This window comes from Dipteris shenzhenensis, chromosome 14, assembly GCF_047967505.1.
Source record: "Dipteris shenzhenensis isolate YYH24624 ecotype China chromosome 14, Dip_SZ_1.0, whole genome shotgun sequence".
NCBI classification, from domain to species: domain Eukaryota; kingdom Viridiplantae; phylum Streptophyta; class Polypodiopsida; order Gleicheniales; family Dipteridaceae; genus Dipteris; species Dipteris shenzhenensis.
Window position 1 is genome coordinate 25,891,080 of NC_141609.1, and position 71,220 is coordinate 25,962,299.

Below are 71,220 nucleotides of genomic sequence, written 5' to 3' on the forward strand. Positions count from 1 at the left end.
GCGCACCCAATTACGCAGGTTGGTAAAGTGCCATTGGCTATGCAGGATGGCAAAACAAAGTACTTGGCAGATGTACTTCATGTTCCAAAAATCACTAAGAACCTAGTTTCAGTTGGCCAGATGGTTGAGCAAGGTCTGCAGGTTAGATTTAATCCTGATGGATGCTTCGTTGAGGACTTGAAAAATAAGTGCCGCTTGGTTGCGAAAGGCAACAAAAATGGCAGAATTTTCACCTTGGATGTTGATATGCCTGAGGTGAAAGCTGCTATGTTTGCGCATGGGAGAGGTGTCATTGCAGATATTGAGATATGGCACAAGCGCATTGGGCATGTGAATATACAAAGGCTGAAATCTATGCAAACGAAAAACATTGTTGCAGGTTTGCCTAAATTCAGAGTTGAGGGAATGCAAAAGGTATGTGAAGCATGCCAAATGGGTAAGCAGGCCAGACATGCATTTCCCAAAAATGCTAAGGTGAGCAGAAGACCTTTGGAAGTGATCCATTCAGATGTTTGGACAACCAAAGCTGCTTCTATTGGTGGATGCCATTATTATGTGACGTTTATTGATGACTACACTAGGAAGGTGTGGATTTATTTTATGAAGCACAAAAGTGAAGTGTTCAGCCATTTCAAGGCTTTTAAGGCCATGGTTGAAAAAGAGAAAGGTGTGCATATTAAAGTGCTAAGATCTGATGGAGGGGGAGAGTACTTTTCAGAAGAATTTTGTGAATATCTGAAAGAACAAGGAATTCAAAGGAAGTACTCATGCAGGTCTACCCCTCAGCAGAATGGGGTTGCAGAAAGGAAGAACAGGCATATTGCAGAAGTAGGACGGGCGATCCTAAATGAGAAAAACATGCCTGATTATTTTTGGGCTGAAGCAGTAGCAACTGTTGTTTATATTCTGAGCAGAACTCCCACTGCAGCTGTCCATGGCATGACGCCTGAAGAAATGTATACAGGCCAAAAACCAGATATTTCTCACTTGAAGGTATTTGGTTGCATAGCGTATGTTCATGTTCCTGATGAGAAGAGAACCAAGCTGGATCCAAAGGCAGAAAAATGCATCTTTATTGGATATGCTCAGCACCAGAAAGGGTATCACTGTTATAACCCTTCCACTCGCAAAATGCAAGTGAGCAGAGATGTTTTTGATGAAATGAGCAGCTGGTATGCACCAACTGTTATGGTAGGAGATGCAGATGCAGGAAATGGGAATGCTGCAATAAATGCAGAGCAGCAATCTCAAGCCTTGAGTGGACCCAGAGAGTCCTCTACTAGTGGATCTAATGCATGGACAGGGAGATTGAGATCTAGTGAATCGTCACATGGCAGTCCTGATAGTGTTGTGCAGGTATCACATAAGGGAAAAGAAAAAGTGGACCATACTCCAGTGTTTGATGTGTCTGCTGGTAGCTCTCATGTTGATGGAGAGTCAAGCGGCTCTGAAATGAGCCTTGATGAGGAACTTGGGATTCCTTCTGTTGTTACACCTGGTGCAAGGAAAAGCAGGCATGATTTAAAGACTCCTGCAACTGATCCAGTTGTACGGAGGTCCACTCGTATTAAGTATCCAGTTGACAGGCTGAGATATGATGGGTATACAGCACATCACTATGCTTATATGGTGAAGGTTCTAGAGGAGCCAGAGCCCACATGTTTTGAGGATGCAGCAGGGCATAAAAATTGGGAAGCAGCTATGGATGAAGAGATGGCTGCCTTGGATGCAAACCCCACTTGGGATTTGATGCCTTTGCCTCATGATAAGAAGGCTATTGGCTGCAAGTGGGTTTACAAAGTAAAGCACAATGCTGATGGGTCTGTTAGCAGGTACAAGGCAAGATTGGTTGCCAAAGGTTTTGCACAGACATATGGAATTGACTATGAGGAAACTTTCAGCCCAGTTGCAAGGATGGCAACCGTGAGAGCAGTAATTGCTATGGCTGCTGCAAAGGGATGGTCTTTGCATCAGATGGATGTGAAAAATGCCTTCTTGCATGGTGATTTGCAGGAAGAGGTTTATATGATGCAGCCAGAAGGTTATGAGGATAAGTCACACCCCGATTTTGTATGCAGGTTGCGCAAAGCCTTGTATGGCTTAAAACAGGCGCCGAGGGCATGGTCAGACAAGATAGGACAATATCTTGTCACTATTGGATTTCAGATTTCCAATTCAGATTTTTCACTTTATGTGAAAAGGACAAACAGAGGGATTGTGCTTATAGTCATCTATGTTGATGACTTGATTATTACAGGTGATAGTGATGCAGACATTAATGAAGTGAAGCTGCTGTTGAAGCAGAAATTTGAGATGAAGGATTTGGGAGAGCTGCGTTACTTCTTGGGCATTGAGGTTATTAGATCCCCGAGTGGGATATGGCTGTTGCAAAGGCAATACGGTTTGGACATGCTGTCCAAATATGGGATGACAGGCTGTAAGCCTATTTCTGTTCCATTGGAGCAGAATGTGAAGCTCAATGCAGAGACAGGTGAGCTTCTTGAAGATATTACTATGTACATTCTGCATTGAGCTTCACATTCTGCTCCAATGGAACAGAAATAGGCTTACAGCCTGTCATCCCATGTTTGGACAGCATGTCCAAACCGTATTGCCTTTGCAACAGCCATATCCCACTCGGGGATCTAATAACCTCAATGCCCAAGAAGTAACGCAGCTCTCCCAAATCCTTCATCTCAAATTTCTGCTTCAACAGCAGCTTCACTTCATTAATGTCTGCATCACTATCACCTGTAATAATCAAGTCATCAACATAGATGACTATAAGCACAATCCCTTTGTTTGTCCTTTTCACATAAAGTGAAAAATTTGAATTGGAAATCTGAAATCCAATAGTGACAAGATATTGTCCTATCTTGTCTGACCATGCCCTCGGCGCCTGTTTTAAGCCATACAAGGCTTTGCGCAACCTGCATACAAAATCGGGGTGTGACTTATCCTCATAACCTTCTGGCTGCATCATATAAACCTCTTCCTGCAAATCACCATGCAAGAAGGCATTTTTCACATCCATCTGATGCAAAGACCATCCCTTTGCAGCAGCCATAGCAATTACTGCTCTCACGGTTGCCATCCTTGCAACTGGGCTGAAAGTTTCCTCATAGTCAATTCCATATGTCTGTGCAAAACCTTTGGCAACCAATCTTGCCTTGTACCTGCTAACAGACCCATCAGCATTGTGCTTTACTTTGTAAACCCACTTGCAGCCAATAGCCTTCTTATCATGAGGCAAAGGCATCAAATCCCAAGTGTGGTTTGCATCCAAGGTAGCCATCTCTTCATCCATAGCTGCTTCCCAATTTTTATGCCCTGCTGCATCCTCAAAACATGTGGGCTCTGGCTCCTCTAGAACCTTCACCATATAAGCATAGTGATGTGCTGTATACCCATCATATCTCAGCCTGTCAACTGGATACTTAATACGAGTGGACCTCCGTACAATTGGATCAGTTGCAGGAGTCTTTAAATCATGCCTGCTTTTCCTTGCACCAGGTGTAACAGCAGAAGGAATCCCAAGTTCCTCATCAAGGCTCATTTCAGAGCCGCTTGACTCTTCATCAACATGAGAGCTACCAGCAGACACATCAAACACTGGAGTATGGTCCACTTTTTCTTTTCCCTTATGTGATACCTGCACAACACTATCAGGACTGCCATGTGACGATTCACTAGATCTCAATCTCCCTATCCATGCATTAGATCCACTAGTAGAGGACTCTCTGGGTCCACTCAAGGCTTGAGATTGCTGCTCTGCATTTATTGCAGCATTCCCATTTCCTGCATCTGCATCTCCTACCATAACAGTTGGTGCATACCAGCTGCTCATTTCATCAAAAACAACATCTCTGCTCACTTGCATTTTGCGAGTGGAAGGGTTATAACAGTGATACCCTTTCTGGTGCTGAGCATATCCAATAAAGATGCATTTTTCTGCCTTTGGATCCAGCTTGGTTCTCTTCTCATCAGGAACATGAACATACGCTATGCAACCAAATACCTTCAAGTGAGAAATATCTGGTTTTTGGCCTGTATACATTTCTTCAGGCGTCATGCCATGGACAGCTGCAGTGGGAGTTCTGTTCAGAATATAAACAGCAGTTGCTACTGCTTCAGCCCAAAAATAATCAGGCATGTTTTTCTCATTTAGGATCGCCCGTCCTACTTCTGCAATATGCCTGTTCTTCCTTTCTGCAACCCCATTCTGCTGAGGGGTAGACCTGCATGAGTACTTCCTTTGAATTCCTTGTTCTTTCAGATATTCACAAAATTCTTCTGAAAAGTACTCTCCCCCTCCATCAGATCTTAGCACTTTAATATGCACACCTTTCTCTTTTTCAACCATGGCCTTAAAAGCCTTGAAATGGCTGAACACTTCACTTTTGTGCTTCATAAAATAAATCCACACCTTCCTAGTGTAGTCATCAATAAACGTCACATAATAATGGCATCCACCAATAGAAGCAGCTTTGGTTGTCCAAACATCTGAATGGATCACTTCCAAAGGTCTTCTGCTCACCTTAGCATTTTTGGGAAATGCATGTCTGGCCTGCTTACCCATTTGGCATGCTTCACATACCTTTTGCATTCCCTCAACTCTGAATTTAGGCAAACCTGCAACAATGTTTTTCGTTTGCATAGATTTCAGCCTTTGTATATTCACATGCCCAATGCGCTTGTGCCATATCTCAATATCTGCAATGACACCTCTCCCATGCGCAAACATAGCAGCTTTCACCTCAGGCATATCAACATCCAAGGTGAACATTCTGCCATTTTTGTTGCCTTTCGCAACCAAGCGGCACTTATTTTTCAAGTCCTCAACGAAGCATCCATCAGGATTAAATCCAACCTGCAGACCTTGCTCAACCATCTGGCCAACTGAAACCAGGTTCTTAGTGATTTTTGGAACATGAAGTACATCTGCCAAGTACTTTGTTTTGCCATCCTGCATAGCCAATGGCACTTTACCAGCCTGCGTAATTGGGTGCGCAGTATCATCACCTGTTTCAACATAACCTGGCTTATCCAAATTTCTGACATCATGAAACCACTCACCATGACTGGTCATGTGGTTAGAGGCACCTGAATCAACATACCAAACATCATTGCAAGCTGCAGCATCTCCTGACATGGAGTTAACCATATGCTGCATCACAAAAAGGTGCTCATTTCTGTCGTCACCATGCCCACTTGATGATGCATAGTTGCTTTGCTGCAACTTTCCACTTTTGATGTCATTCTGCTTTTTATAGCATGTATTCTCCTTGTGTCCAAGCTTTCCACAATAATAGCATTCTGTGCTGCTATTTACTTGCTGGTTCCTTTGCCATGAACCACGGCCTCTTTGGCTCCCCCTGCCTCTAGAACTACCACGTCCTCCTCCATAGGACTGGTTTTCCTGTTGTTGCTGTTGGTTCTGATTTCCTACACGGCCACCAGAACGGCCTCTTCCTCTACCCCTGCCTCTACCTGTATTCGAGTAGAAAGCAGTCTCTTGAGAAGTTGAGGTGGCTGAACCACCATTCCTTTGCTCTGTGTCCTCTCTCGCTTGTGTGTTGTGAAGAAAGGTGAACTTGAGTCTCCTATCTCTCTCCCTTACTCTTTACACATGAAAATGGATAGACCAACAAAATACACCTTTAAACTAATTATAAGGAAGAGAGAAAATGAGGAAATTCCTTTGGTTAAGAAGAAGGATGGGACAATGGCCATAAGCATTGAAGACAACAAGCAAGCTCTTTATGATCATTACAAAGAACTGTTATCCACTTTCATTGTGCCTAATGAGTTAGTCAAGAGAGCAAGAAGAATATGCCAGGAAGCCAAATAAAGGACTACCCAAAAATTTGATAACCTTTACTTGGAGACTCCTCTTACATTGGAAGACCTCCAAGGAGTAGTGAATGTAATGGCAGATGGGAAGACTCTAAGGGAGGATGGATTACCCATTGAATTTTATAAATAATTTAGGGACTTGGCAGGCCTTTATCTTCTTTTTTTGTGGAATGAAAGTGTGGCAAATCAGCAACTTCCTCACCACATAAATGGAGGCATCATCAAAGTGATACACCAAGGAAGGGAACAAAGAGGAGATTAGAAATTGTATATCACTCACTATGCTAAAGCTGTTTGGTCCAATTCACCTGTGTTCCCTTGTTCTTCTTTTTTGTTTCTATTCACCTTTTCACTCTTCATTCTCACATTGGGTTTGAACTTCCTAAGCTTTTTGCTTTGTGAGACTAGTGATGGATTTTCAATAGGAGTTGCACTCCCAAGGAGTATTTCTTCGGCCATACAAAGACCTTCAAGCCCTTCAGGATCCCATTTAAAATTTGGGGACTTAGGTGCTTTTGTGGGCTTAGTCAAGTACAATTCTACCACTCTTGTCTGCATTCTTTCAAATTCATTGAAATGCTGTATCTTGGCCTCGTGGCGTTGTAAACCCTCCCTCTTTTTCCTAGATCGGTTGCTTTTGGATTGTGATGGAGGGTCGATCTTGGGGAATTCAATTGCCATGAGTGCCTATAGGATTGCCAAGTCATTATCAAATACTTGGCCTTCCAAGGATGCATTATCAGCTTTTGTTTCCAGATCCCACTCTATGTCGGCACCGTAGCCTTCTATTATGGACTCTTCAGGGTCACTGTCCCATTCGACACCTGTCATGAAGACTGGCAATTCCACTACTTCTGATTCATCATCCTAGATTGGTGCTTCTAGTTGTATCATTTGGGCATCCACATCTGGCAACATTAGATGTGTTGTTTTACAATTATCTATTGTAGCCAACATCTGTATCCAATTATTGATGTCACTTTGTGTATCCCCTTCTATGGGCTTTTGTGCATTGGTAGGTTCAGGGGATGCATGACTGGTGGCCGTAGTGGAAGAAGTGTCTTCAACATTTCTAGAAATAGTGGGTTTGATTTCCCCTATCCCCATATTTATCTTGATAGCGGTTTCTCTATTTTGGATAGTGATCCTATCGGTGCCCCAATCATGGAGTACTGACGCTTCCCGAAGCCATGGTCTTCCCCACAATATCTGGTATATTGTGGTGCCCTTGGGAAGATCCAAGATAGTAAAGTAGAGTGTGAATCTTACTCCAACAATTTTGGTTGACACATTGTGAATGATACCCAATGGCTTCATTTTCGTGTGGTCAGCTAGGTGGATGTTAAATGTGGCCTTTTGCATTGGAGGTAGGCCCCATTCTTCATATAGCTCTCTTGCCAAAATGTTTACTCCGGCTCTGCCGTCCACTATTGTCGGGTATTGGCCAAAGGCTTTATGCTTTAGCGGGATGGTTACATTTTTTATGTCATCCCAAGCATCGAATTATACCGAAATTATCTTTTCCTCTTCTTCAAGTGGGGGGAAGTATTGTGAAGATTCAATCCATCCCTTGAAACTTTCCCACATTGTAGGGCAATTTCTTAGTAAGATCCCAATTGGCATCATGACTAGGCATCTTATCAAGCTTGGTAGTGTAGTGCCATCCAATTGGGGATTTTTTGCATGTTGCTCTATTACCTCTTGGAATTTGTTGGGATCAATAACCATGTCAATGCTAGGTGTTGATGGTGCTCTAACCTCTACTGTTGCCATCTTGTCTGCCTCAAATTTTTCTTGTTCTTGTTGAACCCATTGCTTCAAGGCTTGGTAGCATGTCTTTTCACTTTCAGCATTGGGGTATACTCCTTTGCTCCTTGGGTGGCACTTTTCGTGGATGTGCTAGGCATGGTCTCACTGTTGTGGGATTGACATGGCTTGTTTTGCCAGAGGGCTCTTTGCTTTTTGAGCAGAAAGGAGTTTTTGTTGTGCTGCTTCTTTCTATTGTCTTATTATGATCAAGACCGGCTGTGATGCCACACTGTGATTTTCCACACTTATCATCCCCAGGGGTACTTTAGCTTTTACTTCCATGGTTGGCTGAGGCTTTGTTCTTAGTGGGCAATCCATGCAAGCATGCCCAACTCCGCATTCCCTTGGTGGTCATTCTATTATGCGGTGGTTTTCTCCACAACCAAAACACTTGATGGCTGTTCGATATGTGGTGGGTTTTACTTAATTTGCATACACCGAGATGAGTCCTTCAGCACCATCCATGTAGTACATAGGGTATTCTGTTTCATACTCATAGTGAGGTTCCAATCTTTAGTTTGGAGTTGTTGCACTGGAACTACTGGAGTAAGATTGGGAGCCCATGGATATTGCAGAGGATTGGGATTCCTCATTAGTTGAGGCACTTGTGTTCTCACTGGGAGCGGGTCGAGACGTGGCACTTGTGCATTAGGTGACAGTCCCGATTATTTGTATACTAGGATTTGCGACGGTTGTGGTTGTTTGTATACTGGGATTTGCAGCAGTTGTTGGTATTGTTGGGGCTGGGGTTGTGCTACCCTCATATTATAGAAGCAAGTATTTACATCATGCCCTGCAGCATTGCAAAATCATCATAAGCATGGGGGCTGAGCCACTTCTAGTGGGTTGAGCCTGTTCCTCAAGATTGGGCATTTATTGGCTGTATGGTTGGCCATACAATGTGGGCATCAAATATTTTCTCTCCGTGTGGCTGAGAGACATGCAACTTTTGCTCGATGGGCTGCATCATTTCTTCTTTTACTCTTAGGGCCATGGCTTCCACTCTGTCTGTGGTGGTGCGATCTTTGTGGGAAGCGCTTCCCTTCTTTGAAGATTTCTTGTCTCATGATGACTTGATTTTGTAGCCATCACTGTCGCTGTCAAAATTGGTCATGCCATCCTCAATGTCAATTGTAGCTTCATGAGCGTCGCTGAAATGTGCATAGTTGCTGACTTTTTTCGTATCCTTGCGAATGGATTTTTTAAGGCTAGAGATGAACCATGCTATGAGGCACTTGTCATTCGGATGAGGATCACGTTTTGCTATTAATCTTTTCATTCTTCCCAGGTATGTTCTGACCTTTTCTTTCTTGTGCATATCTATATTGCCGAATTGTAATGCAGGGTCATCTTGCAGCCTTTCTGTTTGGAATCTTCTTTTGAACTGGTCAGATAGTAGTGCCCATGTGGCTCTCTCCTCTACGAGAAGGTCGAGGTATCATTCTGAAGCCTCATCGGTTAGGGCCATTGGGAACCAAGTGGCTTTGGTTTCATTTGACTGGTCGCCTCCAGCACAACATGCTGCGTCGAAGAGTTGAAGGAACCTGGCAGGGTCCCGTCCCCCATTGTACTTTGGCATTTCCAATTTACCAAAGTGTCGTCTGCCATTGTTGTTGTTGTTGCAGTTGCGTCGTTCTTTAAGGTGTTTAGAGGACTTTGATCGTCGCTACTTATTGCTTCTTCAATTGTAATTTCCTCCATGCTGCTTGTTGATGATGAGAGGTTGAATTCTTGAAGAGCGGCAAGGGTCAAAGAAAGCTCCCAGAAGTAGGTAATTTCTAGTCTTTTTCCTGATCTCAAGTGCATAAACAAGTCCTATTTGTGACTTTTAGGGGGGTGCATATGACTGCGAAGTCCGATTATGATTTCGACCTTCGCGGACCCGAAAATGGTCAAAAGTAAGTAAGCGGTGGGTTGAAATTAGTGCCTACGTGAGGCGACTACTAGAGCCCAAAATTGATGGTTAACACTTTGAAAAACTTCATTTACAATAGATCTTTACATGCGTGAAATTTGGGTTCGTAATTTGGTCTTAAACAGTTGTGATACAGGCTCCTAAAGAAGGAATAAAATGGTTAGGGGGGTTAGAGATGCATTAGTGTCATAGCGACCGTCATTAAAAATGTGCCTAGATTGTTCCAAATGAGTGGGAAAATGTGCCGATGCAGACGGATTGTCAATTGGAGGTCTCAGTAGAATCTTATGAGCGAATTAGTGTGAAAAAGGGGCCCACACAAGGGCACAAATTGACGTGTTTTATGGATGCCTAAATGGTGTGGGATTGGCTGGAAAAAGTTGCTGTAGCTCAATGGTTCTATGTGTGAAGTTGTGGTTCAATTTGGGTCCAATTCGGGTCCGAAACGGGCAAGATATGGAGGGTTAAATTGGGGTAAAATGTGGTGTTTAGTGGCTTGGGAAAGGGGGGGTCCCTTGGTCCAAAGTGTGGTGTGAATGGTCTTTAGACTTTAAGTCTATATGTGAAGTTGCCAGGTGGACTACCCCCAACTGAGTTGGGGTAAGTACTAGTTGGTGCAACTGAGTTAGTTTGATGGGTCAGAAACTACAGGTAATTCTCTAACTACAACTAGTTACCTAAGTAATTTGAGTTGAGACTAACCAAATAGGGCTTCAACTAACTTGAGGTTAGCTGACTCAAGTTTAGACTAACCTAACCTAACTAGTTAGTTTAACTATTGGTTAAAGAAACCTAACTATATAACTATTAACCCTAAGTTAACCTAACCTAAGTTAAATCTAACCTAGTCTAGGATGAAACTAACCTCACTTCAGTTAATTCTAAGGTGAGGTTAGATTAGGGGGTTTTTTTTTTTTTTAGAAGAGGGGGGTGGGGCACTGGTGGGTTGTGGTTGAGGGTGGAGTGGGGGGGTTTGAAAATGCAAGAGGGGGTGCCCACGGCTAGAAGGGGGGGTAAGGGGCTAGAGGCCTTAAGGCCTTAAGCCCTTAAGCCTAGTGGCTAAGGCCTCGTGGATGGGTTGGTAGGCACCGGGCGGGTGGTGCCGTCACGCAAGCAGATGCATCGCTGCACAGGTGGGCGTCACCAGCCGTTATCGTAGGCAGGCATTGCCGCGTCTGGTGCTGCTGCACTTGTTGGCATGGGGGCTGCCAAGCCCCAAGGCCCCTTAAGGGCCTTATATAGATAGATTTAGAGAGAGGGAAAAGAGAGGGGTGGGGCAAGGGCCAGAGAGAGAGAGAGAGAGAGAGAGAGAGAGAGAGAGAGAGGAGAGAGAGAGAGAGAGAGAGAGAGAGAGAGAGAGAGAGAGAGAGGGGGGGGGGGGGGGGAAGAGGAGAGATAAAGAGAGAGTGGGGGGAAAGAAAGAGGAGAGAAAAGAGAGAGAAGAGGGGGGGAAAAGAGAGAGAAAAAAAGGGGGGTAGAGGAAAGAGAGAGGGGGGTGAGGGGGATGGAGGGAGGGATGGGGGTGGAGATGGGGTGGTCGGGGTGAAGGGGGGGTGGAGGGGGGGAAAGGGGGGGTGGAGGTGGTAGGTGGTGAAGGGGGGGTGGAGGTGGTAGGTGGTGAAGGGAGGGTGGAGGGGGTAGGTGGAGGAGGGGGGGTGGAGGAGGTGGGGGTGGGGGAGGTAGAGGTTGAGAAGGGGGGTGGAGGTGGAAAAGGGGAGATGGGGTGTAGAGAGAGGTAGAGAGATAGTGGAGTGGAGGGTGATGGAGATGGGGGTGGAGGTGGTGGGGGATAGAGAGAGGTAGAGAGATAGTGGAGTGGAGGGAGTGGGCGATAGAGAGAGGTAGAGAGATGGTGGAGTGGAGAGTGATGGAGATGGGGGGTGGAGGAGTGGGGGATAGAGAGAGGTAGAGAGATAATGGAGTGGAGGGAGTGGGGGATAGAGAGAGGTAGAGAGATAGTGGAGTGGAGGGTGATGGAGATGGGGGGTGGAGGAGATGGGGGGTGGTGGAGGAGATGGGAGATGGAGGGGGAGGGGGAAAAGAGGAGATGGGGTGTAGAGAGATTTAGAGAGATAGTGGAGATGGGGGGTGGGGAGAGGGAAGGAAATGGGAGGTGGAGGAGAAAAAGGGGAGATGGGGTGTAGAGAGAGGTAGAGAGATGGTGGAGGGGAAAAGGATGGTTAGCTTGAGTGGGGGAGATGGGGGATGGTGGAGGAGATGGGAGATGGAGGGGCAGGGGGAAAAGGGGAGATGGGGTGTAGAGAGAGGTAGAGAGATAGTGGAGATGGGGGGTGGGGAGAGGGAAGGAAATGGGAGGTGGAGGAGAAAAAGAGGAGATGGGGTGTAGAGAGAGGTAGAGATATGGTGGAGGGGAAAAGGATGGTTACCTTGAGTGGGGGAGATGGGGGATGGACAAAAAAAGTAGAGGTGGTAGTGGGGAGGAAGATGATGGGAGGTGGAGATGGAGATGGAAGGGGGGGGTGACAGAAAAAGTGGTGGTGGAGGGGGGATTGACAAAAAAAGTGGTGGTGGTGGGGTGGAAATGGTGGACGGAAATGGGTGTGATTTTTTTGTGAGCTTTTTGTCATGAGCTTTTTTTCAATGTTCATGAATATTGCGAGCTTTTCATTCACCTGAGAGAGAGAGAGGGGGGGGGTCATGGAGTGGGGTGGGTTGAAAGTTTGGTTTGTGGTTGCAGTTAAGAGGAGAGACGGGGGGGAGGGGAGATAAAGGAAAGGGGGAGGGATGGGCGCATGGGTAAGGTGGCATGGAGAAGGGAGGGGAGGGGAGTTGGAACATATATTCATTATCATAGTGGAGAACGTAGAGGGGGAACTTATAAGGTATGCAAAGAGGAGTGCAAGGAGGAGAGAGAGGATGAGGAATGTGAAAGTTATGTTCATCTACTAAATGTAAAGGGGAAGGGAGAGCATGTGGGAAATTCGTTTATTTTAAAAGTGTATAATTTGACAGATTTGACCTCATATTTGGATTCCTCGTCGAATTCCGGTCATTTTGAGTACCAACATGACCATATTCTGATAAAAATTTGAAAAATGGTGTTTTTGTCATTTTGGCCTGTTTGGGGCCTGTTTTGAGTCTGCGCTAGCTCGCTAACAAGCATCTAGGAGGGAGTATCATGATGTCTTACACTATTATACATGTACTTATGCCTAGGAAAATGGAGTCTACTTTATTTTTTGGTGCCAACTCTTTAAAAAATGGGTATAAATCACACCAAAATATTTGCTAGGGCTTAGAAGCTATTAGAAAGCTATTTAGAATGCTATTGTCACTACGGAAAACAAACTAGTTTAATGCAACAAGTGAGAGAGACAATACTAAAGAAACATCGGAGTGTGCATCTAAGCTACAATTGGGATGCAGCATTTCTATTTCCCAAGGGAGGGAAAAAAAAGCAAACTAGATCAATGCTAGAAGCGAGCTAGCGCAGACTCAAAACAGGCCCCAAACAGGCCAAAATGACAAAAACACCATTTTTCAAATTTTTATCAGAATATGGTCATGTTGGTACTCAAAATGACCGGAATTCGACGAGGAATCCAAATATGAGGTCAAAAGTTTCAAATTATACACTTTTAAAATGTACATATCTCCCATAGTTCCTCCATTCTACTTTGAATATGGACATATCTTCCATAATTTTTTGCCTCCTACTGCCACTCATATCCTCCCCCCCCTTGTGCATAGTATACACTCTTCCACCCCTCCCACATGCTATGAAAATGAACATATCCTATATTCTCTCCCCCTCTTTCTAACCTCCCCATCTTTCTTATAACAAAAACATGTATGGATTTCTAAAAAAAGCTCGCAAAAATAAAGGAAATGGTAAAAAAGCTCACATTAAAAAGCTCGCCAAAAGATTTCCCCCGACGGAAATTGGAGGACGAAAAATAGAGAAAGATGAAAATTATGAAGGCTTAGTGGAATTTGGAGAAGGAAGTGGCTAGCAAAAGCGTGGGGAAAGAAATGAGGGGGTTGTTGTTGCTTTTATAAGATGTGGAGGGATTAAGGGTTAATTTTGGGTGTTTAGTGTATTAATGTGATTTTGTATGTTAACATTTTCCTTTTGCATCATTTGGAAGCATTTTTTCACTCCTTTGCCTTGAGGGATGTATCTTGAATGGTTTTTCATAGGGGGTTGTTTTTTCACACATGCAAGCACGTGTTCCGCTTTCACTTTAGGCGCTAACCTCCCCAGCAACAGCGTCAAATGTTGTCTCTATTGTACCCAAGTACAGGTTTCGAGGGTGTTGGTTACCTACAGTCGTGTCATTACTCGTTGTAGCATAGGTGTTCACAAGTGTAGCATAGGTCCTCGGGTTGTGTTCCGGTGAGAGGTGTAGGCTAAAGCGTGGAAAGCAGATTTCATGCATGCCTGAATGAGAAAGAGGGCTTAATTATAACGATTGATGGAGGCTCTCATCTCCACAGGAGTTCAAGGCTTTAGAAGGGGATTTCAGGGTTAGAAATGGGGACAGGGTTGAGAGAGTTAACTAGGAGTTCTAGGGTTTAGAGGGGGTTGCAGGGTTTAGGAGGAGTCCAAGATCGAGGAGTGGAGAGCTAGTCTCCTTCGCGGATTCGATGGGTACGGGTTGAGGAGGAGGGAGGGAGGAGGAGGAGGAGGGAGGAGGAGGGAAGAGGAGGAGATGGAGGAGAAGGATGAGGGAGGAGGATGAGGCAGAGGGAGGAAGAGGGAGAAAGGAGGAGGAGGAGGGAGGAGGAGGAGAAAGGAGGAGGAGGAGGAGGAGAAGGAAGGAGAAGGAGAAGGAGAAGGAGGGAGGAGGAGGAGGAGGAGGAGGGAGGAGGAGGAGGAGGGAGGAGGACGAGATGGAGGAGAAGGATGAGGGAGGAAGATGAGGAGGAGGGAGGAAGGAGGAGGAAGGAGGAGGAGGAGGGAGTTCAAGGGTAGAGAGTGCAAGGGTAAGGGCATGCTAGAACACAATAGTGTAAGAGAGCATGGATGCAATGGAGATCAATCACATGAACACAATAGTGAGCTTGAACATTGAACCCCAAAGAGTGGGAACTTCATTCCATTATGAGATATTTATACATGTTGGTCTCTCCACTTTTCGGGGGGACCTTTTGGGTTTCTACACAAAGTGGAGGGACTTTTTGGGTCTCTACACAAAGTGGGGGGACTTTTGGGTCTCTACACAAAGTGGAGGGACTTTTGGGGTCTCTATGCAAAATGGAGGGACCTCTGAAAGTGTAGGCTTTTAGTATTTCTCTCTCTAGATCTAGTCTCTCTCTAGATCCTGATTTTGCAAGTATGATTGGATCTTTTCTAGAGAGGATTTTGGCTATCCTCATCCTTTAAGATTTATCATACTATCTTTCAAGCTCAAGATATTACAAGCGGAGCTTTGCCACTACTCTACACACACAATGCTCTCATAGTTGTTGTCCTAGACTACACTTTTGGCCCTTGTTGCCACAGGGTTAAAAGTGCCTTTGCTAATTTTGTGGCATCCCTAATAGTCAAGTAAATCTTGATTTGATCCTGATAGAGTTGAATATCCTATCTTGGCATGATTATTAATAGAACTAGATGTAGTATTAAAGATATCTAAGCTACCCATGACTCCTTGGATATCTTGATTTGTGTTCCTTGGTGGCAAGTTGGTGTCATTGGTAAACTCTTGGTTTAGGAGTTCGTGACTAGATGAAAGTTCAATGCATTTTATTAAGCCATCTATTACCCATCCAAGAGCATCAACACCAATTGCATACACTAGGCATATACCAAGGGGGCCAAAGGACAACCTTGTCTTATTGACCTTTTTGATTGAAATGACTGAGTCATTTTACCACTCACAAAAACCTTGGCTGTGGCATTAGTTAAGAGAAGTTGAACTTTAGAGATAAAAGTAGGTCCTAACCCCATGTCTTGGAGAGATTAGACAAGGAAATCTCATTGAACTCTATCATAAGCTTTATCAAAGTCTACTTTGAGAAAGCAGATATCCTGCTTAGTCTCTTTTGCATATTCATAGCCTTCCCAAATGCATATTCCAGTGGATCTAACAGCCAAGCAAGCACCTCAAAGTGCCATGAAGGCCTAAGGGAAGTTCCTGATTACTTCAAAAACTACACTAGAGGAGAAGCAACAATAGCAATGCCTAGGCCAGTCAAGGAATTAGAGCTCAAAGAAACAGAGAATATTGAGGATACCCTAGTTTATGAAGGACTAGCCAAGACAAGGAAACTGGATCTTGCCTTGGATAGTGAAGAAGAAAAGCCTGTGTACATCGGTGAACAGCTCACTCTAGAAGAAAAAAATGAATTGAAAGCATTGCTAATGGAATATAGAGATTGCATGGCTTGGTCCTACAAAGAAATGAAAGGGATTTCCCCAAAAGTTGCAATACATACCATACCAATAAGAGAAGGATCCAAACTAAAGGTATGTGGACCTTACAAGACAAATCCCAAGTATGGCACCCATGTCTATGAAGAACTAGAAAAACTACTGGAGGCTGGTTTCATTTATGAGATCGAGCATACCGATTGGGTGTCACTGATTGTGATTGTTCCTAAGAAAAATAAGAAGCTCAGAATATGTGTGAATCTCAAGAACGTCAATGCACCAACAATCAAAGATCATGATCCCCTACCATTAACTGGAACAGTTTTAAAAAGGGTAGCAGGATTTGAAGTGTATAGCTTCTTGGATGGGTTCAGCGGGTACAACCAACTACAAATTGCACCTCAAGATCAGGCAAAGACAACATTTGCCACAGAATTTGGTAGTTTTGCATACAGAGTCATGCCATTTGGCTTATGCAATGCCCCATCTACTTTTCAAAGGGTAATGTACATCGCCTTCAAGGAATTTCTCAACAAGTTCCTACAAGTCTTCCTCGACGACTTGTGCGTACACTCAGGAAAAAAGGATCACTTGAAATGCCTTGAAGAAGTGCTTTAAAAATGTAGGGAGTATGGAATCTCTTTGAATCCTCTAAAATGCCAATTCTTGGTCACACATGGAGTAGTCTTGGGACACATAGTCTTTCGACATGGGATTGCAACTGACATGGACAAAATAAAGATAATCATGGAACTTCCCCCCCGCTAAATGCCAAGGGAATTCAAGTCTTCATGGGACATGCTAGATACTATAGAAGATTCATACTGAGGTATGCCATGATTGCAAGGCCCCTGTACAAGCTCCTAGTCAACTTCATTTGGACAGATGAATGCAAACAAGCATTCGAAACCCTCAAGTGGAGATTGATCACATCCCCTATTCTAATGGCACCAAATTGGGACATAGACTTTCATGTACATACTGATGGTTCCAATTATGCAGTAGGGAGTGTGTTATGTCAACCTAGCAAACACAACAAAGACTACCCAGTATACTTTGCAACAAGCAGACAGCTAAATGATGCGGAGGTGAATTACACCACAACAGAAAGAGAAGCCTTGGCAGTGATCTACAACATGAAGAAATTTCGACACTATCTATTGGCTACTGAATTTATCTTCTACACAGATCATCAAGCCTTATTATATCTTGTGAATTGGCCATGTACCACAGGCCGGATCACTCGATGGCTTCTACTACTACAAGAATTAAATTTCAAAATCGTGGTGAGAAAGGGAGCTCAACATTTCATTGCCGATCACATGTTATGATTGAGGATAGGAGAAGAGCTAGAAGGAATAGAAGATGACCCACCAAATGCCACATTATTTCAAATAGACGCTGTGCCTGATTGGTGTGCAGACATCATTGGATATTTAATGGCAGGAAGACTACCTCCTGAAATGAAAGCAGTGGATGCTAGGAAACTAATTCTAAAAGCTGTGCCCTATCAACTCATTGTAGGACAACTATACAAGATGTGCAAGGACCAGGTTTTAAAGAGATGTGTGATGCCACATGAGATCATGCCAATCCTCAGTGAAGCACATGAAGGCATTGCAAGTGGACATTTCCAAGGGGAAGCAATAACAAGAAAAGTCCTTCTCGCAGGATACTGGAGGCCAACACTTTGGTCAGATGCCTATGAATATGTTAAAAGCTGTGACGTATGCCAATGAACTTCTAAACTACAACACACTTCAATCCCCTAACAACAGTCGTTGCACAAAAACCCTTTTAAAAATGGGGGATTGATTTTGTGGGTCCCATCCATCCAGCAGAAAAAGGAACACAGGCATGCTACATCATTGTGGCCATAGATTACTTTACTAAGTGGGCTAAAGCTAAAGCCATCAGAAAGGCTGATGCCAAAAGCATAGCAAGGTTCTTGTACGAGAATGTGATCACCCAATTTGGATGTTCCATTGAAATTTTGTCAGATAGAGGCACACATTTTGTCGATGGGGTCATCCAAGAACTCTTGTCTAGCTTTATGGTGATCCATAGAAAGAGCACACCTTACTACCCCCAAGGGAATGGACAAGCCGAATCCACCAACAAAATTATATGTATTATCCTCACCAAGGTAGTAGAACCAAAGCGTTCTGATTGGGCAAAGAAACTAAATGCAACCTTATGGGCATATAGAACCACACTCAAGGTCAGTATAGGAAATACACCTTTTCAATTGGTGTACGGCCTTGAAGCTGTGGTCCCACTTGAATTTGTAATACCTAGTGTACGCATAATAGTACAAGAACGTATGGGAAATCATGAGTCGCTGAAAGAAAGACTCTACCAATTAGAGAAGCATACAAAGACCAGATTAGTTGCCTACCATGCCATGACAATAGAAAAACAAAGAAGGAAGGCATGGTTTGATAGAAACCTCAAAGACAAAAACATCAAAGAAGGTGACCTGGTTCTGCTGTACAATACCAAAGTCCATAAGGGCAACCTCAAATCTCTAGGTCAAGGATCCTATAGAGTCAAAAAAATGAATCCCTTTGAAGCTGTGCTGCTAGAAACACTGGATGGAGTCCAATTCACAACAACAATAAACGGCACTACTACATCAACATGCAAGCCATCCCCGACAATAATGAAGATTTGGGGGTCCCAAGTCTTCCATAGTTAGGACTAGATTGTTTCACGAACACTCACTAGCATATGTATGCCTTCGCACATATAGGTAGTTTCAATCGATTTCAACCTAGGGCTCAAAGGTGATGACTGTGTCCTAGCTACCCTACGATTCCCTTAGAAAATTAAGCATATAGGAATGCCTACCTCACTAGTCATGCATAGCGCACCCACATGTTTCGAACACCATGAATAAATTGCACAAATAAAAGCCCCAAGAGATACTTGTTTTAAATCCACACCCACAGCACCCTCATCACAAAAAGAGTAAAATGCATTAGCCACTCACAAAAGAAACATGCACTCTTGGCACATGGCACTATATTGGCAGTGTCAAATTGGGACTTGATTCATGTGTGCAATGCCATGGTGAAGACAGTCAACAACCCTCCTCAAATCACCAACCTGAAGAAGGACATAGTGCAGAATCACCTACCCAGAGGTCAACACCAAACCGACCACGGCTAGTGGTTCTAGACAGTGATACTGATGAGCAAATAAATGCAACATGCCAAGAAGAAATGCCACAGAACTAAGGGATACTAAAGGTAGGAGAAATTGAGCCAGAGCAATTGACTATGTAGAATGCAAGTGCAGAACCCCTTGAGGACCAGACCAACAAAGAGCTAGCAACAATTGAAACAATACAACTTGTATGGCCACGAGTCTCAACGTTCGCCATGTCACCCAATTCTTACAACTTCTTGCAGTCAAAGGGACTAGGTAGTCTTTTTGAGAAGCTAAAATCCTTCTCACCAACACCTGCTATGACACAAAACATTTGTCAATTCATAACATCATATAAAAGTAGAGTTGGAGAAAGATAAGTATGGAATAGTAACATATAAAGAAAATACCTTATAGATCTACCTCAGTAGATCCACTATGCAGGAGTCTTTCTCATTTCTAGATGCACAAGAAGAATATCCAAAGAAAAATTTGGATTCGAGATTCTCTGACATTCAGGATTTATTCCCACCTAACACAAAGTCACAAAGCGGGAGAATATGCCATGATATGATTCTGGACCCCATATGCAAAGAGGCAGCTAAGTTTTTGGCTGACATTTTCAATCATTCAGGAGTAAGAAAAAACTATATGTCAATAAAAACTCTTACACTCCTTGGTAGAGCAAAACTACAAGATTGGGCTCAACACATATCCTTGCTGCTAACCAATTATGTATCCACTACCCATAATGGCAAAAATTACATTGCCCATCTATTGGCCATAATGATTGGGTTTGCAATAGAGCAAGAGGATGACTCTACACCCCTCTCAACACAAGATATAGAGGACTTTGAAGCATTGATATTATCGCCAGAATGGGAATTAGACCCTCCACCTACTCTCAATGAGGATAGCATGGAAGGGCAACAATCTGAACAGACTCCAGAGAATGACAATGTGGAACTCTGCCAAAGAATACTACAACTCAATTCAGTCTTGCTCCCGCAATAGAAGGACTCGAACATGGAAATCCAAGAGGAGCCAAATAGCATACCTCTCCAGGAGTCACAAGTCACCAATGTTGATGACTCCATGACTCTAGAGTCACAACCCCCAAATGTCTCTAGTGGCACCATAGAATAGACTGTTGTTCAATACATAGATCAAAATTCCACATGGGAACATGGGAATCAACTGTATGTCCAATACAAGCAAGGCCATAGCACATTCTAGATCATAGAACATCATAGCCAACAATTACAACAATGGTCTCAATTATTTGCTACCATTGTGTCAGATGAGCAAGAAAGAGAAATGGAAAGATAGATGCTCCCATCACTCCAATCAAGTTGCAAAGTGCCGAGAATGAAATTATGAAGCTCAAGGAAAGCATGGTAGAACAAATGCAATAACTCCTTGCACATAATGCTCTAGCAAAAAGTAGAAGAACGCTCTCTCTCTCACACGGAATCTCATGGACATAATTTCACAAACTCTCCTTAACATCAAGATAAGAGTGTGGCAAACTACCTAGGCTTGTGGGCAACCTATGATTTGATACCATGTTTAAGAGCCAGCATGTGATCGCCACTAAGCCTAGTGCACACAAGATCAGCGGAAGAACTAAGGAGGCTCAAAGCACACTAAATAAGATATGAGAGAGAGATTGCAAATCTATATCTCTTGCAATGTGTGTGTGTTCAACAATACATGATAGGCCTCTTCTAGATTGATGAGGTCTCTCCAGCTTACCGGTTACAGGGTCAAAGCATTCAGATGATAGAGCTCCATGAGGCAGTCCCTCCTTATAGCAGATCCTCATTCTCCTCTAGAGGATAGCGTGTGGGAGGTAGTAGCCAGTATCACGGCGTGGAACATTTGGGTTGCTCGCTGTAACCTGGTGATGAGTGAGCATCCGGTTCCATCCTTGGCAACCTTGGTCACCATCTGGTAGGATATCATCTACACCCTGCACTCCACCTAGGAGCATGGGACCCCGGGCTCTAGGGCACCTGTCGCGAGGCGTGCTCATTTCTACAAGGCTTGGCTTGCAGAAGTTTTCTACATATTCACTATGCGAGGGATTCATTGGTTGTATAGTCCCCCCACTTGGCTGTTAACCCTTGTACCAAAGATCCCCTAAGCAATGAGACGGGTTTCTCTGGAAGAACAGGCTGGTTTTCTTCTTTCAGCCTTTTTCATGTTTTTTTCCATACTCAGCACCTTCGGGGCTGCTGCTTTGTATGAAGTCTTTCAAGCATTAATAGAAAGTTCCTTCCTTTGAAAAAACACACACACAGAATGATCGTTTATAAAGCAGAAAAGAGGCACCCTTAAAATTGAGCATTACTCACTTTTAAAGGTATCCTGTCACGCTCAACCTTTCACATGTTTGAATTAGGATGCTAGCCGTACAAAGATTTAAGCTTACAAACCTATTTATATTGAATATTACAATGGTAACCATGTTTAATGACCCGTGTGGCCGGGTCCTTCTAAAGATGCCGTCTCTTGCACTTAGAAGTATCCAGTGGCTCGTCGAAGGGACAAATTTGTACCAACACCCCTAAGGTCCACATGGTTGATGAATACTTTCTCTATCAAATTTCAAATGCAACACTCTTTTACCTTAAAAGTCAACATACACTGATGGAGGTAGGTATGTTCCAAATCTCAAACTATGTTTTCTATGCAAATGTGTATGATGCTTTGATGGTTGTGTTCAAGATGATTGTATAGTCATTGGATTTTAATCACCTCAGGGAGTCTTTACAAAAAATTCATTAATACCCTATGTAAGTTTGATATAGTGATATTTCTTAACTCTATAGTATGTTGACTCTTTTTTCCCTCATGTTTACAAGGTCTAGAACATTAAATAAGATGTGAAAAAAATGATTAATTATGATTGAACTCTCTTTTCTTTCATATATTTAATAAGATCTTTTCATTTGTATGTTTCATAGTCCTTCTCACAAGGACTAAACTAGAATCACTTTGCGGTAGCTCTATCTTTGTGATCCTAGTATCTCATAAGAAGTGGAGTAAGCACATATTTATAGTTCCAAAGTGGAATTATAGTTCTCATTTTTGCTAAAGTGGAGTAGGCACATATTTATGCTTCTCATTTTTGCTAGTATGCATACTCCATTATATGTCTCTTCTCATTGTTGCTTTTGACCCTCCTGGAGATGAATTGCAAGAGCAAGGAGGTGTAGAGGTGTAGATCAAGAGTCGCAAAGGCTAAGAGTAGTAGTAGTAGAGGTTCAAAGCAAAAGTAGTAGATGTGTAGACCAAGACTAGTAAAGGTTTAGAGAAAGAGTACTAGAGGTCTAAATCAAGAGTAGCAAACATTTAGAGTAGGAATAGTAGAGATTCAGAGTAGTAGTAATAGAGAATCAAACTGGATGAATCTAATAAAGAAATCACTCTACCAACTGTCATTGATGTGCTGAGTTGCTAACTACCAAACTACTAATCTAGTGTTAGATGTATGAATTTGTATAACAACGATAGATATGAGGGGACTGATATAGTGAAAACTAATCAAGTGATTCAGTGTCAAATGTCTCACTTGGATTGGTGTACTTGGATGTCCTTTGAGGTTGTGCTAGTGTAATTTAAATTGAGCATCATTGTGTAAAGTGCAGTAACTTTTTTAACATTGTTCATTTTAGTGCTAGGTTGAAGATGCTGCAATGGATCAAGAGGTGGTTTTGATGATGAGGCTTGATGATTTTAACCTATGAAAAAGTCAAAACTCAAATCTGATGTGCTTACCACGTAGAGCATGACCTGTTGAGAATTTTTACTTTTTACACCATTGCAAAATTCCTTAAGGGATCACTTTGTCCAAGAAGTGGTCAAAATGATGAGGTGGCACTATGTGAAGATGTGGCACCGTGTGTTCACATGATGCTTATGAAAGTGTGCTTGTGTGCATATTGTGTCCCTTAGGTGACACATGATGACATGGCATGATGATGTGGCATTATCATGTGTCATGATGGTGTGGCAAGTTGAGTAGTAATGTTGGCGTGGCACTATGCCATGTGCCACTTGACTATGCAAAGTTAAGACCAAAGTAGTTCACCGAGCTAGTAGGTTGATGATGTGGATCTCTGAACATAAAGATGAATATATACACGAACCCCTTAGGGTTGGGATTAGGGTTAACTATATGCCCTATATATATAGTGTTATTTGCACCATCCTTGGCATTATGATGATGAATTTGATCATCACAAGTCCAAATTAGAGAACCCCTCATAACATAGACAAAAGTCAGCTCACATCAAAGCTAATATGAAGGGCATGGAGGAATCCATTATTTTTCTTAGGGTTATAAATATGGAGACATCCCATATGGATTATACTCACACATGGCAAATAAAATCAAAAAACTCTTAAGGGGTTTCAATTACATGATTGCAAGCCACTATGAATGCAGCATCAAATTGTCAATTGATGGCAATCCTTTAGATATAGATCCTCACTAGTATTGACAGCTTAATGGAAGTTTGATTTAACTATCACAAGGCCGAAGATCTCTTACTCAGATGTAGCGTTCTTAGTCAATTCATGCAGAATCCCCAAAAGGATGGCAAATGGGATTATGTGTGCAGCAAAACAGAGCTTCTTTTGATACCTTACCTCAGAGATTGTTTCCAGAAGTGTTGATCACTATGTGGGCAAGTTCTTGTACTTAAGATTCATCTGTATATTTTTCTGTTTTTGGCTTTTTAAGATCTGGATTGCTCTCTTTACATATAAGTAAAGCACATGTATTATGAGATCTGTTCCACGTTAAGTGTCTTGTGACCTCCAGGTGCATCTTCCGCTGCAGAGAAGTGCTCGCCCTAAGCAAGCAACCAACCCCTAAGTTTCTAACATCCACCCTATCAATAGGCCATCTAAAATCCATCCTGGATTGCCCTCTTTACATGAGTAAAGCACATGTATTATGAGATCTGTTCCACGTTAAGTGTCTTGTGACCTCCGGGTGCATCTTCCGCTGCCGAGAAGTCTGAGGTGTTTTGTAAACAACAGAAAGGGCCTATATAAAGGCGAATTGGATCTGCAGGAACACAGACTGCAGTCGGCAGTCTGTCAGGTTAGGGCAGCAGACTAGCTCGTTGGTTGAATGGCTGAGTCAGCTAGTCTGCGGCAGTTCCAGCCCTGTAAAAGGGCCCCCTTGGGAGGGCATTCAGTAGTTCAGTCTCTGGGCCATCCAGCCTCTTCCTTCGTGTAGACCCGCAGACTATTGGAGAGTACAAGAGACCGCTTGTGTACTGCAGTCAAAGTACTCACAGTTCAGAAACCTTTGGACATTCCAGGAGCACACAAAGGGGCAGGTCTACCCACAGTAGAAGAGCTGCATTGTGGTGGACAAGAAGAGAAGAAGCAGATATATCTAGAGCAGCCACTGAAGTCCATTGAGGACATGCGGTGATCTACAAGAGGTCTACAGCAGAAGCCTCAGCAAACAGTACCTATTCTTTGGTTGCTTACCTCATCGTTTGTTTGCTGAAGGTGTCGTCACAGTTTCTGGATATTTTGTACTTGGATATTACTCAATCTATGATATATGTTTGGCTGGACATCTGTGTGTATTCTCTCTATATCTAAGTGTCCTCTCTACATGCACATGGTGCGATCCATTCTCTCTTGCATCTCGGGGTCGATCTTCCGCTGTCAGTAGTGTTGGCTCTAAGCAAGCAACCTACCTCTAGTTTTCTAACAACGAATTCCATTTGAGGAGTGGTTGGGTCTTGTCATCCCTCCCATCCTCAGGACGATCTGCAGGAGATGTGAGGTCTAGAGGACGGTTGACTCGCAAGATAAGTGGCCAACCCTTGGTCCCCAAGTCACTAACCTAGTAAGCTTGATACCTTTACCTTTTGGCAGAAGACGACTCCACTCAAAAGTCTCCAACATCTTCTCGTGGTATCGAGTTCATCCACAATCAAGTGCACCTTTGGTATGCCATCATAAGAGAGTACTGTGGCCACTGCAGTCTGGGTCTCCCGAGCAATGCCAAAACAACTCTCAATAGACGAGATAATAGCTTGGTACTCCTTTAGGCAGCTTGAGAAACGAAGCCTCATTGGATATCTTGGTAAATGGTGTCAAAACCATATTATCCACTGTAAACCATGGTACCATGGGATAAAGGCAAAGGGCCGAAAAGGACCGAGCCTAGGGGGCAAGACATGGACCAAAGGAGTGGTCAATGTAAGGTCAGCAAGAACCAGCCCCAAAGAGGGGTTAACCCATCCCAACAGCAGGCTGGGAAAAGCCCAAGACAGCAAGCTTAACCCTGTTCAAGCTGGATGTAGAGAACCAAGCAGGGGAAGCTAACGTCATCAACCTACTCTGACTTCAAATGGGCACGGAGAAGAATAACAGAGGGGAAATGGTGGGGTGGAGGCTTGTGAGTCACTCGGCCAAACGGAAAGAATTGGTGCCAACAGTGAAGAGGAAGAATGCAAAGTGGAGACAGAGTGGGAACAGAGCGTGAGACAGGATGGACTTGATGGGGCAGGGAGGTGAGATGCACTTGCGGAGGTGCAAAGATTGAGCAGGGAAGGGGACAATGGGAAAGAGTTGATGGAGGGCTGTAGCAGGAGCAGTTCACAGATCAAAGCTGACACTTTGTAAATCTTGAGGTTGTTCTTTGACGAATAGTGAAACTTAGCATGAAAATTGCTCTGACCATCTACAATTCATGACATTTAAAGAGAACTACGTATGACTTCTGTAATGTGACTTAGCAAGCAGCATAGAAACTCCTTTTCTGCACTAAAATGCTCAACAACTTGGATACAATACCTCTTGAAACCTCCAGAGAGGGCCCTTTGTTTTTCAGCTAGATATTGTCCTAGATGCACTCACGTCTTCTATTTCTTTGGGTACAGTATTTTGATGGATAGAATGGTGGCTACATGGTAAAGTAAATGAATACTTTTACACAAGTGAGATTCTATGGAATAAAAAGATGATGATCGATAAAGCAAAAAAGACCAACCCAAGTCAGCTTTTACGCTGGAAACAAGTCATTAGGTTGCAAAACAGTAGTTACAATTAAAACATATACAAGTATTTGAAAGAAAAACAGAAATTAAAACATATACAAGTTTTGGACTGGCATCAGAATAAAAAAGGACCACTTCGCTTCTCTAGCAAAACAATTTGTCATCCCTCAGCTTTTGATATCCACATAAGACATTCAGAGCATTGCAGACTGAGAAAATACACTGTCAATTGAAAGAATAAGCACAAACCCGGTTTGACCAGCTTTGTTGACAATATATATGATGCCTGTACACTAGATATACAATGAGAGACTTATCAATGAATCCTAGGTTTCTCCTCATGTTCAAAAACCAAACATTCAACGTTTTGACCACTATCCAGCCCATCAGGATAGGCCTCAACAAAATTTCGCTGAGGGTTGTCCTTCAATAAATATATTACATTTGCGTGCAGAGCATTTCTCTGAAGTACCGCGCTTGTCCACAAATATACAGTTGCAACCTTACCAGCTATAAAAAGCTTCGGTGAGCAACAGCTTGCTGTATTCTTGCTGCCACCTCATCCACATTCAATGTTCCAAGCTCTCCTCCATGCCTTGTACGGACAGAAAGGCTTTGAGTCTCAACCTCCTTAGGACCAACTACTGCCATAAGCGGAATCTTCTGTGTTTCGGCATTTCGAATAAGCTTTGCAAGCCTCTCTCCACAAGTCATTTCGGCCCGTATATTCAGATCTCTTAATCTTTCCACCACCTTTTGGCAGTAAGGCATCTGCAAAAGAATATATATGTGAGTTTGGTTTAGAAGAACACAAGTTTGCATAAGTTACTTCTCCAACCCCCATTGTTGTACACCTTAACCTTGCCCAACTCTTCTCAGTTCCAACACATAACACATTAACAACAGGCAAACAGTAAGAGGCAGTGTTACCCAGTAATACACCACGACATCCATGCAGGACATCTAACGATGCTACATTGTGTACAGCACCAACATAATTACCTGAGCAAAAGTCTCAGAAAACATAGTCCTGATTTTCCACTAAACATCAGAGGATAGAGCCTCAGGCATATCTACTCTCTCGTTGAGCACTGTTACAGATTTCAAATCAAGTGCTAGGCAATTGCTTGGCTCCACATATGTACTTTGATTGCTTGGCTCAACATATGTACCCAGTAATACACCACGACATCTGTACAGGACATCTAGCGATGCTACATTGTGTACAGCACCAACATAATCACCTGAGCGAAAGTCTCAGAAAACATAGTCCTGATTTTCCACTAGACATCCGAGGATAGGGATGCGTCAATTTTACGAGCAAAAACCTATGAGCAGGTTTATCCGAGCGTGTTTTTCAAGAGATTTTTAAAAATGTTTTTCTTTAGGAAACATGGTTTTTACACTTTTATTTTCACTAGAACTAGATCCCTTTATCATAAAAATATACAGACTAGTCACTCATTCATTTTTACACAACATAATTTTCTTATTTAGAGACATCCCTTTGGGGGACGAGCATTTTCTGAGCGAAATCTTCCGAGCGTCCGAGCGAAGGAAAAAAAAAGCTTCCAACTATGCATAAATATGGCAAAAATCGATCAGAAGAAAACATAGTTTCACTTAGAAATATGCAAAGTATTATAGCTATGCCTATTTTATACAAAAATCTTTAGGTGAATCTGTAGGAATGGTGAGAGCATAATGGGATGGCTTTTGAAGAAACCCACATGTAGAGTAGACTTCTCTATGAAAATTCCCTTATGATCCTTCTTACAACTTTTACTTAATAGGGGGTGACATTGAAAACCCTCTCTCAACCTATCTTTATGAAAGAGTTTCTTCAAAGAGAACTCATTGAAGCAAGCCATCCAGGTAGTTTCGCCAGCGAAACCCCTTTGAAGCAAGTCTCCCAAGGTAGTTTCGCTGGCGAAACTACCTTGGACAGCACTTTTAAAAGTGACATAACTTTCATATCCAATGTCCAAATATAGTCATTCAACCACTCAAATTGATCGGAACACCCCATTTGAGCACATCTATTAAGTTATATTTTGGAAAATCTTTCATATATAGTATTAAATATTACATGTATTTTATGAGAGTGATATATAAGCCCAAGTTAATACTTATTTATAGTAATTTTATAGTATTAAATATATAGTATTAAATATTACATGTATTTTATGAGAGTGATATATAAGCCCAAGTTAATACTTATTTTATGAGAGTGATATATAAGCCCAAGTTAATACTTATTTAAACTTCTTTAGAAACATGTCCATAAATATGCTATAAAAACACTAAAAAGATATTGCCATATGATATAAATGTGTTAATAAGTAATTATATATGCATAGTATTATTACATTGAGAGTGATTATGAGGAATGTTTCTTAAAGGAATCAACACTTTTTTAAGGTAATAACAGGGGTACAAAGGGATGTCTCTAAATAAGAAAATTATGTTGTGTAAAAATGAATGAGTGACTAGTCTGTATATTTTTATGATAAAGGGATCTAGTTCTAGTGAAAATAAAAGTGTAAAAACCATGTTTCCTAAAGAAAAACATTTTTAAAAATCTCTTGAAAAACACGCTCGGATAAACCTGCTCATAGGTTTTTGCTCGTAAAATTGACGCATCCATCCCTTTGTACCCCTGTTATTACCTTAAAAAAGTGTTGATTCCTTTAAGAAACATTCCTCATAATCACTCTCAATGTAATAATACTAAGTATTAACTTAGGCTTATATATCACTCTCATAAAATACATGTAATATTTAATACTATATATGAAAGATTTTCCAAAATATAACTCCATAGATGTGCTCAAATGGGGTGTTCCGATCAATTTGAGTCGTTGAATGACTATATTTGGACATTGGATATGAAAGTTATGTCACTTTTAAAAGTGCTGTCCAAGGTAGTTTCGCCAGCGAAACTACCTTGGGAGACTTGCTTCAAAGGGGTTTCGCTGGCGAAACTACCTGGATGGCTTGCTTCAATGAGTTTTCTTTGAAAAAACTCTTTCATGAAGATAGGTTGAGAGAGGGTTTTCAATGTCACCCCCTATTAAGTAAAAGTTGTAAGAAGGATCATAAGGGAATTTTCATAGAGAAGTCTACTCTACATGTGGGTTTCTTCAAAAGCCATCCCATTATGCTCTCACCATTCCTACAGATTCACCTAAAGATTTTTGTATAAAATAGGCATTGCTATAATACTTTGCATATTTCTAAGTGAAACTATGTTTTCTTCTGATCGATTTTTGCCATATTTATGCATAGTTGGAAGCTTTTTTTTTCCTTCGCTCGGACGCTCGGAAGATTTCGCTCAGAAAATGCTCGTCCCCCGAGGATAGAGCCTCAGGCATATCTACTCACTCATTGAGCACTATTACAGATTTCAAGTCAAGTGCTACGCAATAAATTTCCTGCTGCACACCGTGCTCCAGATGGAAAAGATGCACTTTATGAAAAAATCAATCAGCTCCAGGCCACAATAAGAACATACTGGCTATAGTCAACACACGGAGAGTACTACTTTCAATAATAGTTGATCTATAGTTGCCGAAGAAGTTTCCAATAAGAGGAGTACCATTGACTCTCTAGCTATAAAAGTCTACTATCTCTTAAGAGCATCATGTTGTGACACCAATGATCATATCTAAGAGAAGCATTTCCCTCTGGCCTCTGTTGATATAGCTTACAGGCTGCAACAGCAGACTTGGTAATCCCTAAAATATCCTGTTTTACATAAAGGCCCCCATGAATCACCCTCTTGTATAAAACCTACGAACAGATCTCTTAACGGGACATTATTCTATAAATTTGAAATACACAGATTTTAACCAGACTTCGAGTTTAAGCCTCTGGGGTAGTCCCCAATTCTCAGCACATGCTTTTCATCTAAAATTAATCACAAAGGAAGATGCTTGTTCCTTAACACAAGTCTGGAGCATGGACAGGTGTCATTTCATTCTTGTCCACTAGAGTATGCTAGCATCTCAATACTATCATGTTTTGGAGGTAACAGGGGAGCTGATCAAGAGAATCTGTTAGATTTTTCTGGAGATATATTATATAGGATACATTTGTGGCAGCACAAACCTCAGAATCTGTAACAGGAAGTATCCGAGCCTGAACTGGGGCAAGCCACAATGGAAAATCTCCAGCATAATGCTCTATCAAAATGCCAAAAAATCGTTCTAGTGAACCAAGCAAAGCCCTATGGATCATGATTGGCCTTTTCCTTTCTGTTGCTGAGTCCACGTACAGCATCTTGAATCTGTCTGGAAGGTTGAAATCTACCTGCATCCAACAATTAGAAAGTGATTACTAATTATTTCTGGAAAACAACTGAGATTGAATTCTTTTGAGCAGGGAAATGATCAACGAATTTTCCATTTTACACTAATTTTCTCTCTCAACCCAGCCCCTCCAAGGTGGAAAACATAAATTGCTGCATGTGGGCTGAATTCTTTGATGTAATATTAACCCAATTCACCTACTGACTCACCTGAATAGTAGAACACTGCCATTTGCGTCCAATTGCATCTTCAATCTTTAAATCTATTTTGGGACCATAAAATGCACCCCCCCCCTCATCATAGGAATAATTCCAACCTTTATCATCAAGGGCCTCTTTCAAGGCCACCGTTGCCTTCTCCCAAATTTCATCACTTCCGACGGCCTTCTCAGGTTTTGTTGACAAATTCACCTCATACTTTTTGAAACCGAACTCCGAAAGGACATCCTCTGTGAGATCCAGAACATGCCGAATTTCTTCTTTGATTTGATTTGGAAGACAGAATATGTGTGCATCATCCTGTTGTAGCAGACAATTTCCATGAACAGAGGACTTCGTACCAGGTGAATCAACAAACTGATCAATATTCCATTGCTAGCTTTGAGCTATTTGACCCGTATACACGACCCTTGCCGAATAATCTGTTTAACCACTATTGAGAAAACAATGCACATTGCCAACTATAGCAGATAATTGGTACTGACCTGTGTAAAACCTCTTACACGGAAAAGACCATGCAAAGTGCCTGATTTCTCGTAACGATATACTGTTCCAAGCTCAGCGACTTTGAATGGAAGCTCCTTGTATGAACGTACTCCGTTCTTGTAAATTTGAATATGATACGGGCAATTCATGGGCCTAAGCTGATAAAGCTCCCCTTCTACCTCCATTTGATCGAACATGTTTTCTTTATAAAAATCCAAATGTCCACTGGTCTTCCACAAGTCCGCCTTAGCAATATGTGGTGTATAGAGAAGATGATAGCCTCTTTGCATGTGTATTCGCTTCCAGAAATCTTCAATTTGATTCCGAACTATGGCACCTTTTGGATGCCAAAAAACCAAACCCCCTCCAGCATCTTCCTGCATTATATAAGTAGCTTACATACACATAGTATTTGTTACAACAACACTAGATGTACTAAAAAATTTGCAGAACAAGTGAAATTTGGTGAAGAAAAGCAGGATAAAAAAGATGGAGACTTTAAATAAACACGAAGGAGAATTAAGGAAAACAGACAACATACTAGCCACAGATGGTAGGAAAAGTGGACGATCCCCATTGTTGCAACCAAATATGTTTGCACGTTTTGTGAAATATTAAACACAAGATTGGCAGATAGTGTAACAACAGTGGCTTAAGCTCCTCCCTGTATCAAGGAAACTTGCTCACATTTATTCACTTGTAAAATCTCAACCTTGGTTGTCGGAAGATGTTTCTTGTTAAGGGTAAATTGAAGTCCCAATGCAAGTTTTGATTGTTTCATGTGATGTTTGGTGAGTGAAGCCGTGAAATAAAACTTTATAAAACAGTGATGCAAAAGAAACCTGAAGAGGAGGAAACGAGGGTATCTGGAGTCTTGAGAATGTGGAAAAATCATAGCAATTCCATACATACAACTTTTGTGAATAAGCCCATCAGTCTTAATTCAGCTATGCATTTGCTCATACTTGTGCTTTCTTTTACACCATACCTGTCCCTCTTTTCCTCACAACTCGTATCAGATCCAAGCTCTCATCTTTCTCATGCTCACCAATGATGTACTTGGACCTATTGTTGCTTGTCCTTGCATTCAAATTTGTTTGAAGCATTTTGCTGTGGAGAAGGTTCAAATTTTGTTTGAACAAAGGATTTTTTGCCGGGTGATGTGCATCACCACAATGTCCTAACATCATAATTCAGTAATGCTTTTCAGAGGTTCATGCATTTCCAGTCGTAGGCCTCGATTTCGAGGCCGAAATCTTGAAAAGAAAAGCACAAAATAGAGTGAATTTTACTAACGCTATCCATATAAAGCACAAATCCATACAAGCTGTACATCATGTTGCAGCAGGTTTCAGTGCATTTATTGCATTTTCAGTTCATGTATATGGATTTTGATGGACAATTATTACTACAATACATTTGCACAACTTGTCTATGCTTGTTTTAGCAATGATATTAGACGCAATACTTGCATCGGATTAGCTGCCCTAAAGGCTAGAGTGTGTGAGATAGGCATTGCAATATGTCTGTGTGAAATGTGGCAAAACCACATGAGATAGACCAATAGATTTCCATATGGCACCCACATCCTTCATCCATGATGAATGTATGTGGGGGTTTGCCACATCATGTGGCCCAGAAAAAACTCTAACCTTTGTTGATGACATAACATCATAAGTGTAGCCGGCTAGCCTAGGATCTAAGCTACCTACCATTCTTTTTATTTTAAGTAATCCCAACCCAAAATCACCCCAAGGGTGACAATAACTTTTCCAACACTTGTCCCAGTTCTGCACACAGTCCCCATTCAGGGCAGCCTCTTTATGACAAATTTTGGAGATGTGCCTTGGAATAGTTACACCCAACTGTCCCCATAGGCTGGAAATTGCAGTAATTTGCATTCATCTTGGGAAGGGTGGCTTGTTAGATGCCTTAGGCAGCGAGGCTCATCCGGTCTCAAGTTTAGTAGCAGGGATTAGGTGTGGTCCCTGCAAGTATTTGATTGGATTTTCAAGGAGCAAATGTTGTCCTTCCTGGGACATTGGCTAGGACCCTTGAGGTATACTATGTGGATCATGTATGGTGATTAGTCAAAATGTAAACTGACCTTCTCCCCTAGCATATTGTTAGATCGCCTGAGAGTAAATGGCTCCCATCTCGATTTGCCCCTATTGGTTATGGCTACCTAACTAGGCATCTCTTACCTAGATTTGCTAGCTTGGGCTCATGGGTAAAGTGGTGGTTGTGATGACACTTTCCAGGTGTTGAACTAATTGGGACTACTCACTCTTAAAACCTCCTACCAAGCCTATCCATTCAAAGTGTTCATCACAAACTCCTACCTCCAAGAGAGCTTTGTTCTCCAACCCTACCTCCCCATACGTTGGACGGTCATGAGTTCAAACGTGCATGGCTTCCATTGTCGTACACCTCAACGACCGCAAAGACCGATGTTGGAAAAAGTGATGAATTATGGACTTATTTCTCTAAATTACCCTTAGGGTAATTTTGGGTTAGTATTAATAAAAGGTAAAAAAGAGTGGTAGCTAGACCTTAGGTCCTAAGATAGGACATCCATGATGTTATGTCATGGACAGGGTTAGAGATTTTTAAGGGGCCACATGTTGTGGCAAGCCCAAACATAAATCCATCATGGATGAAGGGGATTGTTGCCACATGGCACCATTCTATGGTCTATCTGGTGGCCTTGCCATGTGTCGCACAGACATTCACTCACAATCTCACTCACTCTAGGAAAGAGAATCATATGCAAGTATAGCATCTAGTGCATGTGTTTGAAGCATTTTCATTGGGTACACTGTCAATGTGCCACATAGATGGGGCTGAGTGTTATGCTCAAGCCGAGATAGCATGACCTCGGATAGATCGGTGGGCATTTTCTCTTAGATGGCCAACTTTTGTAATAATTAATGTGCGTAATTAAATGGTCAAGAGAAGTAACTGCCAAGGTCCAAGGTGAGGGCGTAATGGCATTGACTAGATAGTTCTAATAGGGCTAGGGCCTAGGTGCATCTAATATGTAAATTGCCAAGTTGCAATTGTTTTAAAGGGGAACTCCAAGAGAGGGGTGAAAAAGGATGCATCTAAGTAAGGGCCTAAAATGTGACATGTGGCCAGGAACTATCTAGGGAGATTGGGGTCTCAAGGATAAGGATGAGGGATAATCAAGATGAATTACGAAATGAGTCGAATCCTTCCTTGAGAGTTTGGCTGGGTGGACTAATAACTTGCCATCGCCCGTGATGCTGGGTGGACTAATAACTTGCCATCGCCCGTGATTGCGCTAGGGAAGGAATAGTTAACAAGAAGGTTTTTACATTTGGTATCAGAGCGTAAGGAACAGGAAGAGGTTCGTGAGCTTTGACGGAAGCTACTGACGAACAGCAGAATTCTGGAGCGTAGGAACGTAGGGGGTCTACGAATTGGCGATCTCGCAACGGCCGTGAGCAGGGACGGGTTGATAGCGTGGTGGTTCGCCGGTCAGTCAGGACTTCTCAAATGCTGGCTGGACCTAGAGGGTCGCCGTGACGACGGAGTGCAGCAGTATTCTCGTGGACTACGGAGGGAAGCCATTCGCGAACGGGGAGACCTTCGACGAAGGTGGTCTGTGACTGACGCCAGCAAGGGAGAGTCGAGGTCTGTGACTGACGCCAGCAAGGGAGAGTCGAGGTCTGTGACTGACGCCAGCAACGGAGAGTCGACGGACAGCAAGATATTGGTCAACGAAAAACCCGACGGGCTCATCCTCACCTAGACCAAGGCTGTGCGGATAACGAAAGCTCAAAATTGCACCTTGGAGGATTGACGCAGCGGATTGGAGCGGGTTGACAATCTACGCTACGTGAAGGCGTCACGTCGATTTCATCGTGTTGACAATCGTCAGATATGTTTGGTTGCATTTTGCTCGCTGTCCGACAGAAGCAAATTAAGGCCTCTACACAGTCTATTTGGAATAGCTTTTGAAGGGAACCTCTACGTCTGAGAAAGAGCAGCCGGAGTCGGCGCAAGATCAGGGAACTCTTTCTTTCCGTCCAGTTTTTTTTTCTGTTTTCCTATGGTCCTGTGAATTCTGCACTGTAGAAAAAAAAAAAGAAAAAAAAAAAAAAGACACAACAAAAGAAAAAAAAAAAAAAAAAAACTCCCTTTCAACAAATGGAAGCAGAAGGACAGACTTCAAGAATAAATCCTAGCGAGTCTAGAGTTCAGTCAACACAACAGATGTCACATCAGGCAGCACCTACATTGGTTGGTAGGATTTCAATATTAGAGGATGCTTTACAGCAGATTATGAACCAGCAACTTCAGGCGAATGCTGGTCAAAATGAGATTAGGGAGATGGTGCAAGCCTTGTCGGCTAGACCGTCTAGGATTGATAAGGGCAAAGCTCTAGCTGAGCCAGAGCCCAGTGTACATTCCTTAGAGCGCGCAAGGGTCAAAGTGCCTAATATCGCTAATTATAGACCGGAGAAGTATGCTGGTCGGATGACCGAGCGCAGCTCTGATGTGATCGAGGTTTGGTTGCACAAGTGGGAAGAAGCCTTCGCCATTTGTGAGATTAAATCCGATCTAAAGAAAATCCGCGAGGCCACACACCTGTTTATTGAGGCAGCGGACAGATGGTGGATAAAGCAACAGAAGGATCAAGTTGCTCCAACCACCTGGGAAGGGTTCAAAGCGGAGTTCAAGAAACACTTTCTCCCACCTGATGAAGAATCCCGAGCTTGGGATGCTTATAGAAGTCTTCGTCAGAGGAGCTTGTCAGTGGCAGAGTACACTGATAAATTCAGAGAATGTGTTATGAAAATAACAGACCCTCTCCCTATGTCGGTTCAGTTAAAAGATTATATCTATGGACTGAACGACAAAATCAAAATGGAAGTTCGGGCTAAATATGTAACTACACTAGATGAATCTATAGCAGTAGCCCTGAACTATGAGGATGCCAGAGGCAGGTCTGGTGGATTTGTGCAGGCAGGGACTCAGTATGAGCACCCGAGGAAAGGGGGATTTCAGAGGAAATGGGTTTCAAAGACAAGTGTCTCGCAGCCAAGTGGCCAAACCAAGCAGGTGAAGCCGGTTGAGGGACCAACAAAAACAAGTACCACCGTTGGGGTGAAAAGGAAAATAACTCCAATGGCAGCCCGGGCTTGGTCAAAGTCCTCGTTGACCCCTGAACAAAAAGAGAAAGCTAGAAAAGAAGGATTGTGCTTCGGCTGCCTTCAGCGACATCAGTGGAAGGATTGTCCACTGAATAAAGATCGTCGCACGGCTAGTATGATAATATCTGAATGCGACGTAGAAATGCAGGAGAGTCCCAGTGCGGAACATATGCAGATGCAACTGGCGGGACCTTCTCAGAGGTTAGTACCTTGTTTGTTATGTGTATCTGTTGCTAAGTTAGTGACGAGTGCACCTGATAACATCCTATCTAAGCCCGCAGCAACGGGGTATACAGCCTTCAATGATACGGAGTTAATCAAGATGAAAGGGCAAGTGGCCAATCATGATGTCATTGTGTTGTTTGACTCAGCGTCAACTCACAATGTGATTAACTCCAAGCTCGTGAAGAGGCTGAAACTAAGGACGAGTCCATCTGACTATGCGTATACAGTCAGGATGGCAGATGGAAGTTCAACTGAAGTATGGGACCAAAGGGTTACCCAGTTGGAGCTTCGGATTCAGGACTATGCTGAGAAGCTTGATTTTGAAATGACCAAGCTTGCTCATGCAGATATAGCCCTGGGAATGGCGTGGCATTCTAGGAAGAATCCAGCCATTGATTGGAAAAAGCACGTATATCAATTCAAGATGAATGATGTGCTTTATGTCTTACGAGGTGAAAAAGATATACCTCAGGGACCGTTGGTTTCCGTGATGGAAATCAGAAAGGCTCAAGTAGAGTTTTTGTACCTTTGCACCGCATCGGTAGAGTCGATGGATGATTCTTCGACTAGCACTGATGTTACGCAAAGTGGTGAGATGGCCAAGCTGGCTAATCTTATAACAGAGGAGTTCTCTGAATGCTTTAGGGATGAACTACCTTATGGGTTACCTCCAGAGCGGAAAGTTCAACATAAGATTGAACTAATCCCGGGGGCAGAACCTGTAAATAGACCTCCCTATAGAATGAGTTTTACGGAAGAAGCGGAGGTGCGTAGACAACTGGAAGAATACCTCAAGCTGGGGCAGATTCAACCAAGTTTCTCACCTTTTGCTTCGCCAGTGATATTAAAGAGGAAAAAGGATGATACGTTTCGCCTCTGTATAGATTACAGAGCATTGAATAATATCACTGTTAAGCACAGGTATCCGATGGCTCGGATTGATGATTTGCTAGATGCATTATATGGAGCCGTGATTTTCAGCAAGATAGATCTTAAGTGCGGCTATCATCAGATCCGGATTAGAGCCGAGGATGTGCATAAAACCGCTTTTAGAAGCAGGTTTGGTCATTATGAGTTTTTGGTAATGCCCTTCGGACTTACCAATGCTCCAGCGACCTTCGTCATGCTTATGAACGATTTACTACGTCCGTATATCGGAAAGTTCGTAGTACACTTTATTGACGATATCTTGATATTCAGTAAAAGTGTTACTGAACATCGTGAACACTTAAGGATAGTGTTCAGTACTTTGAGGAAAGCCAGTCTTTACGTGAATAAAAAGAAAACTATACTGTGTATGGTTAGGCTTGAGTATTTAGGGTTCATAATTACTCCACAGGGGGTAGAAATGGATCCGAAGAAAGTGGCTGCGATACTAACTTGGCCAATCCCTCAGAGTCTGACCGCGTTGCGATCATTCTTGGGATTTGTCCAGTTTTATAGAAGGCATATCAAAGGATATTCCGGAATAGTATCGCCCTTGACTGATCTGACCTCAGATAAAGTACCTTTTATTTGGGGACAGAATCAACAAGAAAGTTTTAACACCATAAAACAAGCTGTGGTCTCAGGACCGGTGTTAAAAATAGTTGATCCCCAGAAACCGTTGTTCCTAGAAACCGATGCAAGTGGCATTGCGGTAGGAGCAGTCCTCCTTCAAGAGGGAAGGCCAGTAGCCTTCGAAAGCAAGAAGCTTTCTCCCTCTCAAAGGAATTGGCCAACTCATGAATTAGAGTTGTATGCTGTTATCCATGCTTTGAAAACATGGAGGCATTATTTGTATGGTTCAGAGTTTTATGTGGATGTAGATCATGATACTCTGAAACATTTTTGTAAACAACCTGACTTGAGGGGCCGCCAAGCTAGGTGGGCAGAGCTCATGCAGGAGTTTAATCTAACGATTCGGTACCGAAGAGGAAAAGACAATAAGGTAGCTGATGCGTTGTCTCGCATTATGCACAACCTGAGTTTCACGGTATTAGAGAGTGCTCTAATGACCGAGATCAGAGAAACTCAGAAGGTGGACGAGTTTGTCCAGAGCTTATGGCCTAAGGCTCATGTGTTAAAACCCGGAGAAAATGAAAAGGATGACCTGGCATCCAGAAAAGGCCAAACTTATGCAAGATATACCATAAGGGATGGTATGCTAGTTAGAAATGGCAAGGTTGTAGTACCTGGTCAGAATGATCTCAGGCAGAGAGTCATTCGACAATGCCATGATAGCCCGTGTGCGGGACATCCAGGAGTCGAGAAGACATATGATCTCGTGAAGCGAGATTTCTTTTGGCCAAAGATGAAAAAGCATATTCATGAATATGTGACACGGTGTTTCTCGTGTCAGGTAAGTAAGGCCGAGCGGGTGAAGCCACCCGGACTTTTACAGCCCTTGGAAATACCACTAAGTAAGTGGGAGAGCATTTCCATGGACTTCATTGTAGGGTTACCTGCAACACAAGGAGGGTATAATTCTACCCTTGTGGTGGTTGATCGTCTAACCAAGATGGCTCACTTCATTCCGACTAGAGAGTCTGTTAGTGCCCCGCAAGTAGCGGAGTTGTTTATTAGACATATATTTCGTCTGCATGGATTGCCTAGATCCATAGTGTCAGACAGAGATGTCAGGTTTACCGGTCACTTTTGGACAGCGGTATTTGAGACACTAAGGACTGAGTTAGGAATGAGTAGTGGGGATCATCCTGAGACGGATGGTCAGACGGAGAGAGTCAACCAGACTTTAGAGGATATGCTGAGAGCATATGTGTCATTGAGGCAACATACATGGGACAAGTGGTTGCCATTGTTGGAGTTTGCCTACAATGATCGAAAACATTCATCTACTGGGTTCAGTCCGTTTGAGCTGAACTATGGTTATAGACCAGCCAATCCGACTATAGTTGGAGTACCTCAGAAAGTGCCTAGTGCCGCGAACTTTGTAGTTCAGATGCGGGAGATGCTAGCACTTGCGAGAGCTAATATCCGTCAGGCTATGGATAGAGCCAAGGTGTATGCGGATGAAAATCGGTCTATAAGAGTATTTGAAGAAGGAGAAAAAGTTTTTCTCAGAATTCCTTCGCACTCGAAGTCGTTGACTTCAGGAGAGTGTGCTAAGTTATCACCTCGATACTGTGGGCCGTGGTTAATTCTGAAGAGAATAGGCAGTGTAGCCTATAAATTAGAATTGCCACAGGGGTGTAAGGTGCACCCGGTTTTTCATGTTTCGCGCCTAAAGAAATTTTTGCATACAGGTGACTCACTAATCGAAGGTGTGGTTTTGTTTCAGGAGATAGAGGATATTGCAAGGCGCAAACCAACAAGAATCCTGGACCAAGGAACAATGCAAATACGAAATCGAAAGATACCCACGGTGTTGGTTGCATGGCATGGTCAGCCTCTATCGGAAGCTACTTGGGAATCCGTGTACCAGTTGCGGAGAGCATTCCCAGATTTCATCATCGAGGACGCTGATGCTTGAAGAGGGAAGGAATGTTATGCTCAAGCCGAGATAGCATGACCTCGGATAGATCGGTGGGCATTTTCTCTTAGATGGCCAACTTTTGTAATAATTAATGTGCGTAATTAAATGGTCAAGAGAAGTAACTGCCAAGGTCCAAGGTGAGGGCGTAATGGCATTGACTAGATAGTTCTAATAGGGCTAGGGCCTAGGTGCATCTAATATGTAAATTGCCAAGTTGCAATTGTTTTAAAGGGGAACTCCAAGAGAGGGGTGAAAAAGGATGCATCTAAGTAAGGGCCTAAAATGTGACATGTGGCCAGGAACTATCTAGGGAGATTGGGGTCTCAAGGATAAGGATGAGGGATAATCAAGATGAATTACGAAATGAGTCGAATCCTTCCTTGAGAGTTTGGCTGGGTGGACTAATAACTTGCCATCGCCCGTGATGCTGGGTGGACTAATAACTTGCCATCGCCCGTGATTGCGCTAGGGAAGGAATAGTTAACAAGAAGGTTTTTACACTGAGGCTCTCGCTTCTGTGAGAAGCCATTGGGAAGCTTCTCCATCCTCACCTCCACACCTCCCTAGTTCGTTTGCTCCATTTGGGGTTCATTGTGCATTTGCGATTCAGTTGTTGCATTTTCAGTTTTATGCTTTTCATTCTACCCAGTGTTGGCATTGCAAATTGCAGCAGTTCATGTGTGTGCATCTATTCCTACCTATGTGCGGAGGGCATTGTAGTCCAGCGAACCTTTGATTTCTTGTTTTCTTTCAGTTGATACTAACACAAGAATTATAGTGAGCCCTTGTTAGACAATCACTGGACATTTTAATGCATTAGGAACACATGTTCTCATCTATTGACATCATGAGACACAGTCACCTACTCCCAATCATGGTCGTGATATTTGGACCCCAATGATAGGTAGGGCAGGCCAGTATGGGATTCTCATGGGAGAGCCCTCACTTCTAAGGCCTACGATTGGGGAGGGGGGGGGCTTATTACAGGCCAGAGTATGGACAGGTATCTGACTCAAGATGCTTGTTGTTTACACGCCAACATGCCACAAGTAGAGGGCCTCCTTCTAGTGCCATCTTGGACTCGGAGATTGTTGGAGGCAACTTCAACAACATAAAGTTTGAGGAGGACTTTATAAAACTCTAAGTTCCTTTTCTAACATGACTTCTGCAGAGAGAGGCATATGGGAGTAGTGTATTTTTTCCATCAAAAGGCTGGATGCATGGTGAGAGGCTTCATTAGGACCTCGAGAAGCCTATAGCTTTCCTTTGGTCAATGCCACCCATGACATGCTCTTGTAGAGATTGGACAGATTTTATGTAGGTGATTGCACTTTACACGGAGGAGAACCCATTGGGACTTTGGCAGGTACGACAATGTCAGATCACTCTACTTCGACTTCAGTCCCCACTTCAGGCCCAGCTCTAGTTCCAGTCTCAGCTCCATCTACATCTACGATCAGTGACATACTCATGCCCATGGCGCCAGTTGTTGTTCCCTTTCCCTCCTCTCCTGTTACAGCTCTCGCACAGCTTATGACCCCTACTTCGGAGGTGTCATACACTGTGCCGCATTACGCTTCACTCTCCCGTCTCCCTCTCAGTCAGCCCACCCTCCCACATCCCATTGGGACTGCCTCATCCATTCCACTGTCATCTCCATTCCTCACTCAGCCACCGTCCAGTTTTCATACTTAGTCCCACTCTTTCATGCCACAGTCACCACAGTTTCAGCATGGACATGGGTGGACTGACACACCAGAGCCCGTGAGACCCTACTCACGGAGATATATAGTTTTTGTGAGTGTGAGATGGAGCTGGCTCGCTTCGCACGGGAGCAGAGCCGCATCATACAGGAGCAGGCTAGGGCCATTCGGGAGCAGGCGGGTCTTATTCAGGGACTCAGACAGGATATCATGCAGCTCCAACAGGAGGTCACAGCCATACATACTACCCAAGGGAGTACCCCGGTGGTCGAGGCACACATTGCGAGCATGCAATCTGCTATTGAGGACACTTCCAGATGGGTTGACGTGGCCAAACGGGAACCCGCAAGGGTCACCGTTTCGGCTACCCTCATGGAGCAGTAGCAGAGAGCCAGTAAGGCTCTCAACATCAGAGTACGCGGGATCCCACGCACTGAGGCTACACCGATGGTAGATGCGACTGCGTTCGTGACCGCTACCCTGGGTGTGGCTGAGCACAGGATAGAGAGGGCATGGCGGGTGGGGAGAGATCCCAACCGAGAGCAACCCCTGATCATACGATTTCATGACACTCAGGCACGACTTTCAGCTTTACGACGCAGGTCAATCCTTCGACATAAGCCAGCGATCTCTATGGATGAGGACCTCACACCTCTACAGGTTGAGGAGAGGCACTCTTTGCTGCAGCAGCAGGATCAGGTCCGAAAGGAGGGGAAGTGGACAGTGGTACGAGAGGGACGACTTCTTACAAGCCCCCGTAGAACACCTGTCCCCTCCCCTACATAGGGAAGCGAGGCCTATGAGACTCAGATATCCGAGACCCTGTCCTGCACCACTTGGAACTATAATGGTACCTTATGGTCAGAACCAAGGAACTTCTCGGAATCCTATACAAGCCACGACATAGTCTTCTATAAAGAGACACATCAGAGTCTAGAGCGCCCTCTCCCAATAGTCAGCGGATATACATGGGAGTATGCCTACAGAGATGAGACGAGGGTTACAAGAGGAGTTCGAGGTTCAAGTGGAGTTACAGTCCTTTTCAGATCCACACTTTGGGGGATCATTTCAGTAGAGCAGAGAGATACACATTCCAGATTTCTTTGGATCCAGATACGGCACATGGACAGCCAGGATCTGTTTGTCGCAGTTTGCTACTTCCCCCCGGAGACCTCCCACTTTGCCAGAGATATTCGAGATGATGATGAGACATCCCCATTTGCTGCCCTTTATCAGTCCATCGTTGACTTTTCTAGCTGCGGAGAAGTCCTAGTGGGGGACTTCAACGCGAGGACAAGGGCCCGTCAGGTACCACTTCTTGATTTCAGAGATGATTCCACTCTTCTGGCGGATGTTGACCTTGAGGAGGCAGGTATGCTACGGGTTTCGGCTGAGAGGTGAGGTCCACTCTCATCCTATGGGCAGGCCCTATTAGACCTAGGCAAAATACATGATCTCATTATCTATAATGGTCTTGACAGATGGCCCGCTTCAGGTGGTTTCACATGCTTTCCACATGGGAGGGGCTCCAGTGTTGTTGATTACATCATGGGATCCCTTGTCTTCACATCTCGCATTACTAACTTCACTGTAGCACCTCTCCCCCCAGGGGCTGATCATACATACCTTTTCTTTCGCATCTCCACCTCCCTTCGCACAGCACCTTCCACCCCACTCAGTGCTTACTCCACCTACCACGATATACGCTTTGATCGGGATCACTCACCTTCTTACTCTGGCCGTTTGTACATACTTCTCGTTTATATTGACTTCATACCCCTTTTAGAGGATCGTGCTGCCCTTGTCACCCGCTCACTACACGAGGCTGCCATTCACGCTTTTCCCCACACCACCCACTCCACCTGCCCACCACCCCCTGCTACAGGTTCTCATGCTATCATGGATGATTCGTGGTAAGTCATATGTTCCTCACCATATCATTCAGGCTGAGTTTGGATCACCCCCTTTACAGCTAGATGCTGCATTTCAGGTCATCACATATCTGTACCGAGTTAGGGAATATGGGGATTATACCTCGGGGCATAGCAGGCTACCATGGATAGCTCTATCCTCTTCTATGGCACTTGCAGCAGGAGGAGATCAGAGGTGCTGGTATGCACGTACAGAGAGATGGTTTGAGCGACTGGGCCTCCACATGGATAGACTACTTTCCTTCTCGTACAGCATGGATGCTCCGTTCTCTCCCCTCTTATCACACGAGGTCAACAAGGTTATCCGTGAGGATCTACTACAGCTACACACTTTTCGGACCTGGTTGGAACCGAGTGAACTCCCAGTGAAGCTTAGCTTCTACAGAGATCACTTCTTACATATCACAGCGGAGGGTTTCATTGACCCACCTGGATACACACAGATTCACCTACCCCACTCGATGAGGATCTCTCTTGGGCAGTTCCGGGTCTCTTCACACAAACTTCGCATCGAGAGCAGTAGAGCAAAGCGACTACCCAGGGAGTGGCGCATATGCACACTATGTGACATACAAGAGGTTGAGACGTAGTGATCAAGTGAGCATATGAAGTTTAGGTATCACTGAAAAGATCCGAGGCTATTACAACCTTCAATGAAAATATTTGCTAACTTGCCTTCAGAAAATCCACTTTCAAAACTTCAAACATGCACTTCCTTCTAAGACATCCATACTTCTACTTCAAGGAGATAGGTGGAGAGAAGAAATTAAATCCACATCAAGCACAGGCCAATCAGCCAGTTGTTACAATCTCATATAATAACAACCTTATTAAATTACTTTTTATAGATCCAAATGCTGTGTAGATTGTGAAACTACCTCGATTGAAAACAAATCAAGCTCTTGGCCAAGGCGTCGGTGATCACGTTTTTTGGCTTCCTCCTTTTGCAGGTGATATGTCTTTAGCTGTTCCTCTGTTTCCCATGCAGTCCCATAAATTCTCTGCAGCATCTTGTTTTTCTCGTCTCCTCGCCAGTAAGCGCCAGCCACACATTCTAGGTCTATAGCCTTTCTATTAACAGCACCGGTATACTCTACGTGTGGCCCAGCACAAAGGTCCCACCACTCATCACCTGTTTTCCCAGTTAAGTCAGATTTGATTAATTACACCTGCAAATTTTCCAACTCCTTTTATGTGATGGATGGTTGATTTAAAGAAGGAAATATTTTTTTAGACTCAGGAAAGTAACATTAGGTGCCTAACAAGAAAGAACTTGCACAAAACCATTTATGTATATACATTGGCCAATACATGTGTATTGCAATGATCAATGTATGTGTCTATACACTGCTCAATGCATGCATTTCACCTGAGAAGATCCGCAGTAGTATTTAATCTTACCATCCATTCACTTAAAGCAAGCAACTTCAAGATACAATTGAAATCACATTCCTCAAAATGCAGCCCCAATCCTCTTACTAACAATAGAAATACTGATATCAAAATGACCTTTATCACCTCATTGTTGGACTGCATCGTAATAGATTTTTTTTTGGGCAAGCAGTGAAACACCTCTGAAGATTAGTCAAAGGTAGCTTGGAGGTTCTAGGACTGACTCTTTCCTCGAGCATACCTGCAAGACCACCAAATGGTAGCATACAAACACTGAGACAGAATAGGTGTAGGCTACTGCATCACCACCCAACCATAGACCCCTAAGGATTACCCCCGAACTAGAGGCTAGGCAACCCTAGAGCACACAACTCCAGGTAAGACTATGTGTTCCATACCACGCAGCCCCATTTATGCACACATAATGTAAGGGAACATAGGACTGCATCGGCACTGACCTAGCTAGGCAATCTTGGAAGCTCCCACTCCCATAAAGACCTAAAATGAGCCTGCACTCACAGTTACATAGGCACAAGTCTTAGGTGTCTCAATCCTAAGACCAGTCTAAATGTACCAGGAATACTACTTGTCTTAACTGTCCCAAGGTTAGGATACATGACCCTAGGTGAACCTAGCCTCCAGAACACTAGCCACGTTATGTCGAGATGTGGACATAACATTCTTTCTCCTTCTAGAGAAGGGGATTGGCTTCAAAGAGAATCAAGACTTCCCAAGTGATATCCCCTTCTAAGCAATCTTTCCACTTAACCTTCAGCTCTAGATCAGTCTTGTGCCTAAGCTCTTGGTCCCTATAATCCAAAAGATATTCTAGCTCATGAGGCACATCAGTGGACAGCTCCTTTAGTCTCACAAGTTCATCCTCAGAAACTAAACTATCTCTAGCACCCAACTTCTCTTTCGATCGACTGACATGAAAGACTAGGTGTGCCTAAATGCCATCAAGTAACTGCAACTTGGAAGCCACATCATTGATCTTTTAAGGATCAAATATAGGCCACAAAAGCAAGAAGATATTTTATAAACGAGATTAGTTATCATCACATAAGAATCTTTCGGGATTCTCAAATAAACCCAATGGTCCTCTAAGAGAAGTTGAGATGACCGATTTTGATTGGTGGAAAATTGCGCTCTTCCTTGAGTAATTTTTATGCTTTCCCTTGAAAACTACAACATATCTTATTGTTATGCAACCAATCAACAGCAATGCCAAACTTGAAGTTTTGCATGCCAACCACCCATGGGGCTCTAGGCTGGTATCCATACATCAACATGAGTGGACAAGGGTGGCCGAATGCTTAGCACTAATGTAAGAGAACTCCATCAATGAAAGATGCTCTTTCCAATCAGACTGCCTTCAGGAGACATATGCTCTTAGTATGTCTTCGAGAATTTGATCCAGCCGCTGAGTCTCTTCATCTGATTCAACATGATAAGCCAAACTCATAGTGAGCTGAGTGTCCAATTTCTTGAGCACAGCCCACCAAAATGTTGAATAAACTTAATGTCTCTATAACTGACTATTTCATCTCAAAACTTCTCAACAAAGAACTGAGCAAGCTGCGCAGCCAAAACACTCTCCTTTGTAAGGATTAACGTGATAATTTGGTGAGTTGATTGATGATCACTCAAATTGCATCATGCCCACGAGAGATCTGTGAAAAGCTTACCACAAAATCCATGAAAATACTCTGTCATTTCTTCTCAGGTATTTCCACAGGATGCAACAAACTATGTCATCTCAAGCGGTCGGCTATTTTTTTTTTTTCAAAGAAAGCGGTTGGCTATATTGACCTAGCACTGTTGACAGTTTCGAACATACAATTCAACATCGACCAGCCAAAAGAAGGTTCTTTTGACTAGATTAAAAGTTCTATGTACCCCTGGTGTCCAGCACTCGAATTGTCATGACATTCATACAAGATACAACATCTCGTATCTATTATCCTGGATACATAAACCTTACCCTTTTGAAGAAGCAAACCATGCATTCCCAACTATCGTTGGGATAAAGACCCGTAAGAGAATCATATAAGTCTAAATGGTTCTTTCTGAAGCAAAGTTGATTCACACTACTAATTATGCTCAACTACCTTATTGATAGATCCTTTATGATAACAAATCTCAAAGTCAAATTTTTCCATAAGTCCTGACCATCAGGTCTTCCTACTCCTTAGGTCAAAAGTACTGTGGAAAATATGTCAGAGATTAGTCATCTACACATACGTCACGGGCATGTTGTACTGCCACGTGGACTGCCACATCAACAGCTACAACAGCAGCCACATCAGTAGGCAGCCAAGACACGTTAGCATAGCCCTGTCAGCACACAGCAAGCCACCATGTCACTATGCCACGCAAGCAGCCACATCAGCAGGCCATGCAAGCAGCCACGACAACACCCCTTTTTCTCAGAGACTACATCAGGGTTGAGGTGGCATTTTCAGCCTCAACCTTGGTTTTTCTCCAACTAATTATGAGTTTTTATTTACTCTTCTAGAGTGTTTTTTCTCATGCCGAGCATGATGTATTTCCGCTTCGAGCTTGCTCACGTTGGTTTCTTTCATACTTAATAGAAGTCTCTTTCATGAAATGTGCTGAACGGAGATGGCTGACTATGGTATACCCGGTCATGAATCCGGATCCCTTGCTCCATCATACTTAGGGAATTCAATTCTCTCTCATGGTAGGAACTTCACTTTTTTCGAAGGAGAACTCAAATCTTCATGCCCAAAATCTCTAGTTTTGTCATTATGGTCTGCTCAATCATTTTGCTAAGCTAAGAGACCAGCTTATCAACGGAATATTCTTCCTCTCTTCTCCTCGTATTTGGAATAGGGGCCCCCATCGATAGAAAAATGTCATTAATTGATTTGTTTACGGTTTGCGAGCAGGCATGCACAAAAAAATTACGCTGAGTAGGGCGACGGGCGATTAAATAATACGATAACTTTTGCGGATGTCTAGAACCCGCGCAGACTCCAAGGACCCTAGAGCTTCTTGGAGAAGCCTCTGCATCTAGAAGCCTCTACCTTGGAGTATAAAAGGAGGAGGGGGGCAATAGAATTGCAGGCAAAGAAGGGGGTTGTAAAAGCCTCCCAAGGAGGAAGCGAAGGGGAGGAAGGGGGTGAGATGGAAGGCAAGGGGAAGGGAGAGCATTAGAAGCAGGGGGAAGGGAGAGGAGGGAGAGGTAGAGGGGAGAGCAGAGGGAGAAAGAAAGAAAGAAAGAAAGAAAGAAAGAAAGAAAGTTTATTAAAGTCTTCGGAAGACTGATGAGTCTATGAAATTGTGAAAATCCTAGTACAAACGAGCTCTGAGGGTGGAGCTACTAAACGAGCATCCACACCAATGTAGAGTGTAAAAAATGCAAAATGATAGTACTAAGTACAACAGTACAACATAGTCATGTCAGTGGTGGACTACATATCAATATCAAAATGCTCCCCACCATTATCATCATCATCACCATCACCAACATTAGGACATCATGGTGGGTGGGGGCAATGGAGGCATGAAATTGGCGATAGTGTTGTCGACTGCTCACGCGTGTGGCCCTGTGACGTCTCTTGGTCATAGCTTTGCGCCTAGCAAGGGCTACAGTAACCCCTATCAAACGAGCTCCGACTCTGAACAGAGAAGGGGTATCCCCAAGGGTAATCTATGCATGCTGTCGAGTCATCATGATCATGTCGAGGCCTCGTATTGTGGGGGTCTGTGTGATCTGGCAGGAAGAACTCCATGATAGAGCTCTGAGATGGATCTGCCAAGTAAGAAGTCTGCTCCTGTCTCCGCGATCAAAGAAGCCTCTTGCAGTGCCTAATGTCTCATGAATGAAGGCCGCCAAGCATCTCTGGTCTGAATAAAAGAGGAAACGGGACAAAACCCCAGAGCTATCTCTGAAGAGGTAGTAGAAACGCCCACAGATCTCATAGTAAACAAGACACTTGAAGATGATGTACTCCTCCATCTCAACCTCGTGTGTCACATAATGTGCATATGTGCCTCTCCTTGGGTAGGCCCTCGGCTCTGCCACTCTCGATACGAAGTCTGTGCGAAAAGACACGAAACTGCCCAATAGAGATTCTCAGTAAGTGGGGTAAGTGGATCTGAGTGTATCCTGGTGGGTCGATGAAACCCTCCTCTGTGATATGCAAGCAGAGATCCCTGTAGAAGCTGAGCTTCACTGGAAGCTCGCGCAGTCCCAACCAGGTCCAGAATGTGTGTAGATGTAGCAGATCCTCATGGATTACCTGGTTGACCTTGTGTGACCGGAGGGGAAAAAACGGAGCATCCATACTATACTGGAAGGGAGGGAATCTATCCATATGTAGCCCCAATCGCTTAAACCATCTCTCTGTGTGTGCATACCAGCATCTCTAGTCACCCCCTGCTGAGAGTGCCATAGAAGAGGCTAGTGCCAGCCATGGTATTTTGCTGCGCCCAGAAGTGTAATCCTTGTACTCCCTGACTCGATACAGATACGTGATGACCTGAAATGCAGCGTGAATCATCCGCGATAGCATGAGAGCCTGTAGCCGCTCTACACAAGGCCACCCCATATCTGACAAGTCTACCTAGCAAGGGCTGCCATACATCCCCGCTGGGCAGGACCAAGGAGTCAAAAAGCAGCCCCTTGATCCGTGGATCCTAAAAATGCGAGCGGAAAGAAGTGTATCCCCTGCCCAGGTGGGCCTACATCGCGGGTCTCATAGTGAAGATTGGTTCGGAGAAGACAACCCCAAGATACGTGTATGACGAAACTATCTCAACAGTTGACCCATCAAACGTGAACTGCTTCTGGTACATGACGGCTTGAGATGTATTGAAGATCATAACTTTGGTTTTATCAAGGTTGACCTTCAAATAATGAGACTCACAAAAAAACTGCAGTACGTCAAGGTGTCTCTGTAGCCCCTCTACTGAGGAAGACAAAAGTGCCACATCATCTGCAGGCAGCAATATCCGGATCAACGTGCCAGCAAGAGAGCATCCCACTCCCCCTGTGTCTGCATCGTTGTCTTGAGCTCATCAATGTAGAGGCCAAACAGGGTAAGTGATAAAGGACACCCTTGTTTCACCCAAATAGTGTTCATGTATATACTTAGATTAATCCAAGAACATTCCCAAACTCATCCTCTAAAAACAAAACATAGTGCAATTTCAATCTCACGATAGTCACTCATAAGATTGAAAACCATAAACTCCATCGCGCATAGCAAGGACTAGCTACTATGACATCCCCACTGACGTCATCAGCGCCCAACAGTGGGTGTAGACCATAGTATAAAAGTATGCTCTCACACATACAAATCCACACACCCACACATACTTGAGCATCCATTTATACCAAGTCTTCATACTGAGTTTCTGTCGGCACTTTGGAGGTGAAGGGCAAACTCAGCCAAGATGAAGGCTAGCACTAAAGGAGAAGGCTAATCAAAAAGTAGTCCAAATCTCTTCATTCAAGCTACAACTGCTTGTGAAGTCTAAACGATTTCATTTTAGTCTCTCCCAAACGAGCATCTAAATCTAAATCTAGCTGATAGGGCAACACACCATTTAAGATAAAAAAAATTATCACAATACCAGCAGGCCACAACTTGGACAAAAACTTCACAAGGTGAAATTTGCATGTCTGCTAATACGGTAGAAGCATATATCTAGATGAATCCAGGAACATTCCCAAACTCATCCTCTAAAAACACAACATAGTGTAGTTTCAATCTCACGATAGTCACTCATAAGATTGAAAACCATAAACTCCATCACGCATAGCAGGGACTAGCTACTATGGCATCCCCACTGACATCATCAACTCCCAATAGTGGGTGTAGACCATAGTATAAAAGTATGCTCTCACACATACAAATCCACACACCCACACATACTTAAGCATCCATTTATACAAAGTCTTCGTACTGAGTTTCTGTCGACACTCCGGAGGTGAAGGACAAACTAAGCCATGACGAAGGCTAGCACTAAAGGAGAAGGCTAATCAAAAAGTAGTCCAAATCTTCAATCAAGCTACAACTGCTTGTGAAGTCTAAACGATTTCATTTTAGTCTCTCCCAAACGAGCATCTAAATCTAAATCTAGCTCATAGGGCAACGCACCATTTAAGATAGAAAGAATTATCGCAATACCAACAAGCCGCAACTTGGACGAAAACTTCAAAAGGTAAAATTTGCATGTCCGTTAATACGACAGAAGCATATACCTAGATGAATCCAGGAACATTCCCAAACTCGTCCTCTAAAAACACAACACAGTGCAGTTTCAATCTCACAATAGTCACTCATAAGATTGAAAACCATAAACTCCATCACGCATAGCAGGGACTAGCTACTATGACATCCCCACTGACGTCATCAGCGCCCAATAGTGGGTGTAGACCTTAGTATAAAAGTACGCTCTCACACATACAAATCCACACCCACACATGCTTGAGCATCCATTTATACAAAGTCTTCGTACTGAGTTTCTGTTGGCACTCCGGAGGTGAAGGGCAAACTCAGCCAAGATGAAGGCTAGCACTAAAGGAGAAGGCTAATCAAAAAGTAGTCCAAATCTCTTCATTCAAGCTACAACTGCTTGTGAAGTCTAAACGATTTCATTTTAGTCTCTCCCAAACGAGCATCTGAATCTAAATCTAGCTGATATGGCAACGCACCATTTAAGATAGAAAGAATTATAGCAATACCACCAGGCCGCAACTTGGACGAAAACTTCACAAGGTGAAATTTGCATGTCCGCTAACACGGCAGAAGCATATACCTAGATGAATCCAGGAACATTCCCAAACTCATCCTCTAAAACCACAACACAGTGCAGTTTCAATCTCACGATAGTCACTCATAAGATTGAAAACCATAAACTCCATAGCAGGGACTAGCTACTATGACATCCCCACTAACATCATCAGCACCCAACAGTGGGTGTAGACCATAGTATAAAAGTATGCTCTCACACATACAAATCCACACACCCACACATACTTAAGCATCCATTTATACAAAGTCTTCGTACTGAGTTTCTCTCGGCACTCCGGAGGTGAAGGACAAACTAAGCCATGACGAAGGCTAGCACTAAAGGAGAAGCCTAATCAAAAAATAGTCCAAATCTAGTCTGTCCACCCAGACCTTGCCCGGACTCTGCCTGAGACTCTCTCGTAAAGTGCCATGACAGCCCAAATGATCTCTTGGTCATAACCCAAATCCTATAGGCATCGGAGGAGGCGAGCTCTCGGAACCGTATCAAATGCTTTGCGAAAATCCACAAAGCAACAATAAACCCTCTACTTCCGTGCCCTCCTCTCCTCGATGATACACCTGAGCATGAGAATCTGATCCATGGTTCCATAATCCTGTTGGAATCCAGCCTGTCCTGCTGCTCTAAGACCTCGACACTCTGCAAATCAATACCTCAAAATCAAGCACTGACGCATAAAGCCTAGACATGACATGTCCAATCATGATGGTCCCGTAATTCTTCGGGCTCATGGGATCCCCTTCCTTGTCGATGGTTGAAATAGTGTTAATGGTCCAGGTGCGTGGAAACCCCAAGCAAACAGCTTCATTAAAGAGCTTTGCTAAGATCGAGGCTAGGAGGTTAATCCCATATGCAATGAACTCAGTGCATAGCCCCTCATGATCCTTTGCTCGGCCATTATGAAGTTTCATTACGGCATCCTTCACTCCCCCCTTAGTGAAGAGGGTGTAGGATGTGGGGCGTGGCATATGTGAGGTCAGGAGTTGGCTGATTTGGGATGTCATAAAGCGTGCGCGCTTAGTTATACTAGACCTGAGTGTCAGTGAGTGGTGAGGGGGACCGTCCCTCTAGGAATCTCCGCCAAAAGTCCTTAGAGTTGTTACTAAACAACATGTTCTCCTCGTTCCGGCAAATGAAACCTAGTTTCTTTCTACGTACCAATCGACGATACTCATGTCGCGTCTATGGTTCGTTCGGAAGATTGTTTTTGGTTTTAAATTAGAGCTGTCGGCGTAAAGCCTTACACACTCATCATCATACCAACTATTACAAGGTATGGTCCCAGGTGGTGGTAGGCGAGTTGAGCGAGTGGTGTGAGAAAAAGCGTGAAGGGCAATCTTGTATAGTGAGTGGGTGAGCAGGGCAGCGCGGTCTTCTAATAGGGGTATGAAGTCAATATAAGTGAGAAGTATGTATAGACAACCTGAGTAAATAGGTGATAGATCATAGTCGAAGCGTATGTCCTGATAGGTGGAGTAAGAAGTCAGTGGGGTGGAAGGTGTTGTGGATATACTAAAGAATAGGTAGGTATGATCAGCCCCTGGAGGAAGAGGTGCTACAGTAAAGTCAGTGATGCGAGATGTGAAGGCAGGGGATCCCATGATGTAATCAACAACACTAGAGCCTCCCCTATGTGGAAAGCATGTGAGACCACCTGAGCCGGGCCATCTATCAAGACCATTATAAATAATGAGATAATGCATCTTGCCGAGATCCAATAGGGCCTGCCCATAAGATGTGACCGGGCCTCGTCTGTCAACCGAAACCTGTAGTATACTTGCCCCCTCAAGATCGATGTCTGGCAGTAGAATGGAAACATCCCTGAAGTTGAGGAGTGGTACCTACGAGTGCCTATCCTCACGTTGAAGTCCCCAACTAGGAGGACTTATGAACAGTTCGAGAAGTCGACAATGGACTGATACAAAGCTGCAAATGGAGATGTCTCATCCTCATCTAGAGTAACTCTAGCAAAGTGGGAGATCTCAGGAGGAAAGTAGCATACTACAACACACAGATCCCGGCTGTCCATGTGTTGGATCCGGATCCAAAGAAACTTGGAATGTGCATCTCTCTGCTCTACTGAAATGGTCCCCAAAAGGGTGGATCTGTAAAGGACTGCTACTCCTCCTAACCCTCGTACTCCCCCTGTATTACTCGTCTCATCTTTGTAAATAGACTCCCATGTGTACCCACTGACTAATAGCAGTGGGCGCTCTAAACTCTGATGTGTCTCTGTGTAAAAGACTATGTCATAACCTGTATAAGATTCCGAGAAGTTCCCTGGTTCTGGCCATAAGGTACCATTACAGTTCCAAATGGTGTAGGATAGGGTCTCGAAGATCTGAGTCTCATAGACGCTGCCTCCCTATGTGGGGGGGGATTGATGCCAGACGGGTGCCTGTAAGAAGTCTTCCATCTCGTACCACTGCCCACTTCCCATCCTTGCGGGCCTGATCCTGCTACTGCAACAGGAAGCACCTCTCCTCAACCTATAGGGGGTGAGGTCTTCATCCATAGAGATCACTAGCTGATCTCATAGGACTGACATGCGTCGTAAAGCCAAACGTCGTGCCTGAGCATCATGGAACCGTATGATCAGGCTGCTCTCGGTTGGGGTCTCTCTCCACTCGCAATGCCCTCTCGATACTATGCTCAACTACACCCAGAGTAGTGGCCCCACAAAGGCCGTCGCATCTGTCATCGGTGTAGCCTCAGTGCGCGAGATCCCACGGACTCTGATGTTGAGAGCCTTACTGGCTCTCTATTGCTGCTCCATGAAGGGAGCCGAAACGGTTGTCCTTGCAGGCTCCCGTTTGGCCACGTCGACCCATCTAGAAGTCCCCTCAATTACAAATTGCATGCTTGCAAAATGTGCCTCAACAACTGGGATGCTCCCTGGGACTGTGTATATGGCTGTGACCACCTGTCAGAGCTACGAGATATCATATCTGAGTCTGAATGAGATCAGCCTGCTCTCAAATGGCACGAGCCTGCTCCTGTATGATGCGGCTTTGATCCTGGTTGAAGTGACCTGCTCCTATGTGAAGCGTGTCAGCTCCATCTCGCGCTCACGGATACTATGTACCTCCATGACCAAGGTCTTCCAGGCCTTTGGTGTGTCAGCTCATCCGTGTCCTAGCTGAAACTGGAATGGATGTGACAAAAGTATGAGGATGAGGCCAGAAGCTGGGTGGTGAAAGGGTGAGTTGGGTAAGGTATGGAGATGATAGTGACATAGATGAGGCGATCCCAACAGGATGTGGGAAAGGGAAGGAGAAAGAACGAAAGAAAGAAAGAAAGTTTATTAGAGTCTTCGGAAGACCAATGGGTCTATGAGACTGTGAGAATCCTGATACAAACAAACTGTGAGGGTGGAGCTACTAAACGAGCATCCACACCAATGCAGAATGCAAAAAGCTAGTGCTAAGTACTACATAGTCATGTCAGAGTAATCGACAACACATCAATATCATCATCATCATCATCATCATTAGTTCATCCAAGTGGATGAGACGGCGGGAGCATGAAGTCAGTGATACAGTGCTGTTTTTCTCACGGGCGCGGTCATGTGTCGTCTCGTGGTCATAGCTCTATGCCTAGCAGGGGCTACAGTGATCCCTATCGGTTGAGCTCCGAATCTGAACAGAGAGGGAATATCCCCAGGTGTAATCTGTGCATCAACCCTCTGTCTGAGCTGTCATGTCGCTGGCTTTGGATCCCGATCATGTTGGGGCCTCGTAGTATGGGGTCCCCCTACTCTGGCTAGAAAAACTCCGTGATCGAGCTCTGAGAAGAGTCAACCAAGGAGGAGGTATGCTCCTGTCTCCATGATCGAAGTAGACGCTCACGGTGACTAACTGCCTCATGAATGAAAGCCGCCATGCATCTCATGCATCTCTGGTCTGGATAGGAGAGAAACCCGAACAACACCCCAGGACTGTCTCTGAAGAGGTAGTAGAAGCGTCCTCGGATCTCATAGTAAACTGGGCACCTGAAAATGAAATGCTCCTCCGACTTGACCTCCTGTGTGTCACATAATGTGCATGTGCGCCTCTCCCAGGGTAGACCCTCTACCCTACCACTCTCAATGCGTAGTCTATGTGAAGAGACCCAAAACTACCCAGTAGAGATCCTCAGTGAGTGGTAAGTGGATCTGCGTATATCCTGGTGGGTCAATGAAACCCTCCTCTGTGATGTGTAAACAATGATCCATGTAGCAACTAAGCTTCACTGAAAGCTCGCTCGGTCCCAACCAGGTCCGGAATGCGTGTAGCTGTAAAAGATCCTCGCGAGTGATCTGGTTGACCTCGTGTGACAAGAGAGAAGAGAATGGCACGTCAATGCTATACTGGAAGGGAGGGAGTCTGTCCATGTGGAGCCCCAATCGCTCAAAACATCTCTTTGTGCGTACATACCAGCATCTCTGGTCACCTGCTGCTGCTGATAGTGCCATAGAAGAGAACAATGCTAGCCATGGTAATCTGCTACGCCCAGAAGTGCAATCCATGTACCCCCCTGACTCGGTATACTCTAATATACCATTCAATATACTCTAATGCACCCTTCCCTATTATCCCTATGACCTAGACACATGGATGCACATCTATATTAATAAATAAGTGTTACATGTCCAAATTTGGTGGCGTCTGAAGCAATGGCTCCAGCGCGACGAGTCCTATTTACTCAGATGATCCACTGCAATTGGTGTCCATTATAAACACAAACACATGACACATGTCACACCAAAATGATGCATCATGTAAAAATGTTCTAATGTCTATTGGGTCTGATAATCACCCCATCCTCCGTCATCCTTAGAAAGTGGTCGTGATACAACTAGAGCTTGTTGGGGCACTCTTGGATTCCCCTGTGCAGCCAGAGTAGATCCAATTGTATGATACAGTTGATCTCATCCCATGGGATGTTGGGAAAGGGAGATGGGTGTGGCAAGCATTTAAGCATATTTTCCATTTCCTACAAAGTACACAAAGTCTTGGATTGTTTTTATTAAAGTGGGGACAGGCTTGCAGCGGTATGCTTTCAATGATTCGACTAGGTAGGTGATGATGATACTTGACAATCCACTAGTGGGATTTTTCTTTTTCTTGGCAAGTTCACTGCTCCGATAGATTGTGTGTGGCTGACGAAACTACTTGGAGATCTTCGTGAGTGTGATTCAGCAGACACCCACTTCCATTCTCACCCACTTTAATAAAAACAATCCAAGACTTTGAGTACCTTGTAGGAAACGGAAAATATGCTTAAATACTTGCTTATGCTTAGTATTGGGACCGAGCATAAACTTGCTCACCTGGGAAACAACAAACTGGATATATGGTCTAGTGCTAAACACATACATAAGACAGCCAACTGCCTGGCTGTACATACCCATATCATAGGGCTCAACTGAATCATAAATACTCAACTTCAGTCCAATTTCCATAGGACACAGTAAATAAAAGAGAAGAAAAAAGAGGTAAAGTAAAACTTTTATGAAAAACAAAAGGAAGACATACTTAGCAAGCAAAGCAACACTTATGTCGTCATCAGTGCTCAAGCATAAGCAACTATACTGGGTTTCTAAAGACCTAATCTCTTGGGCAAACCCAGTGCTTACTAAAATACGTCAAATAAACAAAAGAGAAAGAAAACAAGAATATAGAAGAAAGGAAGAAGGTGGCTAAGCAAAAATAAACAAGCAAGTCAGGAAACAAAATCTTCCAAAAAACAGGAATTAAATCTCTCCCTCCCTCCCTCCCTCCCTTCCTCCCCCTCTCTCTCTCTCTCTCTCTCTCTCTCTCTCTCTCTCTCTTATTTAAAAGATAAAAAGCTAAATGGACCCTTTACACTTATGTATCGCTTCCTACAAAGAGGCAAAATTACATTCCTAACTTAGAAAGCACAAGGATACTCAATCAAACTCTCTTTTGAAACTAAAAGAAAAACGGGCTATTCAGCTCCTGGAATTTAAAACATTGCAGTTTGTTAAGTAAAGAGAAAGGTAACTTGAGTCTGAAACCAACCGATGTGATATATTGTGATTGGCTCTGTCTTGATACTTTCCAGAATCTCCAATTTATATGGTTCTTTGATTTCCTTAATACGACGTTCAGCTTCCTCCCTGGACACTTCCTCCCTTCTGAGTGGCAAATTGCGACCAATGATACGTTCCTACAAGCACAATATTATCAGATCTAACAGAACAGAGGTCCATATGGCAAAAACTTCCAAAATAAAAAGAATATACACAGATAAGACACCAAATCACCATCTCTTTCTTAATTTTCTTGAGATCTTTTTCTGTCAATGGTTCTTTCATGTCAAAGTCGTAGTAGAATCCTTTCTCAATCCATGGACCTATGGTGACTTGTGCATCAGGAAACAGCTTCTGTACTGCCATGGCCATAATGTGGGCACTCTGCAAGACACAATTAGCTCACAATCAAAAGAAATTTTCAACTTCACCAGCACTAAAACCAAAAAAAGAAAATCAAGGATCAAGAGAACTTTCACAGTAACTAATACAAAGCTAGCTACAAATTTGGATACGTCCCAAAGAAACGATAACAAGTGATTGACCCATTTATGAATTAAACGATCACTGCAAACTAATGCAGTTTAAACAATGAATTGCTTACTTGTAGTTGATACAAGGTCACCCATATGACCAGTCCTGCAGAAAACACCAGTAATTGCCAAAAGTCCACTAAAATTAGACACTCAGCAAGGTCTAACAATTGATCCAGGTTTCTTGGTTGGGTCAAGCCGACCTGGCAGGCACCAAACTGACTGCCTGGTATCTACCATGCCCTAGGTGGACCCGGGGACATGTACCTCAGAAGCCCTTACGAGCACTAACTTCTCGAACAGATCCTTCCAGTGTGGAGAGAAGCAAACACAAGCAGGAGCGAACTGCAGAAAATGGGGAACAAGGGGCTCTTAAAATGACAGTGGAGATTCTGCAGGATGCATGGAGGTGAATACGGTCATTTTGGGGATACTGTTTAGACGCACCCTTGTGTAGCAAAAAGAGCTTTTGGTGTGTCCCTGCCATCATTTGCAAGCTAAGCACTGACTTTTTTTGGGCAGGAAGGTTTTAGTGAATGTTTGAGACTTAGCGCCATAGTCACTCATAAGATTTAGACACTTAAAATGTTTCAGAGTTTTGAAAGCTTTCAAAGATACGGGAAATTGCAAAAAATACAAGCGGAAAGGGACTGAAACATGCAAAAAGGTATGCTCGCAGGTTGAAACTTGCAAAGGAAAAGTTCAAACTCGAGACTCTGTAAGTTAAGTCGCATGTCCATATTTCTTTGGCAATGAAAAGTTTCAAAACGTTTAGAAATGTTTCAAAGTTTCTGTTCCTATGAAAGAAGTTGAGGAACTTGGGACATTTTATGGGCAGCTATACAAGCTGAGCCCATTCCCAAGTGCTCCCAAAAGTAAATAAACGTGTAGGATACAAAGAGTCGAGAAGTAGAGGGAGAGTAAGGTACAGATGTTATTGCTTTTTCATTGCAATCCTGGGCCCCCTTAGATATGTGAGGGGGAAATGTCATGCTTTTTAACTGGTAAGTTTCCCCAAAAATACCTGGGTCAGATCATCTGTTACAAAATATCTAGTTATAGGCTTGAGAGCTAGTTCAACGCGCGTGTGAGGACGAGAGCCTTATAAACCTTGCAAGACGGAGGTGAGTGTCCGACTTATGAGAGGCCTACTCTGAAGAACTTCAAGGGTATGCGCGAGACAGTCGAGACTCAATGTTCGTTCGTCTCTTCTTGTGAATTATACACTCTCATTAAATTTCACGTGGATACTCTCGCACCGATCAGTCAGCAACTTTTCATCTCGTAAAGAAAGCAACCAACCGTGTGACGGATTCGAAGAAGTTTCTCTGACGACTCGTTCGTGGGCAAGATCACCGGCTTCTCTCCCTGCTCTGGGGTGATAACGATCTCGGGCTTCGCCTTGGGGGCGGTTTCTTGTACCGCTGCGAGAGAGGCTAACGTCTCCGCTCGGCGCAGTTGACGGTGATACGGAGGTAAAGGGCCTCTGCCCCCGGCGCGACTACTCAGATTAGAGTAGAGCTCCGATTCAGCGGGGATCTTGGAGAAGCAATTCGCATTGGATGCGACGCTGAAAATTTCCAAGGAAAGTACGAGATGTGAGGAATCGATGGGGGAAGGAAAGGAATGAATGAAAGAGGTGGCAAGAACTTGGAGGGGATGGGATTACCTGAGGAAGGAAGATTGGCAAGCAAAGGGGTGAAGAAGAGGGCGTTGGAGGAAGCCAAGAGTTGGAGCCGAGGTTGCTCCCACGGCAGCCATAGCCACCATCGCTACAAAGCTCCAACAGCCACAAGATCTCTCTCTCTCTCTCTCTCCCTACGTAGTAGTAGTAGAAGATGATTGTAGATTGCATGCCTTAGTCAACCTTACGAGTTGACTTTACCTTCTCTTTCCACCCTCAACGAGTGTTTGCACCCTAGAGCCTGGTGGACGTGGTGCTCAAGTCTGTAAACACCCTCACTACCCACCCATGGCTCTGTCTCTAGCCAATTGCAGACGAGGTTTTTGGCCTCCCCACTTGCCGGAGGCGCTTGCCCATGAAAGTGAAATTAGGGATTTCATGAATTTCATGCTTTGGTCGTTTCACACTGCCATGTACATGCACATAAAGCCCACCTGCCATTTTCTCGTTGGGAGAAATGCACCAACGATATCAAAGACTGGCATTTGGCTACCCCAACCCCTTCACACATGTAGTCGCCGTCGTTGCCCTCTGCCAATCACACGCTGGCACGTGTTCGGAGCCTCCCCTCTTATATGGTTTGCCCATGCCTGCACATACACTGTCTTGTTCTCCTTGAGCATTTGTGGGATAACCAAGTCGTGGACGAACACGCACAACAGCGTGCACTGGCGCAACAAACCGTGTAAGGAAACATGCAAGACATGGATGCTTCCAACAGTTCCAGCGCCATGCCATGCCTAAAACAAGCAAGTCCCTTCTTCCTTAACAAAACCTTTGTCATTCTCCCTTTTGCTCTCGCATTTCCTGTCCGTTCCATCCTGTGTCTATTGTGTGCTGCCCAAACACTAGTGCTACATGGCGATCGTACCTGCCGTGAACTGTGAAGATGACCCACAAGGTTCAGGAGACTCTATGGATACGAGCAGCAGAAATTGAGGTCGATGCTTTTGTGTTTTCTCTGTTGATGGTTTGATTTCGATATTCGAACTTTTTGATTTTCTCCTCTATCCATGATCATTGTTGTTTTCCTGCGATTGCAAGCCTTATGAGTATGGCGGAGCCCAAAGTGATGTATGTTGACAAAATGCGCATTCGGTTCTTCGTGCTAACATTTTTCCTAATGTCAGTAAAGCTTATTATACATGTGTAGTGGACCTACTGTTGCTTCAAACAGCTTTCAATCTATCTTTGAATTTTGAAGAGATGATTGACGAATCCAAAAACGAGGACTGGAATGCTTTGCGCATGCGAGAGCATGGCCTGAAGATGGTAGATCCGATTCCTGTTCCAGGTTCATTAAAAAAAGATCCCGAGATGTCTTGAGTTTCATCATATTGTGTTTCCTCTTTCTTCTGGAACTTTTCCTTGCATTCGTAAGTGCCCATTGGTTCATACATATTTCGTTGTGGATGCTCCCTTTGGTCTCTGCGCTGTTTGTCTTTGTTGTCTTGTGGTTCCTGTTTTCGTTGGCCCTTCTGCCTTACATTTCAATCTCATGAGGATACGCAAGAGGAGATGACCAGGGAGTCACAATAGCTTCTAGTGTTGGTTATATGCTAGTACAGCTCTCTCTATCAGCGAATCGTTGTCGCCTGAAGGCTTGATTATGCTTATGTCATGTCCTATGGGTCTTATGAGTTGTTCTCTTCTAACACTAGGGTGCTCATCTTTTCTTTGATCAGTTAAAGCTAACTTTTGCATGACTCTTGAAGCCTTTTGATGTAGAGCGCCTCTCTTCATGGACTATTGTTGATCTCACGATAGCATGTGGGATGTCATCTTTATTACATTTCGATCCAAATTGCTCTTGATTAAAATTTACCTTGACAATCGCCATGCATTGATATTTGAAGCTCTCTTTTGTGCCTCTCATGTTTCCTGGTTTTCCCTCTCATTTTCATCCTAGGTTTCCTCATCAATCTTTTCCTTAGCCTCTCTCACTCTCTGCTCAGCCAATTGGGCCATCTCGTGCCTTGTATTGAAACATGCCATCATCATTCTAAAATTACTCTTTTCGGCTGTCATGATATTGCCAGGCAGTGTAGCAAAAAACGATATAGACGTAGGAGCTCCAAGCATTGGTCTTCAAAAAGAAAGGTTGTTGTCCATCGAAGGTATGGCAGTGGCTGAGTCAACCCATTTCGTGATCATGTCTTGGTGTTTGCCTAGTTTCGTAATACTGAATTTGGTGTATGCATTGTTATAAACCTGGTTGACCAACACAGTTTGGGCACTTGCATGGCAAGGTATTGTCTCCACCTTTGGTATCTGCTTGATAAAAACATCTTCTCCTATACTCCAACGTCAATTGTGAGTTTGCCTTTGGTATCGGCACTAACAAAGGGACCGGGTAAAGAGATGGGCATTCTAAATAATTTTGGTATAAAGAAGAACACAAACAAAACTTTGACAAGCTTGTGATGAAATTAAAACCGTAGATTTTTTTACAAGTTCGTTACCATTACATTGCATTTTCAAAACTCATTTTGATCTACGTTGCTTCATCAGTTCAGAATGTGCTACGTCAGAAGGGCTGCAACATTAAACTAAAGTGCAGGATAAACCTAGATATTAAATTGCCCATTGTATACGAAGAAAGGTGTTTAGAAATTACAAACGCTTAGAAGAACTTGTCAAATACTTTTACTCATGCTTGACCATGCAAAGCTTGTTTTATTTGGCTTCTATAAGCTTTGGTTTGTTGGTGCATGTGGTTGTCAATGTTATGGTCACACTTTATTAATGAGAGAACTTTACAGAAAATAGATCTAGCACTTGTTCAAACGGCTTTAATATTTCTTGCCTCACTAACCATACAGTATCAACACTGCAAATTGAAATACATACGTACCACAAACAAAATAGTTAGAGTAACCTACGCGAGACTCCCTCACTAAGATGCTAATTATTTTTTCGAGCTGGCTCAACTTCCCCAAACCATGCAATAGATGGTGTAGTTGATGAGGGTAAAGCTAGTAAAGTAATTGTATCAATGTTTGTGCACTCTACAAGTCCAAACAGTTTACCAATACTGTTGATACGTGCACTATCAGAGCATCACCATTTTTCTTTTGAAGGGAAGATACAGCAAAATATGGCACTTTCAAGGCCAAATACGTCCCATACCCTATTTTCATGTGTGTTGATTTGACCGACCAAGAGTGCTCTGAGACAATCACACTGCATGTTCCACGCATGTATGTACTACAAGTGCCGGATGTCTTGCAAGTAGATGAGTTTGTCAAAATAGAGGGTCCAGCCATTACAAAGCGAGTACCAAGTGAGGGAGGAAATCTTCTTGTTCATTGTGTGTGGATGCAACAACAACAGTTTTGAAAGGTGAACCATTTGATGGTGCCATTTCTTTCATCCTGGATAATGTCATACGAGTGTATGCACCTTGGGCAACCAACCAAATGGAAAACCTTAGGGCATCTTTCATATCAGCTATCGACACAATAGCTTTTGTCATTGTGAAAGTAGATCGTGACGGACCACCAACTGACCATATCATTGTTGCGAATGGTCCAAACCCCAAGGATCGTGCAATGGTGAGAACGAGATAACTCAAGAAATATTATGCCTCATTGCCGCATTGTACTTTCTCATCTTTTACATGTCTTCGTTGTCTCATAGCAATTGTCATTCGTTGCGGACAGGAGGCATACACTTGCTCGCCTGGTGGAGGAGTTTGTTGACGAAGGCATCATCATGTACGTTGCCAAAAATATTTCATATACACGTGCAAGTCATGCATTGGGGTATTAGATTTCAGCATCTTGGGAGTAGTTCTAGAGGGGAATCTTCGAGCGACATTGTAAGAAGCTTCTCACTTACCCTACAGAAAGAAGGTATGACATCCTCGCTTTGTGCCGCTTACCAATCTAGAACAACCATGTGCTTATAACAAACAGCGTTGTCCTTCGCACAATTTTGCATTTTATTCGTCTCAACAACCCTCTTGTCAAGTACCATTGTGGTGCTTGTGGTGGCTCTTTAGTGAGCTAAGATCCTGTGCGACCATACTCTTATAGCTGCGATTGTGTCCAGACCATTGTGCAAGTGCCTTGCTTGAAAGGACATGTTATCTTACGTGATGATACCTAGGTTGTTGTATAGGTTTGTGGTCCCCATGTGGACGAGGTGCTCGGTCTTCATTGCCCGTTCTTGGAGTTCCACACCTATAGTGTTGTTGCGACACGGTCAATGTTGCTTGAGAAAAGGCCCCATAGGAGAATCCACAAGCAACAAATCAGGTTTTGTTACTACTTTTGTAGAGAGCGTGTCGTTGAGACACATTACATGAGCAAGTTTTCATTGTAAATACCGTTTGCCTTACCAATGCACTTCAGAAGCAAGACACAATCCTAGTGCTTTCACCTCCACGGTGGATATTTATGCCTTTAGTGTTTCCTTACATTGTACATAGGTTTGCCCATGCTAAGTATAGTTTGCAATCAGGGCAAAAGCTGTGTGTTTGCTTCCATTGTAAACACTTGCACTTTTAAGAATTTGTATATACGTTACGTTTTATACCAAGTGAATGGCTTCATTTTGCTTTTGCATAGTTTTCCATTCTCTAGACAGCATGTAAACAAGTATGTTTCATGTAAAATAGTAAAGACAAGAACTTTAGAACATAAGTTAAATGGGAACACCAAAATTGTTTTTGAAAATGCACCTAAATATCTTAGCACTTGTTCAAAGTGGCATAGCCAAAGTTGATTAATCTATCAATGGATCCAAGAATTGATGTTGCCTCCCACGATGCCAAATGGAATGAAGAATTTCTTAAAGAAAGGCCACAAAATACCGACTTGTTCACTTGCCTCTTGACTTTTTAGCCTACATGTCATTTCGAAACAGTACTGACATAGTACAAGAAAGTATTGTGCAGGTAAGGCATGACCAAACCACATCATAGTATGGTGCCCAAGCTTTGCAAACAAAGTGCCCATGAAGAAGTTACCTTGGTCAAGAACATGATGGAGCCATTGCAAAGCTCTGCTTCTTCTCACTACTTTATAATTGCCTGGCAACGTTACATCAACATTTTCGTCATTCTTTTTCAGTCCTCGCATACAATGGCCAATCAATTACACAAACAATAAGAATAGGCAGTGGTCAACACGTATGTCCTCCTCATAAATGAGTCAGTAAGAGCACACACAATTGTCCCACACCTTGAAGTAAGAAAGAAACGTGAATACAACATCTAGACAAAGTGCGAAGAGGCGTTGTTGCTGCAACTTCTACAACAACACACATATTTTCCAACATGCAAGCTTGCTATTCTTTACAAACACCACCACTACAATAGCAAGCACACTATTAATCACATTTGTAACAAAATATATAAGCTCAAAACAACACTCTGCCGCACAAATAATGAAGGATCAAATGACAATAATGCAAGATGTACACAGGCACAGTAGCCTATAAGTACTTTGGGAGTAGATGACTCGCTTACCCTACATGCGACTAAGAGACCCAAACCCTCAAAATGAAAGAGAAACCACAACAAAGTAACAACAGCATATCTAGAAAAATTTGAACACACTCCAAGGTTTGCGTGCCTATGCTATGGTTGTCTAACTTTCCAATTGAAATTGAGGCACCTCAATATGGACCTACAAATGTTTGTCAACGAGGAAAGCATAATAACATCACCTCTAATATCGGAGAGATATTCCATGTGCTCGCTTTGCTATAGCCAAATCCATGCAAAGAAAGTACCCAGGTTTTCGCAAATGGAACATGTCGCAAAAAAAAAGTACACATCCACTCTTAACAAAGTGGAGGAACGCCTCTTTTCTGTAAGAATACCATTTGTGCAAATTTGGCAATTGACATACTAAGGGCAACTCAGGCTCCATGGTAGCATTATTAACGTGTTTGTTGACATCGACAAGGCACAACATGTGCTTCCACGATTCATAAGCAACAATGCAATAGTGATGGTTGCAACAATCAAGTGCTGCGTACAGTACAACCATAACTACATGAGTGGGTTGGTCCGCTCGACCCTCACATTGTGTGGACTAAATGAAATGCTTCACACCCCACTGTATACGTACAACAATGTAAAAATTAACGGGGCATGGTTGCAACACAGTGAAGATCTTCAGACTACCGAGCCATCAGTTCTGACTATGCCAGGAACACCAAATGAGCATCATGTAGAGGTCAAGCTAGAAACGGATACGTTGGTCCATGGTATTTATATGAGCCAACAAGTTGTTTACTTTGAAGATAGGCTGATAATCTTTGCCCCATCTGAAGGCTTTAATTTTGCCTTGAGCATTTTCAAAGATGAGCACTGTGAAGAGCTAGCGTTTCCAACACTATTCTATGGACACGCTCGGCCGTACGACATACCAAGCCGAACAAGTTACCAAAATGGGAACTAAAGAACAAACACAAAAGGTTTGCATGGTCGATTATTATTTTTATTTTTTTACTAGGAAAGTACTGGTGTGACAGGTGCTATCATCAACATGGGTCCACATGAGAAAATGCCAACTCCAAGGAATAATCCTTCAAGCAAAGACTGCAGTAACAGATACCAACATTGAGAGTAAACAATCAGATATCATGACTTTGCTTGCCTGTGAACATCTGCTGATTACAAGCACCACTTGAAGCAGAATGTTTTCGCGATGGTTAGACAATTGGGGGCACCAACGTTCTTCATCACACTTTCCACAATAGTGGAGAAACGGTGGGAACAACTCTTAGCATGTCTGCATGAACTACACAAACAAAAAAACACCAACAAAGCCATTGCATGCATTGACGATGTGCATGGAATTATTAGATCAGACTCGATCAAAAAGGTCAGTACTATGTGCACAAGTTCAAGGCTTTGAAGACGTCGCTACACCAAGACAATAATGTTCTAGGACCAATATTGGATTTTTTTGTCATGCTGGAGTTTCAAAACAGGGGCAGCCAACATGACCATGGCCTGCTGTGGAAAGAAGAAGCACCAATTTATGGGAAGTGTGACAATGACGTGCTGGAGTTCATGCTAGACAAATACCTTACAACAAACAATGCGCTACTTGACGTCGCACATAATGACCTGCAAAATCATAAACAGCAGAAGACATGTAAGAAAAGAGGGAGCCGATGTCAATTTTTATTCCTGAGGCCACCAATGCACTAAACACGAATACTTGCACCACTACAAGAGCAACAAAATGTGGCAAGTCACAAAAAAAAACTACAAAATTTTTTCTCAAGCACTAACAGAATAAACAAACAAGCTATTAGACTTTCACGCATTCCTTACTAAACTTTCCATGTCAGAAGGATGATTACATGCTTGCAATAAAAAGTAGCATATCGCAACCAACAATCTTTCTAAAAAGATGTAAATACAAACAACTTCAACCCATCTTTAACAAAACTGGGATGAGCAAATACTGATGTGTAATTTGCTCTCAACCCCCATGCTGCAGCCTCTTATTGCACATCATACATTACAAAGATTGATAAAGAAACAAGCGATGCGGTAAAAATTGCAATCATACAAAGTTTCAAAGGTGGCACCCCTACAAACGAGCGCTTAAAGAAAGTTGACAATGCAATTTTAAACATGCAACACATTAGTACACAACAGGCAACGTACTTATGCCTCTCGTCCCCCTCACAAGCGCAACCAGAGAGTTTATGTACATAAACACGAGCAGTCCTAAGCAAAGGACATTACTAATAAGATGATGTGTGTAGCTTGAGCAACTCCATCTAGAAAGTACTTATATTTTCTTTGATGACATCATTACTAAGTATATGCAACGGTAAGAAAACCTTCAAAACACTTGCTTGGCATCTTTATGAGACATTACACAATAACAAAAGGAACCACCAAAAAAAGAAAATGTGAAAGAATAATAAGGTTCGATAACTACAATGGGACTTGCTATATTTGCCGTTTGGTTCTACAGAACATTCATTCGGAGATGATTTACAAACCTAGAAAGACACATACAAAGAAAACCAACACACCACCAACGAAAACTAAGTGCTTTTTCAAAAAATATCATCGGTACCCTTGCAAATGAGATGCTCCCAAGGGAAAAAGCAAACAATTTCCACATCAACCAACAATGCAAGAAGAAAACTTTAACAAACAAATCACAGTACGCGATGATAAGAAAAATGAACTCAGTGCAACGCCTCGTACTGGAGGACATTCTACTCAAAAAAAGAATACAACCAGACAAACCATTTCAATTCTTCATATCTGGAAATGCAGGCAGCAGGAGCTAGGAAAACTTTCATTGTAATGGCGATCGCAGAGGCATTGTGCCGACTTTATTCCCACAAAGACACAATAGATGTTGAGCTCCCACAAGCCTTGCTATGGCATACACTGGCAACACAGTGTAAGCAATTGTGGAAACACAATACATGCAGTGCTTCACTTGCTGCTACTAACAAGCATGTACACAAGTTTTTTAGGAAAAAGGCTACAAATTTTGTCTGCTCAATACAAATGCATTGAACTATTGATAATCGATGAAATTTCACTCATTGGGTTGAACACTTTGCTTGCAGCAAACATGCGGAAGTGTGAAATAACACACAATCATGACAAGCCTTTTGGTGGTGTCGATATCCTTTTTCGTGGTGACCTATGCCAAGCAAGCCCAATAAAAGGCTCTTGGGTTTTTGTGGACCATTCAATTACGACATCCATGCTAGGATGTTTTTGGAAGTCACACGTCTAATACTAAGAAGTAAAAGAATAGATGCACCAAAAGAATGTGTCCTTCCTAGAGCTACTCAACAAGATCTGCACAAGATCACAAACTGATGTTGACATTCAAATCTAAACAATACCCACTTCAAGGAACCAACAAACAAACATAATATTCCTCACTTGTTTTTCACATGCTCTACAAAAGACAAGCACAATGAGTACATCTCCAACACACTAGAAGGAGACCCACATGTGCTTAAAGCAGTCAATGTTAGGCACAAATCTTGCAACAAAAGGATAACAATCCCAAAGGACCACAGGAAAGCATGTGGTCTCCACGATTAATTACGCCTCAAAATAGATGTGATTGTTGAGTCATGTTAGGGAAATCTCGATATCAATGATGGAATTGTAAATGGTGTTGATGGCATATTCAAAGGTTCAAACACAAAAAAGAAGCCATTCCTGGTATGGGTGGAATTCAATGAAAAAAAGCGGGTGCATGCACTTGATATGAAAACAAAATTCTGTATGGTCACAATACATCGATGTCAAGGACGCCAATAACACAAGTCACTCAAGAATTTCAAGTTGGCAACAACCAGTTGAACACAATCACAAGAACACAATTCCCAATCCAGCCTACAGCTACTAGGACAATTCACCATTCACAAGGGCTAACCATGGAAGCCCTTGCATTCAACCCTGCAAGGATCAAAATCACATGGTCTATTGGTCTACACTGTGCTATCAAGAGTGCATGCACCAGACAATCTTTACTTCCTATCTACACCACAACAAAAACAAATAAAGTAGACTCAATAGTCTTAGATTTCAAGATTACGCACTGATCATGGTTGGAAATTGATTTCTCAACCAACAATGCAAGGTAAAGTACATTACAAAGTCTAAACACAAGATCATTGGAATCCCACAGAGAACGCTTGTTACACTTAAAAAGCATCCTCGACGCGACTATCTTATGTCTACCGGAAACACATCCCAAACATTACCAACTTTGCCCTTGCTAGGATTCGACAGCGTCGTGACAACACAAGGACTAGGACTTGCTACATACTACAAACACAACCTCGCATTGCTACAATGAGAGACCATATACTTACAAGGCTGTGAATGTTTACTTGCATTGCTATGCACAACACCGGACCAACAAATTACAATCTTGAACATATACAAGTCACCAAAAGCAAAAGCAGAGACATTGGTACAAGTTATACAAACAATACTAGACATGGTACCACCAATGGCAACTATATATGTCATAGGGCATTTCAACATCGATTATGGGTCCACCACAAGTGCTATGACAAAAATTCAACAACTAATGTTGACTTACAATATGAAACAACTAGTGACACGACACCACCGATAGTGCATGGATCAACTATTGATCACATATGGACCAACACAACAACAACAAAAAGAAAAACACGACACAAACTTCATATATTGGTCGAATCATTCACTACTATATACTACACTACTCACGACATAAATTTAAAAAAAACAATCATCCACTACCTCATCTTTTAAAGGCAGGTGTATTGAAGTACCTTCAACTTGTTAACAATAGGTGGACATCTCGTTACACACACACATCGCCCATAACCAAACCTTCCAGTCCTACGTCGACTCCACGTCCTACCCTTCCCAAGCCCTTTCGTGGGTTGCCAAGCTTGGCAACCCAATGATGGACACCCTTCAAATCTGCCAACCACCTATGTTTCAGGGTCATGCACATTACAAAACCATCGTTGAGTGTGTAAAGGGGTGGGCACCCAATTCTTTAAAACCTACGGTGGGCAACTTTATGTGTTGAATCCTTTTGTGTGGTCTTCCATTCTTCTCTCTCTCCTTCTCAACATGAGTGTTTCTCCTTGTGAACTTTGCTTTCTACTTAAGGACTCTCCCTCTTCTACTTCAAGATGGTATCAAAGCACCGATTGCTCTCTTCTCCCACCCTCATCCTTGCCATTTTGTTTCTAGCCTATGAAGGCTTCTAGAAATCCAAGAAGAAATGGATGTTTCTTTTCTCTTTTGAAGGTTATCAAGAAGAGTCTTATCTACTAGTTTCACTATTATAGAAGGCCTTTATTTCAAAGCTTGATATCTAGAAGGACCTATAGTCAAGGAGCCTCTTTATCACATGTTGCATTTTCTCTACGGGCTGGTCTACGATGATGCCTAAAGAGGCATTTTTGTATTGCTAATGATGCCATTCTCCTTAGAAAAGCTTACTAGTTGGAAAATTCATTATTCCTATTATCATGTAGGTTTTTTTTCAAAGTTTGTTGACATTGTGATTGTCAAAGCAAACCTTCCCCAAATGTTCTCATAGTAACATAGCAAAGTAAGTAGTTGTAGATAGTTTCCTTTCTTATAAACTCATGGATACGTCACTTTGATTTTTGGAGGCTCAAGCTTACTC

The 71,220-nt window shown here is 43.2% G+C and overlaps 1 protein-coding gene across 1 annotated transcript; it reads right to left on the reverse strand.

Moving 5' to 3' along the window:
• Positions 1-26,333: 26,333 nt before the first annotated feature.
• EMB2761 (threonyl-tRNA synthetase, putative / threonine-tRNA ligase) lies at positions 26,334-60,269 on the reverse strand. The gene is made up of 9 exons (XM_087384890.1): positions 60,047-60,269; positions 59,680-59,947; positions 58,079-58,228; positions 57,834-57,981; positions 44,511-44,764; positions 31,118-31,495; positions 30,624-30,932; positions 30,215-30,415; positions 26,334-26,875 (listed from the first exon to the last, which is right to left on the reverse strand). Exons 1-9 carry the CDS (start codon positions 60,145-60,147, stop codon positions 26,615-26,617), a joined length of 2,070 nt encoding a protein of 689 aa, XP_087241016.1. The 5' UTR covers positions 60,148-60,269; the 3' UTR covers positions 26,334-26,614.
• Positions 60,270-71,220: the final 10,951 nt, after the last annotated feature.

Excerpts from the sequence above, each read along its gene's own strand:
- EMB2761 (XM_087384890.1), bottom strand. The coding sequence starts at position 60,147 with ATGGTGGCTATGGCTGCCGTGGGAGCAACCTCGGCTCCAACTCTTGGC. Across the intron at positions 58,229-59,679 it reads TTCTTCGAATCCGTCACACG|AGTGCCCACATTATGGCCAT; the intron begins GTTGGTTGCTTT and ends TGTGTCTTGCAG. Across the intron at positions 57,982-58,078 it reads AGAAAATTAAGAAAGAGATG|GAACGTATCATTGGTCGCAA; the intron begins GTGATTTGGTGT and ends TTGTGCTTGTAG.